Source organism: Aegilops tauschii, chromosome 5 (genome assembly GCF_002575655.3).
Source record: "Aegilops tauschii subsp. strangulata cultivar AL8/78 chromosome 5, Aet v6.0, whole genome shotgun sequence".
Classification (NCBI taxonomy): domain Eukaryota; kingdom Viridiplantae; phylum Streptophyta; class Magnoliopsida; order Poales; family Poaceae; genus Aegilops; species Aegilops tauschii.
This window is the reverse complement of record NC_053039.3, coordinates 225,586,319-225,658,407: the sequence shown is the minus strand read 5'-3', so window position 1 is coordinate 225,658,407 and position 72,089 is coordinate 225,586,319. Positions and strand designations below refer to the sequence as shown.

Below are 72,089 nucleotides of genomic sequence, written 5' to 3'. Positions count from 1 at the left end.
ACGCTCAACCTATACGTGCATGCACCCTTTGTTACGGACATCGATTGTTACGGGTATTAATCAATCTTATCTGTGATAAGCAAAACATCGATGTTTGCAGCGGTCTTTATGAATCACAACGTATCGAACGGGCTATCAACGTATATATGAAAATTTTAAAATTCTCTTACATTATATACTAGTAGGCTTATCTAGATGAAATAGATGACGTCACACTCAATGAACAATCATTGGTTTATGAAATGCCCGCTTCTGACCGCCCTGGCCCACCAAAAGTTCCTCTGTCGTGCGCTGCCTGCATTGGGTCACTGACATGCAGGCCATGTACCCAAAGATCCCACATGTCAGTGGAAAAACGGCGCGGTGTCGTACGTCAGAGTCGAGGGCGCCACTCGATGCATGCCCGGCTGAACACGCCTCCTTGCCGCATTCAAACGCCTCCATGAAACCCGTGTGGAAACTGAGAAACCCACTCTGGAAACACGTCCATTCATGATCGGGCCGGCATTAAACGCAACGCCGGCCGAGCTCCTCCCGTTCGCTGTCTATTTAATCTCCTATTTCAACGAGGCCAAACGCCGGCCAAGAATCGCACACCTCTGCGCTCCCCTATCTCCTCCTTCACCATTTTGTCCAATCTTACAATGGCTTACGAAGAGTAGTTATCTCGCATCCAAGCCGGCTAGGTGGCCCGCCGAGCCTGCCGGCTACGAGCTATGCAGCTCGCTGATCCACCTCCCTCCCCTCGCCCGACGGAGCCAGTTGCCGCCCCAAGACGGTGCGCAGTTCAGCAACTCGCCGCTCCAGGCCAGCTCGACGAGGAGCGGCACACGGGCGTCGTCGCTGCCGTCCACGCCGCCGCCTCGTACTGTGCCTCCCGTGTCTGTGTCCGCGTCTCCCATTTCTGTGGCCGAGACTTCCATGCCGGCGGCCGTGCCATGCAAGCAAAGACAGAAGCCGGGTGCGCGGAGAGCGAGGAGTCGGTGGCCAGCGCCTCCGCGTCCGCCGCCATCATCGAGGAGAAGTACAACACGGGAGGCCGCCGCCGCTTGGGTCCCATGAAGGCCACCGCGGAGGCGACGCCGGCATACACAGCAGGTGTCTTTCCGGATCCTTTTGTTGCGAGGACCTTCGTCGACCCCGCATGGGCTCCATGGAAGCGGAGAAGCCCCCTTCCACCATCATCTTGGGCATCAGCCAACCATATCAGTTGGGTAGTGGGGAAGCGAGCGTCCTTTGCGCTGAAGCATATACCTCCGGGGCTCCCAGCAGTCCGGTGATCGTGCTGCCGGACATGAGGAACACAAATGGATCAGCGGGCGACCATTTAGGCCAGGTATTATATACCTGTGCTGTCGAGAACTAGCACCGCTTAGTTGATTTGAATGTAATGAAATCCGTCATGTTTGTATGAAAATCTGGTATTTTATATGAATTCCGTCATTGTTTATGAGAAATATCGCCGTGTTTGCATGAATTTGTCCGGTTGGTTGAGTTGCTGTCAGAATGTGTGCGGCTACGGTTGGATGGCGTAATATGCGGGTCATCGGTCGGTCTGCGGCAGGCTCGGGTGGCGTGGTGGGACAAAAAAAGCACAGCTCGTGCGAGCTCGTCTCCAACGTGCGCGCTGGAGGATGCATGAGCACCCGAGCCATTCCTCGTTCATCGGTGGCAAAGGCACCGGTGGACAAAAGGGTCGCCAATATTTTGGCTACCCCGGGCAAAATCCAAACAGCCCCTCCTAGCAGATTCAAATCCCTCGTTCGCCGTGAAATTTTGCCATGTGTTGTTTTCATGGACTAGCAAGATGCCCGTGCATTGCACGGAACATCAAGATGCATTTTTTTACAAAACACCTGTTGTTATTGACCCATGCTGGAGTAATCCCATGTGTAAAAACTAATGATATCTAGAGAATTTTATCGAAAAAATGGTATCTTGAGAATTTCATCGAAAAAATGATATCTCGAGAAAGATGAGAGATAAGGTGAGGAGGAGTGGGGCATGGTGGTGACTGGTGGTCGGACTGGGTGGAGGCATGGGGATGGACGGCGCATTATGTCTAGGTTTGTATCTCTCTCACACACACCCACGTAGGTGGGGAACGTGCACGAAGAGAAGAGGTGCACGCACGGCGCACGTACTCCCGTCTCTTTCCCAACCACACCCGCGCGGGTACACGGTGGAGCTCATTTCTGTACGAAAAGGCAGCCCACGTGGTAATTTGACACGTGTACTGGTTGTCCACTTGATGGAGGATCGTCTACCACGGGTGGACAAACAAATTGCGACTTGACGCGTTATGTTAAAAAAGAGGCAAACCATGTGGGGCCTACCTTAGAGGCAAGGTTCTATACACTCGAGATGCTATGTACGTATTACTTTTGATGTGTCCCGTCAACTCGCAGAACGAGGAGAAGCTTGCTTACTACACCGTCTCCCCCGCCCACGGGCGCGGTGGCTCGCAGGACGATGTGAAGCTTGCTTACTACTGCTCATTGTATATTGGTTTATTGGTCCCCATTGTATATTGTGTCAAATTTTGACTATAGATTGAACTAAGAAAACGTTCGTCCATGTTACCAAAAATTATATCATTGAAAACTATGTTGAAATACGAATCCAACGATATAATTTTTGTTGACATGCATTAACATTTTCTTAGCTAAATATTTGGTCAAAATTTGGCACGAACTACAAAGGTGACCTATAAACCAGGACGGAGGTAGTAGTACTACACCTTACGCCCATTCCCTCGCCCACGAGCGCGGTGGCTCGCAGGATGAGGAGAAAATTTTACTACTCCCTCCGTTTACTCCTCGTCCCTACCTTGGTTAGAGAGATTATCACCGATATTATTTGGAATATATGCCTTTTAGTAGTAGTAGGAATAGTATAGTGGTATATAGGAGTAGTACTACTACAACAATTTCCTTGGAGTCCGTGGTGCAGCAAGCTACCCTAGGCTATGTTACTACTCCCTCCTTTCCAGTTTATTGCTCAATTTCAAAATCTCTCCAACCAAGGTAGACGGTGAGTGGTGGAATTAATTTCGTAGTTTGCACAAGTAATGTACGCAGAAGCTATGTTTACCGAGGCATTAATTAGAATGAATGCATGCATGACCACTAAATTTCCATGAACTTCTACATGCATTGGTGAGTTTTCTCTTGACAATGCTTGCGTCGGGTGATTTAACGCACCTCGAAATCCAACATGTGATGGTACTACTACTAGTAGTAGAATTGAGACTTATAAAATGGAAAAACGATTTTTTTAGACGAGCCCTATAAACCGGAAAGGAGGGAGTAGTAAGTAGTATACTACCTCCATAGTGGGTACGTACTCCGTAAAATCAGTTTTTCCCAAAACTAAGTCACTCAACCTTTATTTGCTTGTTTCCCTTCCTACCTCGTTGCCTCGAACAGACTATGCCAAACTCCCCTGCCTGCCGCGCGGGAAAAGACCCGCCCTCTCCTTTTTTAGTCCGGGTTTGTATCGATGGATCACGCGAAGCAGCAAAAACCAAGTCGTGTCTTGTACTACTCCGTCGACGCTCGCTTTCATGAATTCTGTACTTCCTCTCGCCGACATCTGGGACATATAGCAACCGGGTCAACGTGTCATGCACCAAATAACAATGCAGAACAGCAGGGGGGACGCACCCCAGTCGTGCTGCCCCAGTAGTAGTAACGAGCAATGAGACGTAAAATCACAATGCCGCACCTTGCCAGGCGGACGAAGCAACCATTATTTCACACTTCGCTTCGCCATCATCTCCTTCAAGAAAACCATGTAGTATTGCTTCTGCCATTGTTCTGCCTCAAGAGGGACACACGCATCGCCTTGGTACATCATGACACGTGGGACCGCGTGACAGGCCATGCTCCCCCGCCCATCGCTCGGTAAAATCACCTCATTTTTACTACTTCCTCCGTATCGGTTTACAGGGCATGCACGTCGTTCTAGGTTGAGAATATAACCGGCTATATTTGTGATGAACAGTATATGTTTATAAACTACATTTGCTTAAGAATCGAATGATATACTTTTTGTGACATAGTAACTCATATTAGTTAGTCAAATGGATGACCGAGAACTACGTGCGCGCCCTATAAACCGAGACGGAGAGGGTAGTACAGTACGTATCTTTTTAGATCAATATAGTCGGGATTCACCAAGGAGCAAAACCAAGTGGTAGGCTGCTCCTGTCGTGTTGGCGTAGCAACTCAAGCAAGGTCAGTCCACACACGAAGTGGTGACACACTTAACAGAACCCCTTTGGCCGACATGTGGCTCATCCACCGTCTTGTTCCACGTGCGATGCACCAAATTACAGTTCGGAGCAGCGGTTGGACTTGGAGGCACCCCGGTCATAGCACCACAGTAGTAGTAAATGAGCGATGAGGGGTCAAATCATAAAGCCCCACCTTTCCCGCATTAAGCTGGACGGAGGAAGCAACCATCATTTCACTCTAGGGAACAAGAGCATAAAGAAAATAGAAAACCAATGATGCGTGCGGCAGCTACCTAGGGCACCCTAGGGTAGAGGCCTCCACTACAAATCCATTTTTTTGAAAGCACCTCCACTACAAATCCACTTCTCCCTCGTCCTCTTGAAGAAAACCGATGATGCGTGCGGCAGTAGGGTTTGTAGGAGTACTACGGCATGCGGGGCCACGTCGTACTAAACGAGAGAGGGATTGAGTTCGAGTCGATGTCTTAATATGTGTGGGCCGCTTGGTTTTATGGGAACGAGGCAACATTTTGGGTTCGGGGACCAGTGGAGATATACGTACAAAAAATTGTGGACGTAGGTTCGACCGAAAGGCAATGATGCATGGGCCCTGCATTTTGATATACCCGCGACCACGTGAATTTTGCTACTCTACTCAAAACTAGTAAGGTACACATGCATTGAACACATGAGATTTGGAAACCAAATTATGAATAAATACATAGTATAACATGTAAAGCTTTGAGTCATATATGCATGATGTAGATGTTCGTTTAGTTCTTATAGTTAATCTCACTCAAAATCAATTAGTTTTATAAAAAGGTTAAGATTGATGGGATTGTGCATTGTAAAGCATAAAGTAAAAAACAAATAATGGCAATTCATTTAGAACAAAGGAGAACTGCTTGTGTTTTGGGAAAGCATGCATGGCCCACATCTCTTATTGGTTGATATGTCATGAAACAAGAAACGAGGAGGGAGTTAATGTACCGTGCCAAAGTGTTTTGGGATTATTTGGTTTTTGGAAAATGACTTACACACCTAGACGGAGGGAGTACAATGAGAAAAAATGAATTGCAGTTAAAAGAATGACATTTCTAACAAAAATGTGAATGTGAACTACATATGTGTGCACGTGACCAACACATACATTGTCAATACAAAATTTAATGCAAGAAATAACTTATGAGTTACATGCACGAATTGATGATGTGGTGCTTGCATGCATAGAGTAGAAAAACAATGTGATTTATGACTTGCATGCATGACGTGTTCTTGTGCCATAGTTGCATGTCTAGGGAAAAAGCTACTAGTGGGTTGTACTAGTTATTTAGGAATAGAAGATGTATACATGGAAGTTGTAGGGAAAGAGATGACATGTATCTCAATTCCTATGAGTAGGGATTGGAAAAGAGATGTCATTTGGTTCAACACATAAGAACTTTTCTATTGAATCTAGAGATGACATGTATCTCGATTCCTACGAGGGGGGATTAGAAAAGAGATGTCATTTGGTTCACATCATACGAACTTTTCTATTGAATATACGCTAATGTTTATTTTCCTTTGAAATTATGGGAGTATACGAATCCATTCATATGAACCAAGTGGCTCTAATGCTACAAAAATGATATCATGTTTATTTCCTTTGAAATGTGGAGTATATGAATCTATTCCTATGAACCAATTGGCTCTAAAGGAAAAAAATCCTATAAAAATCATATCATATAGAGTTCCTATGATATTCCTCCACACCAAAGGATGGTTGAAATTGCTGTAGGTGATACGACGGTCTTTCTTTGTAGACTCCTCCCCCATCTTTATAGTTACCTCTCGAAGATGAATGAAATGATATATATTGGGTATTCTATATGTGCATTTTGGTACATGAAAACTCGGTAAAAGTTTGCGAGGTTCGAATTTTCAATAAAGCTATATGCACTGCATTTTGGAACGGAGGGAGGAGCATACGGCAGTTGCTAACACTCACGTGGAAGATTTGTGTGTAGGAGGAGTGGCTGTTCTGTTAAATGACATGGCAAAACTGACATTGTCGGATGCCGATCTAACGGTTCTTACGGCGTTCGTCAGGAAACGGCTTGTGGCGAACGTTTGTCGGATAATGATTTACGGACACATGCATTGCATTGATTCGTGCCCCCCCTCTCTCATGCACACGTGCACCCTCACGAGTCACGACTCTCCCGAGTCCTCTTGCACCCACCGTCTATCTGCAGGTAGACGTCACACACATATGTGCTCTTCACACCCTACACTCAGAACTTCTAAAAAACAAAAGACGTCGCGCAACTTTTATTTTAGCTCACACGTCACACACTTATACTATTACTCTTGTGGCGAACATTCTTTGGGCATAGTATATTGTACTCTCACGAAGAGAAGCGGTGCACGCACGCACTATTTCTCTCACACCCACTCGCGGGTACACGTAGGAGCGCATTTTTTGAAGCTGGTACAACAAAATCACTCCACTATATATATAAGCAGGAGCCTTAGCGCTTGCTTTACTAGGGTTCTTGTCTTTCACTCTCTCATGCTCTTCAGATCTAAGCAAGACATAGGTGGCCACACTCTCTCTGCTCACGGCTGGTCACAAATCCGGCCGAACCACCTCGACCGGGGCAGGGGTGTAGGTGCATCGTTCACGCTGTTGTCAGCGGCGAGGGAGGAGACCAACGGCTGCCCGCGCGTCCCGATCGGCGGCCGTGCCGTTCTCTCCGATAGGGCGCCGGCTCGGGAGGGCCTCCGACCCCTTCTTCCTCCCTGCGGTATTGTGGCCAAGATGCAGCCTCCCGACGCCGTCTTTGCCACATGCCGACGACCCTCAGGTATATATTCATTCGAAACCTGCCTTGCTCTACTGCCCCAGCTCCCCATGTGGCTGCGTGTGGATCTTTTCTACTTCCGTCGGCTGTTCCAAAGCCACCTAGACTTTTACTATTATTAGAGGTAAAGGTAGTTCATATAGTCGAATCTAAGAGTTGGTTCAAATAGGGAAGAAAGTGGGAAAGCTGTAGCATGAATCTAGGACTTGGTTCTAAGAGGAAACGGGGGAAAGTAGTAGATACTGGCTACCCAACCGGTCTCTTGGTTGAAAAGGCGAAGAAAGCATGGTGGATGGCGAAGGGTGGGGGGAAGTGGAGTCTCTTGGTTGAAAAGGGAAAGAAAGTGAGGGGTGTTGGGGGACAACGCAAATGAGAATGAGCAGGTCTAGATTTCCTGTGCTCACATAGGAAAATGTCGATGAGGAGATAAAAATGGGACAAATGCAGACATGCTGCCTGAGTGTTTGCCGCTCTCGGCAACCACATCTGCCTCACCACTTTATGCCCCTGCTGTCCCTACGCCCATATCGCTACCGTTAATGTAAAATCACATGAAGCATTAAGCAATGCCACCTAATGTCACCATAAGTAATGGTCTAGTGCCGTCGATAAATTGAAGCAATACCACCACCATTTTATGAAGTGCTTCCGTCTTGCTTTATTTCCCATGAATTGTGTTTTTGCATTTACACTTAAATCTCACACCGCTAACATTGCTTCATCCCAATGGAACTGCACAAATTTGATTGCACATTTACTGACCATGTGCTACTCTCATGACAGTAATACTAATGCTATTGTTCTGCATGTTAATCTAGTGGCAGTGTTGATGTGATGTGATGCTACTTACTTAAGGGCACTTTCATACTGTCAATCTAGTGCCAATTATAACACAATAGATGCTGCTGTTAATCATACGCCACTGCAAATATTTGTCACTGTTTAAATAACCGTATTTCGTATTTGCGCAAACAGAGATGTCTGTCTCCATATCGTTTCTATCTGCGCAATCAAAAGTACACACCTCAGTCACAAAATGAGATGGCTATTCCTAGCTGCCGTCCTCTAACCTCCAGTGTTCTAGGTATTCCTACATTGGTAGTAACTAGGTAGAATGACCAACGCAATCTAAAAGAAGCTGATTCGTACGTTTTACTTCCTGATTGCAGTGCAGGGACGAGCGAAAACAACTGCATCCTAGTCCGGAATGCACTTTCTACGAGTTAATCCATGGGCCGAGGACTAGCTAGCACGGCTGCACGGAGGTTTTTGGGACAGGTGCACGGACAAGAGGCATTGTGGTCTGCTTATTTCTGCAAATAGCGGTGTTTAAATTTAGTGGAATGCACAAGAATTTCAGCTGGTTAGTACACTACATGGTTCAGTTCAGCATTCCAGAGTGAACTCCAGGAAAAACCAGGGCGAACTCCAGGAAATTTAAGCCTGCCTAGGGAGGCTCTTTGCTCAGAGAAGCCTTGCTTATTTTTTCCTGATTTGTAAACCTTCTCACAACTTTGTCTTTTGCTATGAACTAGTATCTGTTTGTTATGTTCTATGAATCATTGAGATGTATATAATTGCTTAACTTATGCTTTTCAAGTTTTTTATGAAGCCGAGTTTAATGTGAGTGTTCCACATGAACGCTGGACTAGCGTATTAACGTTTGGAATTTACATTGTGGCCTCAGTTAACTGCATGAACCACTGTAACAAGATACGTAGTTGCTTATATGTCAGACAACAGATTATTGATTGTTAGCTGGTCGATAGCCTAGTGTTGAAGCAAGCTGAGCCATTGTGCCGTGTTTTGCACAACTGCTTACAAGTGGGGTAGCACCAATAGTTTTTACAAGTACTTATGTATCATCAGCGCACAGTTCTCGAACGAGTAATCTATTTCATCAAACACACACTGCTCGTATGATAAACCATGAAAACTTATGTCTTACCATGCCATATTCATGAAAAAACTAGTGATGACACATCTGTCTCGGCAACAATTATGATGGTTCTCACATGATTCACGGGCACACAGAAGTAGCAGCAGTTCCCATATATGGATTCAAACAAAGTACTAGCCCCAGAGGGCTCGATAATAGGCAAGGTTCGGATAATTAGACACAATCCAAACTACTATTAAACACTAGCTGTGGTAACTATTTCATGCCTCGATCTAATTTGGGCTGGACACAAGACGGACCTTGCCATGAACATCATCGAGGACATCCGGCAGCAGCTCAATTCTGTGAACCTTCATGAAGATAACCTTGTGGCCTTGCCACTCATAAACTTGTTTGTGGAGGAATGCCACGTCATCTTCCTGCGTAAGCTTGACAAGAACAGTATGCCTCACAAATGAAGGAGTAGCTTTGAACTTCTTGTGCTTCAGTACACCCTGGACAACACGCCTGACAACAGTGAGGCTGGAATACAACTGAACATTGGTATAACCGCAAATGGCTTGCAGGATCCAACAGCCTAAGAACTCTGTTTTCCCAGTGCGTATATTCAGGTCATCCGCCTCATAGCGAGTGACATGTACAACCACACAATCCTTGTCTGCATCAGGGCTCTAATTGAAACAGAAACAAATTCTGAATTACTTTCCAGTATAAGAGACACAAGTTATTTAAACCACTATGTATAGCATGGCATCGAAGCTAATAGAATTTTGCATTATTCATCACCACATACTTTGATGAAAAACCACAATCGAGATCGGCAAAGAAGAAAATCACCTTGGGCAGCTCAGCGGGGGGGGGGGGGGACACATCCTCGAAGGGGAAAACTGCTCCTGCAGTGCCACGGGGGGTGTAACCTCAAACGGGGTGTTGACCATCTCATTAGTGGCCGTGAGCATATCTGGGGTCGGCTCGGTGGCCGGCTCCATCTTCTTGGAGCTCTCTGTCTCATGGGGATCAGCCTCCCGCGTCTACTCCAATATCGGCAGATCTTTGCCTGGTTCTCCTTGGTCCCTCATGAAACTGACGAATACTAGGAGACCACTGAAAGGAAAACACAATCATAATGACAATGAAACAAAAAAAAGAGTGAGGATCGGTTACTGCTTTGCAAAAGTTCTTTTTTTTCTCTGAACGAAAATATACCAATATCGCGAATCCGCTTACCTTCCCTTCGTTGGGAGAGAAGAACAGTGGCAGATGCGAGTGTTGGGTTTCTTGAACACCATGAGGGAGAAGGGGATTCAGCGAAGAGTGAAATAATGGTTGCTTCGTCCGTCAAACTTAGACTGCGGGGAGGTGGGGTTTTGTGTTACGACGGCTCGTTACTGCCGCACTACGACCAGGGTGACTCTCCGCCTGCATACTTCCTTCTAATTTGGTGGATGGCATTTGGGCCCGCGCGCGGCATGGCCCGCATGTCGGTGAACAAAAGTAAAACGGCATTCAGTAGAGGGAGACGTTTCGATGACCTAGGAGGAGCCAGAAGCGGTAGTGTATCCACTGTACTAGTAGTAATTGTTTTTCTGGTAGCTGTAGAGTGTCTCCATTGTACTAGTACTAATTGTTTCTCTGGGCCCAAGACAAAACAGCCCATCCACCCTAGTAAATAATAAAATCAATTCAAAAGCCCATATATTTACTTAATGAGAGGCGCTACCCACACCCAGCACACCGCCCCCCAAAAAAACATGGGTGCTCTTCTTCCTCCTCACTCCCACCCACCTCACGCCAGCTCGCTCCACTCGTACCCCCAAATTCCTCACCTCACTCCTACAGAAAACCCCAGCTCCCCTTCTTCCTCACTACTACAGAAAAACCGCAGCTCCCCTTCTTCTTCACTCGCACTACAACTAGGCTCGTCATTCGTTACTCTGCTCAAATCCGTGACCGCGACGCGACGCCCTCGTGGAAAATGGAGTCGGCTGACCCTAGCGCCAAGAAGATGAGGCTCCCGCCAGCGGCGACGCCTGTTGTAGATCCCGCACCCCGCAGCGCGGCGAGAAGCAGCAACCCCGCCCCCACCGGATCCCAGGAACCCGTAGAATCTCGGGTGGACCGCATCAGCGATCTCCCGGACACCGTCCTTGGGGAGATCATCTCGCTTCTCCCCACCAAGGATGGCCGTCGCACCCAAGTCCTCTCAATTTGGTGGCACCCTCTATGGCACGTCGTGCCTCTTAATCTCGACTGTCGTCAGCTATCTCTCTTCAATGATTTGGAAATCCCCAGAGCCATCATATCCTCCCACCAGGGCTCCGTTCAAAGCCTTTGCATCCCGTCATGCTACCTGAGCAAGCATACCATGCCCTGCGCGGTGGACGCATGGCTGAAATCCCCTAAATTCACAGAACTACAGCTGCTTGAGTTCTACTATTCCCCAAGAAATCACCTACCAGATACCGAACGCCATCTACCTGTGCCCTCAGCACCGATGTCCATCTCGCGGTTTTCCTCCTCTCTCCACACCGCCACCTTTGCGCTGTGCGACCTACCGGACAATCTGGTACTAAACCTTCGACTCCCATTTCTCAAGAAACTTTCACTTGTGCAGGTTCGTATATCGGAGGCCTCATTGCACAACATCGTCCACTCCAATTGCCCTGCCCTGGAGTGCTTGGTGCTTGTTTTCACAGTTAGAATCGGTTGTCTCCAAATAAAGTCACCTAACCTTGTAAGAATTGGAATTTCTTTTGACGGAAGGCAGATCATCATCCAAGATGCCCCTTCACTTCAAAGGTTGATCCTTGATTCTAGTTATTCACCGTCGCAAATAACCGTCCTCTCTGCGCCTAAACTGGAGACCTTGGGTGTAATACATGATCTCTGTGCTCATTTCAAGATGGTGTTTGGCTCCACAGTTCTTCAGGTACTTTATATTATCATCTGCACTTGTAACCATAAGCTGCATTTTAAATTTCTGCGCATAAGTTATATATCATCTCGGAGTACACATTTTGTACTAATATTATGTTCTATGCTCAATGAAGAGTTTCTCCATGGATAGCCTATCAATGGTGCTGGATTCTGTCAAGATCTTATATATCCAAATGAATAGTTTTGATCTGAACAAGATTATTGGCTTGCTGCAATGCTTTCCATGTCTGGAGAAGTTATATATAAAGGTGATTATTTCACGCACATTGGAAGCCCGCATATAGTGTACTAGAATTAACCGTTCAGCTGTTGCTCTTTCCACACTCTTTTTTTAGACCTTAACTGTTTTCAATCTTCATGTCTATTTAGGCAACAGGACGGGGTAAGAAAGTTATAACCAATCGGTGGATTCATAAGCACCGGGATTTTCTCACTTCTCATGACATTTGATTGAAGACAATAACGCTAGAACGATATGTAGCCAACCATGCAAACACTAGATTTGTCACATTCTTCCTACTGAATGCGAGGTTACTATTGTCCATCAGGCTTAAGTTTATCAGCAGCATGGTTTTGACGGATGGGCATGTCGAAGAGCAAAAAAAAGGAGTTTCAGGTGGGCAAAAGAGCTTCTGAACGTGCCGGGCTTCTATTTACAACATATTGTGGTCATAATCCAGTAAATTTTACGACACAGGATGTTCATTCTATGGACCTGACCAATCCATTTGACTGTGACTGCCGAAATCACCGCTGGAGTTAGATGTTGTTACCCTTTTCAACCTGGGTTTTGTCTAAACCTGATGAACAATTAATCCTCGTGCTTTTGTACAGTTTGTAAGCTGGAGTTAGATGTTCTTGCCCTTTTCAACTCGGCTGTGACTGTCATATTTTCTTTGAAACAAGGCAAATGGCTTGCCATTCGTTTAATTTAGAGTGAAATATTGTAACAAATCCCAACCAAGGGAATTAACATCACTCTCGCCAGCTGCTTGAGCTCACTGTGCATTACAGAAGCCAAGTGATTAGCCCCCACCAGCACCCACAAACTTATTTCGAACTAGCACAACAAATGGGCTGTAAATTTTCATAGGAAAGGCTGCATGACCGTGACAGATTTGGATTCTGACATTTGGGACCCACGAGGAAATAGCCTATCCAAGGTGGTGTCGACTTACTAGCTAGTCAACAAACGATTCTGCCTACCAGCCATTGGATTGAGATCCAACATCTATCGTGTATCTTCTATCTCTTGTCTTCTTCCTCCAGCCGCCCAAACCAAACGACCCCGTCGGCTCCGCTTGCTCTCGCCTTCCATGGCTGGCTGCTCCTCCGCCGCCCTACCGTACCCTCCAATGTTGGCCAGTCCCTCCCTCTATTCCCCCACACGTCCTGTTATTGTCCGGCGACGTCAGCCCCAACACGCACCTGCACCTGAACCAGTCAACCCTCGTACTCCCCTTCGCGTGCGACTGGACCGGCGCATCTTCCAGGGCTCCTGTTCGTTCCGTCCGAGTCCTCACCGTCGTCCTTGGCCTTGGTTCGCTCGCCGTGCGCTGTGCGCCGCCCTCTTGCGTTGTCAACGTCGTCAACAACCAAGAGGAATAAGGAGATGAATGTACGTGGAGAGGATGACAGTAGGGACCCACCAGCGTCATGGCAGTACGCAAGCAAGTGCCTCGTTATTAAAAGCCCAAAAAATGGTTCCTCCTAATGGTTAGACATCTGGGGCTCACGCCATTGTCAACGTAGTCAATAAACGAGAGAATTACACAACGAGCGACTGACACGAGGAACCCAGCAGGTCGCGCAGTTGTTATTTACTTTTTTAGGAACAAGCCGTTGTTATTTATACTAGTTTTAGCGACGGATCAGGGTAAGAACGGGGTTGTGCAGGGGCTGTGGCCCGTCTAGCCAGGGTTTTATTTATCTTTACCACATCATGAGCCCAGTTTTTTTTCTTGCTGAAAATGGCTAGCCCATTTCTATTTTTTTTAAGAAATACCCAAATGAGGCCTGCTTGCTTTATCAGCGCTGCTGGGCTGCAAATCTTTCAAGACGAGGAGAGTTTCATTCGGTTTGCCCAGAAATGGGCTGTATATTTTTAAAACACATCAAACCGGGAATTAGTTTCAATTTTTTTTGTTACAAGATTTTAAATTCCGTTGATTTTTATGCGTGGACAATTATTTGGATTTTATATTTATATAAATTATTTTTCAAAATAGTTTGCATGTGACTCGATATTTCGGGATTAAAAACAGTTGACCGTACTGAAATATGTAAAATTTCGTATAATTTTTAACCATGGCCGCAATATGGGGTGTAATGCTAACAAAAAGAAGATGGGCTCCAAAAAAATTCTTAAGAATTGGCAAATGGGCTGTAAATTATTGGAAATATTGGCAGATGGGCTGTATGCTATTTTCCACAGATTTGATCTGACTTGTGCGCGTACTACAGGTTGACGCATATGCTTTCCTAAAAAAAGGTTGACGCACATGCAATGCCGTGTCAACTTAGTCAACACACGAGAGCGGTGACTGTTGGATGTCCATCCAACGGCCGTCGTGCTTCTTCAATCTCTGCTCTTCCTGCTCCATCCGCTCAAACAAGCGCCGGCGGGACTGCCTGCTGCCTGCTCCCGCGGCCGGCTATCCTGCCGCGCAGGCCTCACCCCTGCATCGTTCTCCCATCGCTAACCTAGCCATCCCTCTACTCACCCACACCTGCTATTATTTTCCAGCGACGGAAGACAAACCAGTAAACCCTCGTACTCCCCTCCGCGTGGGAAACAACTGCCGAGTCTTCCTTGGCTCCGTGTCGTTCCCTTCCTAGGCCTCGCTGTCGTCCGCCGCCCTGGTGCTCTCGGCGCGGCGTGGTCAACATGGTCAACGAACGACATGCATCGGAAGTGGACTGTACGTGGAGAGGCTGACAGCTGGGTCCATGGCCGCACGCAAGGAAATGCCCCCTTATTACGTGCAAAATAATGATTCCTGCACCTGACAGCTGAGACCCACCGGAAGGGCCACTGTATTTCGCGAAAAAAATGTTACCCCGCTGACAGGTCGGACCCACCAGCTATATCTTCGCACGCAAGGAAGTGCCTCCTTACTGCGCACAAAATAATGAATACTCCCCTGCTAGCTGGGACCCACCATAGTGGGAGGCTGACTTGGGCCTACTAAGATGACAGGGACGGAGGGCTTTGTCAACTTAGTCAGTATGAACGATTCTAGCTCCAGTGACCGTACGATGTCCATCCAACGGCCATAGTGCTTCTTCAACCTCTGGTCTTCTTGCTCCAGCCGCCCAAACAAGCATCGGCCGTGCCGCCGGCTCTTGCCTCCCGTGTCCGGCTGTGCTGCCACCGCTGGCCATGCCATCCCTCTATACTCACCCACACCTCATGTTATTCTCCGACGACGGCAGCCTCACACCGCAGCCAAAGCAGTCAACCCACGTACTCCCCTCCACGTGGGCATCCACTGGCACGTCTTCCCCGGCAACGCGTCGTCCCCTTCCTAGGCCTCGCTGTCATCCATCGCCCTGGTGCTCTCGCCGCGGCGTGGTCAATGTGGTCAACGAACGACTTCCATCGGAAGAGTACTGTACGTGGAGAGGCTGACAGCTGGGTCCACGGCCGCAGCAAGGAAGTGCCTCCTTATGACGCGAAAAAAATTGTCCCCCCTGACTGCTGGGACCCACCATCTACATCTTCGCACGCAAGGAAGTGCGTCCATATTACGGGCAAAAAAATGATTCTCCCCCTGACTGTTGGGACCCACCAGCTACATCTTCGCACGCAAGGAAGTGCCTGACAGTCAGGACCCACTCGGTCGAAGCGTACGTAGCGTTGTCATTTTGGTCACGAACGTGTACGTACATACTGGTCGATGTAGAGACGCGCACGTGTGGTAGTAGAGGCGCGCACGTAGCATGTACACGTACGTACAGCGGCCAGGGTGCAAGAAAGTAAATACGGCCACGTACGTACATACATGCGGGGTCTAGAACGCTTAATCGCGCATACGTACGACCAGGGCTCGTGTACATGGCTGTGGCTAGGTCGGAACGGAGAAACTGCGCCGTCGTCGTGTTCATGGGGAGGTAACGGAATGCGTCGTGTTCATCGGGAGGCAACGAAATGCGTGTTGTTCATCAGGAGCCAACCGGCTTGGACGGAACAACCGATGGAAACGAGGCCTGGCGTACCGCAGAACGGAGGAAACGGCCTTGTGTTCGACCGGCCACGGTGGAAACGGGATCCTGTTCATCGGGAGGGGTCTGGCGTACCGCAAAACGGAGGAAACGGACCTCCTACGGTCGAAACGGGGTCCTGTTGATCGGGAGGGGTGTGGCGTACCGCAAAACGGAGGAAACGGAATTGTGTTGGAGCGCTACGGTCGAAACGGGGGTCTTGTTCATCGGGAGGGGTGTGGCGTATCGCAAAACGGGACTCCACGGGATACTGTTCATCTCCACCGTCGACCTCCTCCAGCCTCCACGGGCTACTGTTCATCCACCGTCGACCTCCTCCAGCCTCCATCTGTGACTGTTCATCCATGGGCTCCTGTTCATCCACCCTCCACCGCGCGCTCCTCCACCGGCTACTGTTCAACCAGCCCTCTCTAGAGGGTCCTGTTCAACCACTGAGGGAGTCCTGGATTATGGGGTCCTCGGACTGCCGGACTATATACTTTGGCCGGACTGCTGGACTATGAAGATACAAGATTGAAGACTGTGTCCCGTGTCCGGGTGGGACTCTCCTTTGCGTGGAAGGCAAGCTTGGCAATTCGAATATGTAGATCTCCTCCCTTGTAACCGACTCTGTGTAACCCTAGCCCCCTCCGGTGTCTATATAAACCGGAGGGTTTAGTCCGTAGGACAACAACAATCATAATCATAGGCTAGCTTCTAGGGTTTAGCCTCTACGATCTCGTGGTAGATGAACTCTTGTAGTACTCATATCATCAAGATCAATCAAGCAGGAAGTAGGGTATTACCTCCATCGAGAGGGCCCGAACCTGGGTAAACATTGTGTCCCCCGCCTCCTGTTACCATCCGCCTTAGACGCACAGTTCGGGACCCCCTACCCGAGATCCGCCGGTTTTGACACCGACATTGGTGCTTTCATTGAGAGTTCCACTGTGCCGTCACGTTAAAGGCTTGATGGCTCCTTCGATCATCGGCAACGATGCGATCCAGGGTGAGGTTTTTCTCCCCAGACAGATCTTCGTATTCGGCGGCTTCGTACTGCGGGCCAACTCGCTTGGCCATCTGGAGCAGATCGAGAGCTATGCCCCTGGCTGTCAGGTCAGGTTTGGAAACTTAAACTATACCGCCGACATCCGCAGAGACTTGATCTTCTACGGATTCGATCCCATGTCAGGTGCGCCGCACAGTCACGACGAACATGACTTAGCTCTGTCGTCGGACGGTGTTCGGGAGATCACACCTGTGGCTACTCCGGCCCTCAATCCGGAGCAGATTGCGCCGTCCGAGGACGGGTGGATGGACCCCGCCACGGAGGCCGCACACTCAGCGGCGATAGAGCCGAATACTGACTTCACCTTCTACGAGACCTGTATTGCCGGACCCTTGGATTCGTCCCCGGCCACGGGCTCCGAACCGCCTGCGTCCGTGCCTATCGAATCTGATTGGGCGCCGATCATGGAGTTTTCGTTCGCGGATATCTTTCAGCACTCGCCGTTGGGCGACGTGCTGAATTCATTAAGGTCTCTCTCCTTCTCAGGAGGCCCTTGGCCGAACTATGTCCGGCTCGAGTGGGAGGCGGACGACGAAGAAATTCGTTCCCCACCCACCACCCACTTAATAGCCACTATCGATGACTTAACCGACATGCTCGATTTCAGCTCCGAAGACATCAACAGTATGGACGACGATGCAGGAGAAGAACAGGAACCACCGCCCATAGGGCGCTGGACTGCCACCTCATCATATGATATATACATGGTGGACACCCCCAAAGAAAGCGATGGCAATAAGGCAACGGAGGATAATCCCCTCGAGAAGCAATCTAAGCACCGGCGTCATCGGCGCCGCTCTAAGCCCCGCCATAGCAACAGCGGCGATACCGGCACAAGAGACAATAACGCTGCAGATAGTGCCGAAGACGACGACAATCCCTTCCAGCCAGGCTTGGAGCGCGAGGATGGGCAAGCTAGCCCTAAGGAACAGGCAGCAGACGGAGAATCAGAGGATGACAATTACATGCCTCTCTCCGAAAACGAGGTGAGCCTCGGCGACGAAGAATTTATCATGCCTGAGGGTCCCGTCGAGCAGGAGCGCTTCAAGCGCCAGCTTATAGCCACAGCAAAAAGCCTGAAGAAAAAGCAACAACAGCTTCAAGCTGACCAGGATCTGCTAGCGGATAGATGGACTGAGGTCCTGGCGGCCGAGGAATACGAACTCGAGCGCCCAACCAAAAGTTACCCAAAGCGCAGGTTGCTACCCCAACTCGAGGAGGAAGCATTAAAGCCTACGCTTCCAGCGTATGATGCGGCTGACCGGCCACCTCGTGGCCGAGACAAAACGGCATGTCAGGCCGAAGTCCAGCCCGCACCCCGTCGCCGATTAAACAAAAACACCAAGGCCCGGGGCAACACGCGGAACCTGCAAGACGTATTGGAAAACAAAGTAGGACATAAAAGATCGATCTACGAATCACGGGGGCGCGCCCCAACGCGTGACGACGACCGTCACGCCGGATATACTAAAAGCAAATCCGGCCGGGCCGAACACAGCAGACAAGACTCGTATGAACTGCATCATGATATAGCCAGCCACAGAGGCGCCGCACACCCCCTATGCTTCACTGATGAAGTAATGGATCATGAATTCCCAGAAGGGTTTAAACCCGTGAGCATTGAATCATATGATGGTACTACAGACCACGCGGTAGGGATAGAGGATTTCTTCCTCCACATTCACATGGCCCGCGGGGATGATCTACATGCCATCAAGTATCTCCCGCTAAAACTCAACGAGCCGGCTCGGCATTGGCTGAGTAGCTTGCCGCCAAACTCCATCAGAAGTTGGGAAAACCTGGCAGACGCATTCCTGGACAACTTCCAGGGCACTTATGTGCGACCACCGGATGCTGATGATTTAAGTCACATAACACAACAGCCCGGAGAGTCAGCCAGGAAATTCTGGACTCGGTTCCTAACTAAAAAGAACCAAATTGTCGACTGTCCGGATGCCGAAAGCCCTAGCGGCCTTTAAACATAACATCCGTGACGACTGGCTCGCCCGACATCTTGGCCAAGAGAAGCCAAAATCCATGGCAGCCCTCACGACACTCATGACCCACTTTTGCGCGGGCGAAGATAGCTGGTTGGCTCGTAGCAACAACACAGCAAGCAACCCTGGCACATCAAAGGCCAGAGATAGCAATGGCAAACCCCGATGCAACAAACACAAGCGCCGCAAAAATGATGAAAACGCCGAAGATATGGCAGTCAATGCTGGATTTAGTGGCTCTAAGTCCGATCAGCGGAATGGGCCACTCAAAAATTACAATTCGGGTCCGTCCAGTCTGGACCGCATACTCGACCGCCCATGCCAAATTCATGGCACCCCAGGAACACCACTAATCATACCAACAGAGAATGCTGGGTCTTCAAACAAGCCGGCAGGGCAGGCGCCAAAAACAAAGATAAGGGATCTCAAAGCGATGATGGCGACGAGGAGCCCAGATCACCGAATACAGGAGGGCAAAAGAAATTTCCCCCGCAAATCCAAACGGTGAACGTGGTAAACGGCACCCACACTCCCAACCCGGACCGGATGCGCACCCTTGGGGATGTCGACTTAACGGAACCAGTCGCCCCACAATATAAACTAGGGCCGATCACCTTCAACCACACGGATCGTCCGGTTAACACCAATCAGGGCAATCCAGCCGCACTAGTCCTCGACCCAATAATTGAAGGGTTCCACCTCACACGAGTCCTTATGGACGGAGGCAGCAGTCTAAACCTGCTTTACCAGGACACAGTGCGCAAGATGGGCATCGATCATTCGGTGATCAAGCCCACTAAAGCCACCTTCAGAGATATTATACCAGGCGTGGAGGCCAGCTGTACAGGCTCCATCACCCTTGAGGTAGTCTTCGGATCACCAGACAATTACTGTGCCGAAGAGTTAATCTTCGACATCGTCCCCTTCCGCAGTGACTATCAGGCACTGCTCAGACGAACCGCGTTCGCTCGATTAAACGCGGTGCCACATTACGCCTACCATAAGCTCAAGATGCCCGGTCCGCACGGCGTCATCACGGTTAATGGCAAGGCCGAACTTTCCCTCGTCACCAAGGAGTATACCGCTGCTTTAACATCAGAAGCAACAAGTGGCACCTTCCAATCGAACCTCGAGTCGACGGCTAGGCTCCCGGACACCGCCAAAGGACTCCGAACTACTTCGCGGCAGGATAGCCCGGCTCGTCCAGAGCTCAATTAAACACTTCGGCGGAGGCCAGGACAGGCCGCATATCGCGGCTCAACCGCTCTCCGGCACAAAAACATTTCTTACATTTCCTTTGCAGGTTCACCCTTGCGCCGACCAGGACTGGCGATATGGAAGCAGCTCGAACACGCAAGGGAATCCTTAGATATTCCCCGCAATGACCATCCGACTATACTCCGGATCCGCACACAGCTTCTTCCCCCTGGTCTCAGCAGGTTCCACAGTCATATCTCTTTTTTATCACATTACATGTACTCATACGCATCGACGTACCATTCAAATACAACGTGTGGATTTATATGACGCTTATCTGCTGTTATTTCTTAATGAAATTCTTTTTTCAAGTGGCATCCGTACACCGCGATATGCCTTAAATATGCCAGGGGCTTCGTTTTACCCACAATACGGCAATAAAGTCCGGACACCTTCATGGAAGTTCGGCACCCTGAACTTATAGCATTATATGCATCAGCTCCGAATCATGTCTTGGGTCAAATGTTGGGTTTGCCCGACTCCCATGTTTTGCTGCCTTACGTTCCGCTATATCGGCTAAGGCGGCACAGGGAGAACTACTGCGATTGAGTCCTGGTTCTTTCGGACGAGCACCTCAGTAGAGAAAGCCGAAAACTGATTGTCATGATACGGCGAGAGCTGGTCAGCTGTTCGAGAGGTTGTAAAATCTTTAAGGATTTCTCCCGCATAATGCCATAACCAATGCAGCATGCGATGGATCGGTTTTTCTTTCGATCAGGTGCTTATAGAGCCCCTCGTGCGGTCTTCCGAACACCAGGGGCTGCGCCTACCTTCCTTTCCTAAAGCTCCTATGGCTAAGTGAGAGTGATAAAGCCCTATAGTCCGATTGCCTGGTTCATTGTGCTGAACACCTCCTTCGAAGGACCCAAAACTGGGATAAAGGGTGATTAGGTTTATCCCGAACACCCCCGTACTTCTTACGTGGGGGCAGAAGCCGACGACTGGCCAACTCTCAGGATTAATAATAAAACGGCCGCACAGGAGGATAAACTTTTATAACAGGCAATAAATAATAGAAATGACCTTGTTCAACATTAAAAAGGACAACATGATCGTATTCATGGAAACATAATGTCCTTGGTGCATTGCTCCGCCGCAAGGCAAGATCCTTTCAGGACACTTTCATAATATAATTCGGCTTACGGTGCTCCTTTCCCTCTAGCGGTCCCTCGGTCATCAGCTTTTCGGCATCCATCTTCCCCCAGTGCACCTTTGCACGGGCGAAGGCCATTCGTGCACCCTCTATGCAGACCGACCGCTTGACGACGTCAAGTCGAGGGCAGGCACTCACGAGCCGCTTCACGAGCCCGAAGTAGCTGCTTGGAATCGGCTCGGCGGGCCATAGCTGGATAATCAAATCCTTCATGGCTAGTTCGGCCGCCCTATGCAGTTCGATCAGCTGTTTCAGTTGATCGGCAAAAGGCACCGGATAATTCGATGCTAGATACTGCGACCAGAAGAGCTTATCCGCATTGTTCCTTTCTTCGGCTCGGTAGAATTGGGCGGCATCCGATATGCTGCGGGGCAGTTCTGCAAATACCCCTGGAGAAATCCGAACTCAAAATTAGAAACATGATTTTCTCCTCAAATACTTGCTTTACATGAAAAAAGCCTTACCCGCCGCGATCTTCCTCGCCTCTTGGATCTCCTGTAGGGCGCCTTGGGTTTCCCCCCGGCAATCGCGTGCGACCTGATGAGCCTTGGCAAGTTCGGATTCTTTCTCCGTTAAACTCTGCCGCAAGGTCTCGCATTTCTTCATGGCCTCTTGAAGCTCCTGCTCAGCTTCAATAACCCTGGCCTCGTGCTTCTCACGAAGAGCCTGCCCTGCGGCTGCCTTTTCCTCGGCCTCGGCAACAGCCTTCCTCAGAGCCTCGACTTCGGTCATCGCCCCTGGCGCAAATCATGAAACATATTTTATCATACTGGAAATTCGTTCGCACTGAACGCGAACAAGGCTTGCGCATACCTTGTTTATCTTCCAACTACCTTTTCAACTGGCCAAGTTCTTCTTTGGCCCACTCCAGACTTTGATTCAGTCCGGAGACCTCCGCAGTATGAGAGGCAGCAGCCGCTGCAGAACCCTGCTTATCAAAGAAGAGAGATAGATGTCATCAAGTGAGTCTTCCTGCGAACATAAATTGATCCTCTGTCCGGTTCTTTCTTTCACCGAACAGTGTATCGGGGGCTACTATTCATACTATGACACTCTTCGAAACCTCATAAAACATACCTCAAAGCCTCTTATAAGGCTGATATAGGCTTCATTCAGTCCACTCTCAGCAGACTGAATCTTCTCAATCACCGCACCCATAAGGGCACGGTGTTCATCGACGATGGAGGCGCTCTTCAGCACCGCCAACAAAGTATCCGGCACCTCTGGTTGGACAGAGGTTGCCGGTGGAACAGGCACGCCCTCTCCAGCCGAGGGAGGACGCCTACTTGATTCTGGAGCCGTATTGGTCTCCGGAATCGCGTTCGGCTGAGGGCCAAATTCAAGATGGCCCCCGCCGTTGACTCCCATGGGAATCTTCTCCCCCATGTCTCCGGCCCCTGAAGTTTGACCTCCAGGCGCCGCCTTCACGATATCCCCCCCTCCTTAGTCGGGGTCCTTCTGGAATGAAGCCTCGGTGTTATTCACATATTTGGGGGAAGGGGCCTTCGGGGGCGTCCCGCTCTCCATAGCATCCGAGCTCAGCAAATCCTCTGATGAGGATTGTTCGGTGCGGGACCTCGCCGGACTACAAAAAATATGGCTCAGGTTAAAATATTATGCCATGATGAGTCTGGACGAACAAATGTGTTCGGATTTTATATACTCACGAGTTCACCAGGGGCTGGGCCCTGGGATCCCACGCCGGGCTGCTGTCGGCGGCGGCAGTGGACTCTTCCGGAAGAGGAGTTTTCCCCCTTTTTGGCGACTCGGCCTCCAAGTGTATGGAGGCCGTCCTCTTCTTTCTTCCCCCCGCCGAGGATTCGTCTTCCTCCTCCTCGTCCTCTTCGGAGTCAGAACGGGCGTTGGAGCCTTCGGATATTGTGTCCGAAGTGCCACGGCGACGAAGGCCGCCCCGGGTCTTTTTGGCCTCCTTCTCGGTCTTCTTCTTCGGCGCCTTGTAAGGCGCCGGGACCAGCATCTTCGTCAGAAGTGGGTCGGCCGGTTCTTCGGGCAGCGGGGCCGGACAGTGGATCTGCTCCGCCTTCTTCGTCCAGCCCTAGGAGAGTTGTGGAAAACACATCAAGCATTTCCCTTGGGTTATGCGGATAAAACGTATAATGACTTACCGAGCTTGCAGGGCGGGACCGTTGGTACCCACGGTCCTCGGCTGAGTCCGGCCATGATTTGCCGGACTTAAAAAGCACCTTCCAGATGTCTTTGTGCGAGGAGCCAAAGAGCTCTCGCAGGGTCTGGTGCTTGGCCGGATCGAATTCCCATAGATTGCAAGTCCGGTGTTGACAAGGCAGGATCCGGCAAACTAACATCACCTGGACTACATTGACAAGTTCGATGTTCTTGTCTTCCATATCCTTAACGCGCGTCTGGAGCACAGACAGTTCGTCAGACGAAGACTAGTTCAGGCCCTTCTTGGGCCAGGACATAAGCCGCAGAGGGGCTCCGGATCCGAACTCGGAGCAGCGGCCCATTCCGTGCCGCGTGGCTCAGTGATGTAAAACCACTGCTGTTGCCACTCTTTGATGGAATCATTAAAAGTACCTGTTGGCCATGTGACGTTGGGCATCTTGCTCACCATAGCGCCTCCGCACTCGGCGTGCTCGCCGCTCACTACCTTGGGCTTCACATTAAAGATCTTCAGCCATAAGCCGAAGTGTGGCAAGATGCGGAGAAAAGCCTCGCACACGAGTATGAATGTCGAGATATTGAGGAAGGAATTGGGGGATAGATCATGAAAATCGATCCCCTAATAATACATGATGCCGTGAACGAACGGGTGGAGGGGAAACCCTAGCCCGCGGACAAAATGAGGGAGGAATACAACCCTCTCGTGGGGTTCCGGAGTAGGGACGATCTGTCCCGCCGTCGAGAGACCGTGGTTGATTTTCTTGGCCAGGTACCTGGCCTCCCCAAGCTTTTTGATATCCTTCTCCCGGACGGTAGAGGCCATCCACTTGCCTCCTACTCCGGATCCGGACATTTTCGGAAGGCCTTTGTGGGCGGAGAAGACGAACGCTCGGGCGCTGGAGCTCGAGCGAAGGGGAATGGATCAGGAAGAAGAAGGCGTGGGTGCGAAAGGGAGTCCTTATCCCCTTATAAAGGCAGCAGGGATTCTGCGCCTCCCCACTTGCCTGGTAAACTCGCTTATTCCCCAAGCGTCGTGATTGATGGCGCGGTTGGGATATCCACACCCGTATTGATGAGAATCCCGTGATAAGGGGACACGATCTCTGCTTCGACAAGACGTGCCAGGGAAACTGCCTCACAATATGTGCAGTAGCTGGTTGAGAAAAAAAGGGTTCGAATAACGACCGGGCCATGGCGTGATGTCACGCTATGAAATTTGTCAGCAGATTAGATTTGTGGGATATTGTACTCTCTACGGTGGTATGTGGAATTTGTTTTGCAGAGTCAGACACGATCCTTGTGTTCAAAATCTTCTATGGAGTATTCAGAGGAGGAACCCGCCTTGCAATGCCGAAGACAATATGAGCGCCGGACTCATCGTCATTCAAGCCTGGTTCAGGGGCTACTGAGGGAGTCCTGGATTAGGGGGTCCTCGGACTGTCGGACTATATACTTTGGCCGGACTGTTGGACTATGAAGATACAAGATTGAACACTTCGTCCCGTGTCCGGGTGGGACTCTCCTTTGCATGGAAGGCAAGCTTGGCAATTCGGATATGTAGATCCTCCCTTGTAACCGACTCTGTGTAACCCTAGCCCCCTCCGGTGTCTATATAAACCGGAGGGTTTAGTCCGTAGGACAACAACAATCATAATCATAGGCTAGCTTCTAGGGTTTAGCCTCTACGATCTCGTGGTAGATTAACTCTTGTAATACTCATATCATCAAGATCAATCAAGCAGGAAGTAGGGTATTACCTCCATCGAGAGGGCCTGAACCTGGGTAAACATTGTGTCCCCCGCCTCCTGTTACCATCCGCCTTAGACGCACAGTTCGGGACCCCCTACCCGAGATCCACCGGTTTTGACACCGACAACCACCCCTCCAAGGGCTACTGTTCATCCAGACCTCCACCGGCTACTGTTCAACCAGCCCTCCACCGACTACTGTTCAACCAGCCCTCCACGGGGTCCTGTTCATCCAGCCCTCCATGGGGTCCTGTTCATCCACCGGCTCGATCGATCGGGGTACTGTTCATCCAGCGGCAACGACCTCTACTACCACGGGGTCCTGTTCATCCAACCCCCACCGGGAACTGTTCATCCAAACCCCCCAACAACACTCACTATTCATCCAGAGGCAGCATCGATCGGCTTCAATTAGCAGTAGTAGCGAAGGAATCGCTCGATCGGGTTCAGTTAACAGCAATTGATCGATCGCTCGGGTTTAGTAACACGTAGCCTACAGTGCAATCGCTCGGGTTCAGTTAGAGCCCAACTCCTCGCTTGGGTTCAGTTAGAGCACAACGCCTCGCACACACGCGCGGACGTACGAGAGAAACGCGCATCGCCCGACCCCCGACCAGCCACCGTAACCGGAAACTCCCTCGATATTTTCCTCGCCCTCGCTTCTACCACAGTTTTCTCCGTCATGGACGGCCCAAAGAATGTCATGCAGCTGCGTCTCCGGCCCGCCCAGGATGAAAAGCCCATTTTCTGTCATGATTTTTTGTCATAGAAGTAGGATCCCACCACATCTATGATAATACCGGGTTTTGTCACAATTATCGTCATAGAAGTGTCATAAGCATGACAGAAAAAATTCCGTTCGGCCCAAAATGTCACGGATGTGTCTTTTTTTGTAGTGCCTGGAGGTGATGTGGAAGGTACTCGACCAATTCATCACCTGAAGACGAAGGAACTCGAGTGCAGTACAGTCGTGAGCAGGCGCTCCATGTCATCCTTTGGGATGCAGACGGCGACGAGCTCGAGGTGCTTCAGTCGTGGTAGAAAAAGAGCGGGCGCGTCATTAAGGGGGGATAGCAGTTCATGAACTTGGCGAGGCGCAGCGTGGGCACGAAGCGGAGCGCGGACGATGGCAGCAAGCGCATATGCCCATCATTGAAACTGAGCTCCTCGAGCTGATCTAGGGCAGGGGATCGGAACCACTCGTCAAGCTTGGCTCGGTCCTTACCATAGGAATGGAACTTGCCGTGATAAGGCCTCTGATCGGGCCATGGTGACTGCCGAGGATCTAGGAGAATGCATCCAAGCTTTTGCGATAGCCATGGAAGAGCTCGTGGGCGTCGAGGAGGTCGACAGGGGTGCGTCTAGGAGAATGCATCCAAGCTTTCCCGGCGCCACCGCCGGGAAAGGGCGGTTTTCCTCGCCCCATATTTGATTGGGAGGAGGGATATGATGACTGTCAACATATTATCGGGGAGGTGCTGATGAAGTCTAGGCCTGCTGGAGTCGCTTGCAGTTCTTTCTTGACCCGCCTCCGCTTGTTGGCAGCCTCGTTCTCCACCTCGTCGGCGGTGACGGAATCCTCTGTCTCCATATTCACGCCGTGCTCCGGTGCTTCAGCAGCGCCGGCGTCGCCACTCCCTCCGATGGGGCACTTCGACGGCATCCTCATACACTGACGGCTTTGAGGACTAAGAGTGGCTTCGAGGATGCGAGCGGAGAGAGAGGATTGTGTGTGTGGCGAGGATGGGGGTGCCCGCTTTGAGGACTGAGAGCGGCATCGAAGATGCGGGCGGAGAGAGAGGATTGTGTGTGTGGCGAGGATGGGGATGCCGGCTTTGAGGACTGAGAGCGGCGTCGAGGATGCGGGCGGAGAGAGAGGATTGTGTGTGTGGCGAGGCTGGGGGTGCGGCCACTCGAGCGCGCCAATAATACAGACCAGTGGGAGCAAGGCGGGCGGTGGTCAAAGGCTGTCTCGCTTCCCGGTGAGCCTACGCGGCGGACTTCTGGCATTCATATACCATCATCTCATGGAGCAAGGCGGGCGCGCCATTAATATGGAGTAGTGGGAGTGAGGTGGGTGGCGGTCAAAGGGCTAGCTCGCCTCCCGGTGAGCCTGCGCGGCGGACTGCTGGCACGCCTACCGTCATTTCAAATAGTTAGTAGCACGCCTCGGCCTCCCGGTCTGCTTGCTAGCATACGTCTCATCAACTCAAGCATGCCCGTACGGCACACGGGACCCGTGCGCGACACGCATTATATTGATTTTCCTTTTTAATGATTAATTATGCCGCTTTATTGCTTAACCGAAGCACGACACTTACATTGTTGGTCTAACGCCCACGGTTTGAATAAAGAGTTCGTTTGCGATATTGGTTGATAATTATTTATAATTTCCTGTATGTAAGAAGATTATATCAAAACTTGTCTCAAATGTGAAAAAAATATCACAGTCTATTGGTGTCCATATGACACCACAATAAATTTCATGAATTTGAACTTAGTTTTGCATTTATTGAATTTTAAAATCAAGATTCTAGATGTTAGAAATTTCTTGCATGGGGACTAAACATGCACCCAGGGACACGTACGCATATGATTTTGCAATCCATTTTCATGCACTATCACGGGTCTCATGTAGATCAAATTTGATTTTGCACATTTAAATCCCTGGGAAATCAACCAATGTATAAAACACGAATAGATGTTATCTATTTTTTTCAATTTTCAACATTAAACTCCTTTGGTCGCATGTTCTCTGCAGAAAAACTTTGACATGCATTTTTGGGCCACATGCACGCGGTGGTCCTAGGACACTCACTCGAGTGTGCCCGTGAGGTCGCCGCCATCACTATGACATGCGATGAGAGAGGTTAATTTGACCAACAAGGATGGTCATTTTTTGTTTTTGTTATATGCACGGTAGGAGTATATATATAGTACGTGTTGAAGAGGGTGGCCGGGGGCAATACTATGCGTCATATAGGACACTCACTCGCATGCGATGCTTCCATCCGTGGGCCCGCAAGGTTGTCCTCCATCACTTTGACCCAGCAAGGAGGTTTCTTTTTGGGTTGTGTTGCGGTAGGAGTATATAGTACGCGTCGAAGAGGGGAGGAGGGGGCCGGGGCAGCACATATATACTACACACACGTCATTAATCGATCTCGCTCCATGTGGGGACTTTTCGGTTTTCGAGGCAGGTGCCGCAAACATGTTGTGCATATTGGGTATTAAAAACATCACCAACACATTGGGCCACATGCATACGATGGTAGTCACTCATCCGCCTGCGACTCTTCCCTCCATGGGCCCGCGAGGTCGTCCTCCATCTAATATATGACACAACGAGAAAGGTAATTTGACGGACAAGGAGGATTACTTTTGGGTTGTGTTACGGTACGTACGCAGGAGTATATATTACGCGTCGGAGAGGGGAGGGGGCAACACACACACACATATATATATACATACACACACATACAGCCGGTCTATTTTGCTAATATTAGCAGAATAACTATTCTGATAACACTTCCGCAGTGCACGCTCAACATATTTTGATTTTTTTGAATTTTTCGGTACTATTTTTGCTCCAGTTTTACAACCATTTGTCGAAACGAGGCGTGCGATACGCTGTTGGAAAGCTACGGACGAGGCACAACTTTTATATGTCGAAATGTTTTTGAGATTCCTTACGGTTTTAAGCTAATTTTGAACATCGTGCGGCTGACGACGAGTGGCAGCGGCCGTTTTTCGCGAAATTTTACAACCGTTGGTCGGAATGATTCAAATTATACGCCATTGGAAAGATATCGATGAGGCGCACTTTTTCATGTAGAACACTCTCTCTGTTTCCTTACGGTTTAAGAGCAGTTTTAAGATTACTGAAATGCGGGCACTCTGTTTTTCGTGGCACCAAAATCGACGGGTGAACCAGATCAGAGAGATAACCGCACTGCATCAGACGGAAAACCGCACCGCATCAGACGGGTAAGTGAACTTCATGATTTATTATGTCGGACGTAAACTTTCTCAGGCAAGTTTTTGTTGCCTTTTTTTCAACATTTTTTATGAACGAGTGGACCTCAGAGACGAGGGTAAATGAATCGCACGAATATCAAAAGTGAACCACATTAGAAAAATGCTTTTTCTTCGACACAATTTTTGCACTTCATATTTGGCGTAAGTGATCGGCGACACTACCAAAAATGAACCGCATCACTATCGAAAATGAACCGCATTGCTTTTTTTCCCTAGAAAATTTTCGCACAAATGCACAAGTGAACATCTTCACTTTTTAAAAGTGAAACGTAACACGCTCTCTAAGAGGAAACTGCAGTGCACTCTAGTCTTAAAAAAAGTCCACTCCAAAGGACTTTGAAGAACACTCTAAACATTATTGTTCTCTATAGAGCTTGGTTTTTCGATAGTGCACTGCATACATTATTTTGGTTAATGAAATTTGCACTGCGGGGACGAGGCAAGTGGACTGCATTGTTTGTTTGCACGCTACACACTACACACAAGAATTCATCCACATCTCTTTACTCTCTGCATTTTCTCAAACAACAAAATGAACTTCTTTTAAAGGAAAAGTGATGCTCTCTTGTCCTTCGTTGTTGAGTGCACAACAAATTATTTTTCCAACAAATGAAAAACATGGGTGTAGTGGGCTGCATCAATCAGCTGCAATAACCCTTTTTTCATGAAAATGAACCTCTCTAACATACCAATCGAACTGCATTTGACCAAACTTAAACAAAAACAAAAAAGAGTCAACTTGTGAAAGAAGCGAACTACTCCAACATACACAACAAACTGCATCATCACTGGACAAAAATATTCTTTGCACTTTTTTGAAGCTACTCCAACGAGACACAGGGAGTTCGGCGGCAAGGGGCTCGCCCACCTCCAGGAACCTTTGCTATCGATGTACTTCCTATAGGGGAAGACAGAGCTACAAGTGCCCGTGCTATGGACTGCAGTCACAGGTGAAATCCGGGCAGGACGGGGGTCGCCGGTTCTTAGTAGATCGGCGGAGGTTGGAGGAGTTGTACGTTGGCCCAAGGACAAGGGGAACAGCGTGCCTGCCCGACAACGGAGGAGGTGCACAACCCACAGGGTGGGGGCAGTAGTTTTACGAGCCCAGCGTTCGCTGAGTTGCACTTCCCCGTGAGCAGGACTGCACGCCCGTGTGCAGAATCGCAGTCGCCGGCTTGGACAACAACACGAGCATCAAGGACGTAGGCGGCCTCGCCGGAGAGGAGTGAGGTAGGCTGCCTCCTCTTCTCATCGGGGATCTTCTCCTGCCGGATCCATGGCAGAGAGGAGTAGCTGGGGTCGGGCTCACCGGATCCGCGACGGAGAGAGAGGTCAGGCTTGGTGGGGAGCCCTCTCCTCCATGGTTGCCGGGCGGCGATTGTCGGAGAAGTGGGAGGAAGAAGAAGGAAAGGAGAGGGGGGAGGGTGGCTCGCCTCCGGTGCTGCTATGGCCGTCCGGCGCGGTAGCGTGAGGAGAGGAAGGACGACAGGAACCCATGTGGCGGTGGCGATCTTGAGGAGGGGAAGACGAGGGGAGGTGGAGCCAGATCTGCCGGATCCGGCGGCTGCTGGGCGGGGCTTGGCCGCCGGATGTAGTTTGTTGGTCGGGGCACGACCTTGTGTAGCGGCGGTGGGCGAAATAGGAAGGTGGGGCGGGAGGATGATGGTGGTGGGGTGGGGCACCGCGGTGGCTGGGGCTGTCCCCGTGGTCACTGGCTGTCGGAAGTGGAGGCGGGAGGAGGCGGCGGGGGAGTAAGAAGGTGGGAGGGATGGGGGCGTTGGGGCGGCGGAAGGGTGGGGATGGTGGGGAGCCGCACAGTAGGAGGTGGTGGGGCGCCGGAGGGATGGGGATGGTGGGGCCACGGGAGTGGGGGCGGTGGGGCACCGTGTAGTCGTGGTGGTGGGGAAGAAGGTGGGCAACGAGCGCTAGGTGGGGTGGGGGTGGGTGGGCTAGCGTAGTTTTCTCCGGTTGTTGTGCAGTTCGGGTCAGGTGGACGGAGGAGTTCAGAAGTGTGAGCAGAATAACACTAGTCTCTATTCCTAATAGAGCAGTTGGTAGTCTCCATTTCGGGGTTTTTTTCGTCCCACCTCCCACCTTGGTCTGATTTTTTTCGCTGGATTTTTCGTCTGTTTTTTTCCTTACTCCCCTCTCCCCGTAACGAAAAAAATCGGCTGACCACCTAGCGAGTCCCCTCGCACGAAAAACAATCGGACGGAGTGAGGCACCCTCGCATGAGAAAAAATCAGACGAACGAGGCCGCCCTCGATCTATTCTCTATGTCGACGGAAACCACGCCGCTGCCGCCATCGCAGATCCCTTCGCCGCCGCCGATCTATTCGCTATCTCTACGTCGACGGGAACCATGCCCTAGCCTCCATCGCGGATCCTTTTGCTGGCGTCGAGGTCCTAGAAGAGCCGCCACCGCCTTCATTGCGGACCCCCAGGACGTCGTCGGGACACCGCCGCTGAGGTCCGCCATCGCCGCCGTCGAGGTCCGGGAGGGGCATGATCCCAGGGTGATTTGCATCCCGGGGCACCACCCGCTCATTGCCGGGATGCCCGAGCCCGCCAAGAAGTCCGCCATGCCGCGAAGGGGCTCCTGGGGGCACGAACCATAGCTGCACCGTCAGACCATCGCGCTCAACTTCGAGGAGAGGATGCCCGTCAAGGAGCGACGACCCTCCTCCTCCTCCGAACAAGATCCCAAAGTGCCTGTTCCACCTGTATGTGCTCTGCACACCTGAATTGAACATGTTATGTCTTCCTGCTTCTGAAGCTTAAACTGTATGTGCAGGAGAAGAGAGCTCGATGAGCTGCACGGCCTCACGCACAATGAGCAGGACGCCCAGGGAAATGGAGCCCTACTCGCCGGTCTCCGACCGCCGGCGTCGGCAGCACCGCTGCCTCCTCCAACCCTCCTTGTCGGTCGCCCGCGTGCTGGTGCGAGGTAAGCTCAATGCTCTCGGCAAGGTATGTGATCAGATTCAGATGGGCTCTTCTTCAGTTGCTCTATTTGCCTTTTATTTGAACTGATCCGACGCTGGGAAATTTTATTTCAGGAAGCCATGGAGTAGAGGGAGCAGACGCAGAATCTATTGTACACATCAAATCGAATCAATGGTGGTTTTCTACAAGCACATCAGTGCAAAAAATGACAATTGATAGCCTCTCCTGTAGCTATCATACCATGTGTTGTGTCACTAAGTTACAGTATCAACTGCAGTCTACATATTTTCAGATTAATGAAGTTTATAGCCCTCCAATGCAGTATCAGTATGCTTTATAAAATTATTCGAGTATTGCAAAATTGCATGATACATCAAATTGGAGCGTATCCTACTTTTTATGGACTGTGGACTTATGTTGCTTATTTAGAGGCTGCCATACATGGATCAGGTATGATATTGATTGCAGAAATTTCTATACGACTGTTGTGAATTTTGACCTATTTCTTCCTGATTTAGGAGAACTACAATTTTTTGGTGCATGATCTAAAATAGTTTCAACAAATCCTCCCCTAATGTTCTTAATGTTCTGTGGTACACAATTTGGGTAAAGGAGAGCACATTACTCTAATGTTTCTGCAGATGATATTAAATTGGACATTTCAATGGATAATATATGGTATTGACTTGGACATTGGTGTTGTGGAACACTCTAGCAGGTTTTGGATCTTATAGAAGTATCAGTTGGCAGGGTCTGAAAATCACGGTGTAAGTGTTTCAGCCTATTAATCTGTAGATAAAAAAGTCCGTACATCTCTACCAATAAGGCAATAATCCCGAAGAAAGTTCTACTATTGCAAACGCTCCAACTGAACAAGGAATATGAATGTTTAAATGAAGAAAGAAGCCAGTTTCTCCAGAAGGAATACAGAATAATATTTTGGATTATTTACTTGAGGTATTTCCTTGACTTCATTCTTTATTTTCTCATCCCTCATTATTGGTACTATATAATGGCAATTTGGGACGTTGCAGCTTAATTTTTTGGCAACATATGTTGCTTATTAGATGGCCATTTAGGATGCATCCGTGAATTTCTGAATTTACTCTCTTTTAGCTCTGCTAGGAGTGGGATTAATCTTTCTTTATATTGATTGCTCTTTGTTAGTACAACCAATATTTTACTGAATAAAAACTTAACTCTTGATTAATTAAGTGGTAGTTGGTGGAGTACATAATTGATCAATTGTATGGCAGTGAATAAAAATGTAACTCAATTGTATGGCAGTGACCATAATTGAACTGTTGATTAGTTGTCAACGATGTTTTCATAAACAAAATAATAATTTTTTTCTTATATTGGGAAAGTTGGGCTATAGATCGTGATCATTAATCGAGTTCACTTTTTGGGCAGTGTAAGTAATAGACATTGGGCAGTAATCTGGCTAAATTTACTGCAGTATAAAATTTGTAGAAGGTGGCGTAGCATTTTAGTTGTTATTACTATTCAAAGGAGATGCATGTGCTGATTCATTTTAGCAGGAGAAAGTGGTTCTTTATTCCGTGAAAAAATGACAGAACTTGATTCACACACTCCATCTAATTCATGGCCAAAATTCAGGTTATGGGGAAGTGTGTGTTCAAATGAATCTAGCATGCCAATAACATTTGTTGGTTCCTGAGAACTCACATGAAGTAGTACTATATCACACTCTTCCGTGCCAAGGAAGGCTGGATCGCTAGCAAGTCGTCCATCATGCTGGCTGCTGTACACCAAGAATGCCAGCGAGAACATGTATATTCCATAAACTTTTTCATTGTATTATACTCCCTCCGTCCTTGAAAGAGTGTACTTCCAACTTTGTTGGAATGTTTGACTGTATTTATACAATAATACGTCAACATTTATGCCTTCAATTTGGTAGCATTAGATTCATGATAAAATATATTTTCACCATGTACCTTTTGGTTTCACAAACATTGATATATTTTTGCACGAACTCGGTCAAACATTGAGATAGTTTGACCCTCCAACAAAATTGAAAGTACACGATTTCAAGGACAGAGGGAGTATTATGTAAAAGTGGCAAAGTACTGTTCTTGTCATTGCTTTAGTAAACATACATATGCAGTATGGCTATGAAGCTGAATGAATGCTCAATGTTGAGTTGAAGACTTCAAGATATTCATAATTTGTTGTGTGTGTTTTGATTAAAATGTTAAAGTTGGCCGGCCTCAAGCTGCCAGACTATGGATAGAGGGATATATGCCCGTCTCTCTTTTTTGCATGTTCTCTAAATACATGCAACTTATATGGCACAATTTCCATGCCACTTGGAAGTTGTAACACCACATGATTTGGTGATTTGTCAAAGGTCCGTGGTGTCGGAGAAGAAGAGGGGGGCACTGGGCCAACGGAGGAGGCGGCTAGGGTAGGGCAGGCCGACGAGGCATACCACGGTAGTTGCTATGAGAGGGGATTAGGGTGGAGAGTAGGGCGGTATGCTGGGACTCCTTGGTGATTCATGGGGAAGGACGGTGTGAAGGAGAGAGAGCTCTATGACGAAGGTGAGGTGGGTGTCATCCGGTTTTAAAGGAGAGGGCTCCAGCGAGAAATGTCCCGCTAGGGTGGAAACAGAGCGGGAAGGGAAGGATCGACTTGAAAATTGGTGCGTCGTGGGGTGTTTTTTTATGTTGGGCACGTGTGTTGGAGATAACATGGCGGATAGTCTGGACAATCATATTTATTCCCCACATATGGTATGAGCTTTGGGGAAGCCTGGACTGTCCAGACGGTTGAATTTTGAGAAGTCTACTGGTCGCCTGTTTGATGTTCGAAGTTCGAACACACTCAGACGCATGAGGAAGAAATGCGGCTCGACCTTGAAGACGATTTTAATCATTTGTTTTATTTATTTCTATGTATTATAGCGCGTAGCAACGCACGGGCGTTCTACTAGTATTAGCAGAATAAGACTCTTAAGAGGTGTTAGCAGAATATATAGGGCGGGTCTATTCTATTAACTGCACGCGTTGTTTTTTCGGTACTGTTCTCATTCTAGTTTTTTAACCGTTTATCGGAACGATGCGTGTAATATACCGTTGAGAAGCTATGGATTAGGCGCAACTTCGCCATGTTGAAAACTTTTCGAGATTCATCATATTTTAAGAGCAGTTTCGAAAATTGTGCGGCTCACGACGAATGTCAGCAAGCGTTGTTTCGCGTTTTCTTCTAAACCGCTCGTCGAAATGAATCAAATGATATACCGTCGGAAAGATATCGTCGAGGCGCATATTTTTCATATCTATTATTTTCTCTAATTCGTTACGGTTTAAGAGCAGTTTCAAATTTACTAAATCACGAAATTGTGTTTTTGATTTTTTTTTAATTTTTCGGTACTGTTTTCACTCCAATTTTTGAACCATTTGTCGAAACGAGGCGTGCGATACGCCGTTGGAAAGCTACGGACGAGGCACAACTTTCATATGTCAAAATGTTTTTGAGATTACTTAGGGTTTTAAGTTAATTTTGAAAATCGTGCGGCTGACGACAAGTGGCAGCGACCTTTTTTGCAAATTTTTACAAACCGTTGGTCGGAATGATTCAAATTACACGCCATTGGAAAGATATCGATGAGGCGCAACTTTTTCATGTAGAACACTCTGTTTCCTTACAATTTAAGAACTGTTTTAAGATTACCGAAATGCGGGCACTTTGTTTTTCACGGCACCAAAATCAACGGGTGAACCGGATCACAAAGAAAACCGCACTGCATCGGACGAAAAACCGCACTGCATCAGACGGAAAACCGCACTGCATCAGACGGGTAAGTGAACTTCATGATTTATTTTGTCGGACGTAAACTTTCTGAGGCGTTTTTTGTGAGCTTTTGTTGCCTTTTTTTCAACATTTTTTATGAACGAGTGGACCTCATAGACGAGGGCAAGTGAATCGCACGAATATCAAAAGTGAACCACATTAGAAAAATGCTTTTTCTCCGACACAATTTTTGCACTTCATATTTGGCGTAAGTGATCCGCGGCACTACCAAAATAGAACCGCGTCACTACCGAAAGTGAACCGCATTGCTTTTTTTTGTTTCCCTAGAAAATTTTCGCACAAATGCACAAGTGAACATCTTCACTTTTTAAAAGTGAACCGTAACACGCTCTCTAAGAGGAAACTGCAGTGCACTCTGGTCTTAAAAAAAGTCCACTCCGAAGGAGTTTGAAGTACACTCTACACATTATTATTCTCTATAGAGTTTGGTTTTTCGATAGTGCACTGCATATCTTATTTTGGTTAATGAAATTTGCAGTGCGGGGACGAGGCGAGTGGACTGCATTGTTTGTTTGCACGCTACACACTACATACAAGAATTCATACACATCACTTTACTCTCATTTCCTCTCTGCATTTTCTCAAACTACAAAATGAACTTCTTTTAAAGGAAATGTGATGCTCTCTTGTCCTTCGTTATTGAGTGCACAACAAATTATTTTTCCTACAAATGAAAAACATGGGTGTAGTGGGCTGCATCAATCGGCTGCAATAACCCTTTTTCTTCATGAAAATGAACCTCTCTAACATACCAATCAAACTGCACTGGACCAAACTTAAACAAAAACAAAAAAGAGTCAACTTGTGAAAGAAGCGAACTACTCCAACATACACAGCAAACTGCATCATCACTGGACAAAAATATTCTTTGCACTTTTTTGAAGCTACGCCAACGAGACACATGGAGTTCGGCGGCAAGGGGCTCGCCCACATCCAGGCACCTTTGCTGTCGATGTACTTCCTATAGGGGAAGACAGAGCTGCAAGTGCCCGTGCTATGGACTATAGTCACAGGTGAAATCCGGGCAGGACGGGGGTCGCCGGTTCTTAGTAGATCGGCGGAGGTTGGAGGAGTTGTACGTTGTCCCAAGGAAAAGGGGAACTACGTACCTGCTCGACAACGGAGGAGGTGCACAACCCACGGGGTGGGGGCAATAGTTTTACAAGCCCGACGTTGGCCGAGCTGCACTTCCCCGTGGGCAGGACTGCACGCCCGTGTGCAGAGTCGCAGTCGCCAGCTTGGACAACGGCGCGAGCAGCAAGGACGAAGGCGGCCTTGCCGGAGAGGAGTGAGGGTAGGCTGCCTCCTCTTCTCATCAGGGATCTTCTCCTGCCGGATCCATGGCAGAGAGGAGTAGCTGGGGTCGGGCTCACCGAATCTGCGGCGGAGAGTGAGGTCAGGCTTGGTGGGGAGCCCTCTCCTCCATGGTCGCCGGGCGGCGATTATCGGAGAAGTGGGAGGAAGAAGAAGGAAAGAAAAGGGGGGAGGGTGGCTCGCCTCCGGTGCTGCTATGGCCGTCCGGCGCGGCGGCGTGAGGAGAGGCAAGACGACAGGAACCCATGCGGTGGTGGCGATCTTGAGGAGGGGAAGACGAGGGAAGGTGGAGCCAGATCTGCCGGATCCGGTGGCTGCTAGGCAGGGCTTGGCCGCCGGATGTAGTTTGTTGGGCGGGGGCACGACCCTGTGCAGCGGCGGCGGGCGAAATAGGAAGGTGGGGCGGGGGGATGATTGTGGTGGGGTGGGGCGGCGCGGTGGTCGAGGTTGTCCCAGTGGTCGCCGGCTGTCGGTAGTGGAGGTGGGAAGAGGCGGGGGGGAGGGGGGGAGTAAGAAGGTGGGAGGGATGGGGGCGGTGGGGCACCGGAAGGGTGGGGGTGGTGGGGAGCCGCGCGGTGGGAGGTGGTGGAGCGCCGGAGGGATGGGGATGGTGGGGGCCACGGGAGTGGGGGCGGTGGGGCGCCGGGTAGTTGTGGTGGTGGGGAAGAAGGTGGGCAACGAGCGCTAGGTGGGGTGCGGGGGTGGGTGGGCCAGCGCGGTTTTCTCCGGTTGCTGTGCGGTTCGGGTCAGATGGACGGAGGAGTGCATAAGTGTTAGCAGAATAAGACTCTTAAGAGGTGTTAGCAGAATAAGACTCTTAAGGGGTCTTATTCTGCACACCAAATCGCTTATTTTGCTAACACTACATCCGGACTCCCAGCGGCGCTCGGTCAACCCCCACCCCGGGGCAACTTCCCCCGCCACTCCATAGTGCCCGTCCCACCCACTCCCTCTCCTACCAACCTTCTTCCCAGCATCGCCCACCCTCTCCACCTACCTCTCGCCAGATCTCGCCATCACGTCCTGGTTGGCGACGGATCCGGTCCTCCCTTGGGCGCATGCCTCCCCCTCCCCAATGAACTCGCTCCGACCACCCACCCATCGACTGCCTCTGCTCGCCTAGATTCTACCGGAGGCTCCGCAGGCCTCGATCTGGTCCGGCTGCCACAAATGCCGGCGGATTCATCAGGGGAAGGAGCGACCATGAGTGAGGTCTTCGAGGGCTACGCAGGGCAGTACTACGAGATCTCCGCTGCCCACTCCCGCAAGTGCGCCACCGCCTCCACCGCCGACGACGGTACGCACGCACGACCCCCCCCCCCCTCTCTCTCGCGCCAGAACCCCAGATCCCGATTGTTTCTTCTGTATCTTGGTCTCGTCCTCTTCTCTGCCTGTTCGCTTCACCAGAGAAGAAGCGGAAGAAGTTGTGTGAGATCCACGCCGACGTGCAGGAGTCTGAATCGCTGGTAAGAACCGGCTGAACTCTCTACAATTTTTGTTTTGTTAGTCTTCCTTCCATGCTCAGCTGTCAGTTCTAGCTATGTTGTGCATCCAATTTCTGTTTGGCTGGCTTCCCGTAGATCAGGAGGATGGATTTGGAGGTCCGGAAGCACTCCCTGTGTTGGCCACAAAGGTGAAAACCTACGGCAGTCCAGCTCACTCCATCGGGTGATATTTTTTGTTTAGATGCAGCTCACTTTCACAACAGCGTCCGACGAATCGCTGGAGCAGTCCACACAACATGCACGTGCGGCCATCAACGACTCCCTATGCAGTGCACTTGCAGGCGCCGGCTCTTCCATCTTCAAAATTTGTTGGTAGCCACTGGAGATGGTCTAGTCCAGGTCGGCTGGGTGACCCCGCGGTTCACACTTTGTTCACAATAGTTTGTTCAGTGCGCTTGGTTTTATGGCCATTAGCTATTGGATTTTTATTTTAAAATAATCGCTGAAGTGGTTCTGCCTCTGGATGCCGCAGACGTGCAGTTCGGTAGGAGATAATTGCACGTATCATCCCGGAACTTGCTGGCGAGGTCCAATTCAGTCCTGGAAGTTGAGTATTGATCCAATACGGTCCTGATTCTTGAAAATACGTCCACACTACGGTCCTGGAACTTGGGCGGGCAGTCCTGGCTCTACACTTGGCGTACGTACCGCGTATCAGCCCCTGTGCCACGTCATCACAGGTCTCGCCCGTCAGCCTCGGGCCCAGCAGTCAGCGCGGTGCCCACCCGTCAGTGCGCGACGCGGTGGTCATTTTGCGTTGCCCCCTCTCCCCCGTCTCTCTGTCTCTCCACTTCTCCTTCTCTTCCCCGATTGAAAACAGAGGAGGGAGCAGAGCACTGTGAGACGGCACGACGGCGGATGATCGGTGACCCGGCGACCGTCCGATGGTAGTTCCTGAGGCGGAGGAAGCGACTGCGACGTCGCCGAAACCCATAGGGCTGATTTCTACGGTGATGGAGGGCCCTCGACGGCAACTCGATGGCGAGCCTGCTCCGACGTACGGTAAGATTCGCCGACGAACTACTTAGGCACGGTTTTGGGCCGAATTGCGCTCTTTGTTTTGATTAGGTCGTCTGCACATATGTAGTCATTTGTGTTAGTACATTTTCTGCAATTGGGGGGAATTCGGCTAGGGTTTTGTTACTGTACAGTTCAAAGACTGAACTTCTAGTGATTTTTTTTTGCAGTGGAGCGCAGTGGGTGGTTCACTGTTGAGGTGATACATGGTGGATTTTTCTTTGGCAGTGGCAACAATAGGTGCTATTTGGATGGACAGAAGGTTTGCTATGATTACTGTCATGTGGAGAGGGCATATTCCAGATTTTTTGAAGAGTTAGTAGAGCAGTTGGGTTATGAAAAGGCTGGCAGAATTGATATGTACTGGTTGCCCCATGGGTCTCAGATTAATGAAGGTGCTGCTAGGCTATTGTGCAATGATGCAGACATAGATGCTATGTATTTAATGATCAATCGAGGGCACCATTTTCAAATGATATACCTTGATCATGTAGACAGCCATATTTCAGGAGGAGCTGAATGGGATGATGTAGTGGCTAATCCAGTAGCCCAAATTCCTGTTGTTTTCAGTCCAAAGAAGATGCCAAGTAGATATGGAAATGAAAGCAATACATCCTGTAGTGTTGTGGATGAAAGTCAAGATATTCAGAGTCATGACCAGTTATTTGTAAAACTCAGACCAAGAGGACAGAAAATAGAAGAGGAGGAAGAACCAAATGCAGATTCAGATTCAGATTCTGATAGTGATTATGTCTGGGATTATTGATAGTGATTATGACTTGGAGGATGGGGATGAGGATTTGTTCCAGGAGCAGCTACAACCATTGGAAGATACGAAAGGGAAGAAGGTGGTGGAGGACTGCAACTCTGAAGATGAGGAATTGGATGCTCCAGCTTCAGAAGAAGATGAAATGAAATTCAATTTCAAATCATTTACTGATGCAGACATGCATGAGCCAAAGTTCCATGCAGGACAATTGTTCTCTTCAGTGGAGCTTATGAGGAAAGCAGTTAGAGAGTATAGTTGCAAAGAGAGAGTGAACATCACATTCCCAAAAAATGACAAAATTAGGCTTGGTGCAAAGTGTGAGAAAGGATGCCCCTGGTATCTCTATGCACCTTGGGATAACAGGACAAATTCAATAATGGTGAAAACATTTAATGGCGAGCACACTTGTGAGAAGAAGTGGCAAGTCACGGCCTTTACAGCCGGTACATTGCTGACAAATATGTTGACAAGATTAGGGCATGTGAGAAGATAACATTGAAGGCCTTAGCAGGTTTTGTGCAGGAAGATTGGATATGACAATTAAAAGGGGCAAGCTAGGGAGAGCTAGGAGAATTCCATATGATATTATATATGGTGATGAGATTGCACAATACAACTTGCCGTGGGACTATGCAAATGAGCTGAGGAGATCTAATCCTGGTACTACTTTCTTTGTTGAACTTTCAGATGAGGGGCAATTTCAAAAATATTACTTCTCATTTGATGCATGCAAAAGGGGGTTCTTATTAGCTTGTAGGCCCATTATTTTCCTAGATGGCTGCCACTTGAAGACACAATATGGAGGTGTGCTTTTAAGTGCTGTAGGAATGGATCCTAATGATTGGATATTTCCTGTGGCTCATGTAGTAGTGCAAAGTGAAGATACAAAAGCATGGAGATGGTTCTTGATTGCTTTGAAGCAAGATCTTGGCATAAATAACACAGATCTCTGGACCATCATGTCTGACAAGCAAAAAGTAATTCCTTTGCATTATTATCTTACTTCAATATGTATCAGAACTTATGTGCATGCTTATATAGTTTGTAATGTGTGAAATGTCAATGTTTTTGCATGGTTTAATTAAAGCAGTCAAGGAATTGTTCCCTCTCTCACCACATAGATTTTGTGTGAGGCATCTATGGCAGAATTTCAACAAGAGCCTTTAAGAATCATTTATGGAAATGTGCTAGAAGTACTACAGAGGGAAGGTTTAGGGAAAATATGAACCAAATGTTGGTTCTCAGCAAAGAGGCCCATGATTGGCTAGATGAGTTGGATCCTAAAACATGGGTCAGCGCTTATCAAAATGATTTCGCAAAGTGTGATGTGCTGCTCAATAACAATTGTGAAGTCTTCAACAGATACATCCTGGAAGCTAGGGAAATGCCAATCATAAGCATGTGCCAGAGGATCAAGGGCCAGAACATGGGAAAGAATTATGGAAAACAACAAGAGGCCTTGAAGTGGCATGATACTCAGAGAGCACAGGGCCACGGTCAATCACCTCCTTCATGTGACAAATGACAGGATACACAATCGTCTTCTTCCTCGGCGACGATGGCCCGTACGACGACACAATTTCACACGCGACAAACTCTTCAAGTGATTGTGGAGGAGGATCTGTACACAGCGCAATCTTAGGCTCGAGTATCTCCACATCCAGCACTTTGCCAACTTTGGACGGCTCGCGGAGCCACACCATTACCTCAAGCTCGCGCCGGTTCTTTGGCGGTATGATCTCTATCAGTTCACCTCCTAAACCATTGAGCACATCTGACACTGATTGCGTCTACCATGCCTGATCTGGGAGCCCTTCGAAGCTTAACTTACTCTTGTACTCAAGCGCATCCGGAGTGCCGCGAACTCTCTGAGCCAACGCTGAAACTGAATCCACCGACGGCAACACTTGAGCTTCATCGATGGGTGCAGCACCACCGTGCACTTCTCCTTCGTTGAGAAAAACAGCCATAGGTCATGCGGGGGGCAGGCTACCTCGATGCTCACCTCTGACTACAGCACGCCGCAACGCGCCTCAATGGCGCCATGCAGAGCGGCCGGCGTCACAGCCTCATCGTCGTCTCCAACTGCCTTGGACACAAGAACAAGCTTGTTGTACCGAGCCTCCAATGCATCCATTGATGTCGTCTGGGCCAGCAAGACACGGCTCCTCTCCAGACGGATACAGGGCTCACCCCGACGCCAAACCTCCTGGGATACGCCCTCTCCAGCAAACTGTGCCCGTATCCATCACCGCCGGCGACCGCCGCCGACGGGCCATCGCCGTCTTTTCTCTCCGCAGCGAGGGAAATGCTGGAGGTCATGCTCGCGCCGCCCATCGCTGCTGCAAGAGAGAAGCTAGGGTTCATGGGTGGGGAATTGGGGATCCCCCCACCCACCGAATGGTCAACCGTGTTAACCACCGCGTCGCGCACTGATGGGTGGGCATCGCGCTGATTGCTAGGCCTGGGGCTGACGGGCAGGACCCGTGATGACGTGGCACAGGGGCTGACATGCGGTACGTACGCCAAGTGTAGAGCCGGGACTGGCTGCCCAAGTTCCAGGACCGTAGTGTGGACGTAGTTTCAAGAATCAGGACCGTATTGGATCAATACTCAACTTCCAGGACCGAGTTGGACCTCGCCGGCAAGTTCCGGGATGATACGTGCAATTATCTCGTCCGGTAGCGCCCCATTGCAGTTTGGTATTACTTTTCCTGCAGATAGGTGTCTTAGTGCAGTTTGGCTCGATCGGCAATGCAGTTCGGCTGGTTTGTGGATGCAGGTTTCTGTGTGTACTGCTTGTGTTAAATAATGATATGTGTAAATTGCAGGGACTTGTTTTGTAAGAAAATGTTACCCGAGATGCAGTTCATTTTAAAATTCCTTTGTGGTTAATTTTGTAAAACGAGAAAAAAACATGAAAAATAAGGAATGGATATGTATGTTTTGAAGCTCACTTTGTTCTCTCACATAGTTCCCTATAAAACTCCTTTGTGGCTCACTTGGTACTCCGAAACAAAAACACCTCAGAAGAAGCTCGCTTCTCATTACATGAAGTGTGTTTGGTCCTCAAATGTGGTTCACTTTTGAGAGTGATGTTGTTCACTTGCGTCCAGCATGAAAATGCAGAAAAACTAGCGAAACAACAAAATAGTAATGCCGTTCACTTCGATATATGATGCGGTGCACTTGCCCCCGTCTCTCTGGTCCACTCTTGTTTATTAAAAGTGTTATAAAAGACAATAAAAACTCACAAAAACTTGTCTGAGAAAAGTTTACGTCCGACAAAAGAAATCATGAAGTTCACTTGACCGTTTGCTGCAGTACGGTTTTTAGTCTAAAGGTGTGCGGTTTTCTGTCTGATGCAGTACTTACGACGATTTTGGTGTCGCGAAAAAACAGAGTGTCCGCATTTCCTTAAAATGAAAATTGCTCTTAAACCGTAAGGAATTGGAGAGAGTGTTCTACATGAAAAAGTTGCGCCTCATCGATATTTCCAACGACGTATAATTTGAATCATTTCGACCAGCGGTTTGTAAAAAAACGCGAAAAAAGGCCGCTGCCTGTCGTCGTCAGCCGCATGATTTTCAGAATGAACTAAAAACCGTAAGGAATCTCAAAAGCATTTCAACATATGAATGTTGCGCCTCGTACGTAGATATCCAACGGCGTATCATACGCCTCATTTCAACAAACGGTTCAAAAACTGGAGCAAAAACAGTACTGAAAATTGCAAAAATTTCAAAAAAACCCGAATTCCGCGATTTAGTAAATTAAAACTGCTCTTAAACCGTAACAAATTAGAGAAAATAATAGATATGAAAAATATGCGCCTCGACGATATCTTTCCAACGGTGTATCATTTGCTTCATTCCGACGAGCGGTTTAGAAAAAAACATGCAAAAAACGCTCCTTGCCATTCATTGTGAGCCGCACCGTTTTTGAAAGCTGCTCTTAAACTATGATGAATCTCGAAAAGTGTTCAACATGGCGAAGTTGCGTCTAATCCATAGCTTCTCAACGGTATATTACACGCGTCGTTCCGACAAACGGTTAAAAAATTAGAGCAAAAAAGGTATCGAAAAAACACCGCGTGCAGTTTTTCCGACACGAAGTTCACTAGTCTCTGTATTGCAGTACCTTTGCTATTGATAGTGCAATGCCCTCGCGTTGAGCGTGTAGTGCGGAAGTGTTGTCAGAATAGTTATTCTGCTAATATTAGCAGAATAGACCAGCTGTATATATATAGGGAAAATACATCCTACCACCCAGGGATAGTTACCCCACATTTCTTATATACTACCATATGATATTCTGTATACTATTTTATCATTATAAATATGTTCATATATTATATATAAGATAATCCAAAGTGGATAACATGAAAAAATTGCAAGTTGGCCCATGATTTTTATTATATTTGTGAAATACGTATATATTTGTACGTAAAATGAGGCATACTAAAAATACGATGCATACTACCTAAAAAGTTATATATATATATATACTACATAAACATTCTTATATACTACATACTACACGCACATACTCTCCGAATTGATAGATACTACATACAATAATATTCTGTTACCCCCCGGCCCTATATAGGCGCGACGCGCCTACACAGTAGAATCCCCCCGAGCCAGCCCGAACCCAACCTGCCTTCTTCCGCCGGAGGCAGCCGCCGCGGGCGATCGAGCGACGGCGGCAACCGGAGCGAGGGAGCCCGCGGCGCCGTGACTGGCCGGCGACGGATCCACCGCCGCCATCCCCTTCCTCACCGGGATACTTCACCGGGGCCGTGATCCGCGCCAGCCGCCTGCTCCCTCACCGGGCTCCTTCGCCAGGGCTGTGATCCGCGCCAGCCGCCTCCCTCGCTCGTCGGGGCTCCTTCGCTGGGCCCGTGATCTGCGCCTCCTGTCTCCCTCCCTCGCCGGGGCTCCTTCGCCGGGCCCGTGATCCGCGCCTCCTATCTTCCTCCCTCGCCGGGGCTCCTTCGTCGGGGTCGTGATCCCCGCCAGCAGTTGCCTCCCCGGACCTCATCGCCGGACATCCACCACAAGCAGGAGCGCCGTCGTCTCCCCAAGCTTCTTGCCTGCATCAATGGCGCCGCCTCCCAAGAACATGACAGTACACCGCCCAAGAGAGGAGGAAGAAGAAGTCAGATCCAAGAACATGCCACTAGAGGTGATGTCTGCTTCCCACACTAATTTTCCTCAAAAATTGAATCTGTTCAAAAAATGTTTTCATGTCCGGGTTTGCCTGAAGAAAAATACCACGTTTGTGTTCAGTTCATCAGTCCTGCAATGAAGAAGATTTAGTTTAAAAATTGCACACACTATGATCTGCCTACATGTTACACTATCAGATTCATCAGTACTACATGTGTACTGCATCAGTGACACATGTTCCTATGATGCAGAAGCAGATAGTACATTGCAAAAATGCTTGCATCAGTTCATTACACCCCTGCCACTTGATGCACAGTTTGGATGTCGAGGTTACTGTCAGTACCTCTAATATGCTAGCTTCAGTCAAGCCAAAAAACATAAACTTATGCATCAGTCCAAGTAGCTACTAGGCTTTATATAAGGTTTAAATACCACTGCAAGTTGTATGATGTTATTTCTACTAGTGCATGCCGTGTAGTTGAGTCAGTTCGAACTAGTAAAAGAATGTTGTTGAAAAAAAATACAATTGTTACACAGTAAGTTCAATGATACATAAACTAGGAGTACTTCTAGTGTAGTTGCATAAGCCATAGATGAAAAAAAGAGAGAAGACATGCATCAGTTATATATATATATATATATATATATATATATATATATATATATGCATATCCATACATATTTGAAGTTCAATGTTCAGTTTGCAAGCAGTGCACCAAATGTTTATGCATCAGTTATAGGGAAAAGGATAAAAAACTTTCCATAACACATGAAGTTCAATGTTCAGTTTACAAGCAGTGCTAAAAATCAGTACATCGGTATATCAATGCTGAACATGTATGTTCATCAGTTCGACTGAAAACTAAACCAGATACGAAATAGAGAACAAAGTTTAGTAACGGCCAGCGATGCAAGTTCAACTTGTACATTGCCTTCAGTGCATGACATGTTACCCATAGCATGTATACGAGAAAAATGCAGAAAAGATTAATCCCAAAACTGTTGAATGTCATTGCAGAAACATGCAAGGCGGCACACACAGCGAGGGTTTGATGAGCCAAGCAGATATGGGGCACCGCCTGGTTGGGTAACACCAGAAATAGCACCAGGATATTTCAACAATATAGGCAGATTTCAAGCTACACCAGAATCATCAGAAGCACAGACAGGTTCTTCTATGCAGCAAACACCAATATCTGGGAATACAAGCTTTGCCACTGCTGGGTTGCAACAAGGTCAACAATTTCCCAACGACACATGTTTTCCTTCCCTAGCGCATGTAGAAAGGCAAGGACACACAGGCTTCCACCAGTCGCTCCGTCAACATCAATCATCCGTGCTGCAAAAGCGGTTGCGACGGGAAGACCAGGCCAAAGAGACAAAAAATTGGTCACTCTAGCAGGGTGCAAAGTACAAGATATGAGCCATATAGATAGGAGCAACCTCACAACGAATCTGAGGGGAGACGGCCGTACAATGAGAGACGGAGAGCTTCGTCAACATTGCTCCCTCCAAGAGATGCATTGCTGCATGTGCCAAGGGTGACACCACCCGCGCCCATACACCAGGGTGAACAGCAAACACCGGAGGCAGCACAGAGCTATACACATGTAAGTATCCATTCACTAAAAAACATACAAGAACAGTCCATACCATGGTACTGTGACCACCCCATCCTAACATTTCATAACTGCGTTTTTGTTTGCTCACTGTTGCGTGCAGCAACCTAACATTGAAGCTTATGTTCTGCCAAGGCTAGAGATGCGCTTTGAAACTTTCAAAGAAGCAAGGGACTTCTACAACGTCTATGCAAAGCACGCGGGTTTTGCTGTCAGGGAAGGCTCCAAGGTTGAGACCAGAGTCTACCTTTATTGCACGTGCCATGGAGTCTACGAATCGAAGGTGTCATAAGCAAATAGACAGCGGAACAAGATGGCAGCCAGGACTAACCACGGGGCTAAAATGAGGCTGAAGAGGGAAAAGGATGGAACACTTGTCGTAAAAGAGATAGTCTCGGAACACAACCACAGGCAACAGCTCACCCCCAAATGCTCGTCTTCTTGCACTCCCACAAAAACTTTGACAAAACAATCTTGGAGTACGTCAAGTACCTGCAGTTCAAAGGCATTGAAAACGCGCAAATCATGAGCATACTGGGTGGCGATGACCCCGGTAGCTACTTCCTCGAAATGAATGCCAAAGACCTGATTAACCTATAAGTACAAACTTGCTCTCCTCCCATAAACCCCCTCCGTCTTTTTTCCTCTGTCAGTACACACATATTATGCAACGCATGACCTGACGCCAGTTCAACATGCTTTTTTGAATGACCGTTCACTTTTAAATATGCAGCAAAGCAAAGAATTCAAGGATGGATGATGTGGACGATGTCCTAAAGACTGTCAACTTCTTTAGGGAGATGAAAGCTATAAACAGAGAATTCTTCTGTGACATGCAACTTGATGAGTCCGACAGAGTTAAGAACATATTCTGGGCGAACACAAGCTGCCGAGGGGCGTATCAGGACTTCGGTGACTGCGTAACGTTTGACACCACATATAAGAACAACAAGTACCATATGCCACTTGAGGTGTTTGTGGGTACTAACAACCACTTACAGACTACATTCTTTGGTTTTACCCTGATAAGAGATGAGGATGCAGATTCATTCAGAAGGTTGTTCGAGACATTTTAAGGTGCATGAGAGGGAAGGCTCCTACATGCATCCTCACAGGTACAACTGCCAAAACCACCCCCAACCACCACCCCCCCCCCCAAAAAAAGGAAAATAACACAGTAAAAATGTTGTGTTAGTTCTATTGGTATATATGCACTACCATCTGCTAACCACTCCACGTCTCTTTTCTCATTACCATACCAGTGCCCGACAATGGCTTTGGCGATCCCAGATGCTTTCAATAACACAATACACAAGCTGTGCCGCTGGCACATTATGAAGAAGTACAGGGAACACCTCGCATACCTGTACAACCTGCACGAAGACTTTAAGGATGAATTCACATCAATCCTCAACTGGCCCCTCATGCCAACTGAGTTTGAGGCTGCCTGGAAAAGACTCATGGATAAGTACAACCTCCATGATGATGCCAGGATGGTGGGCATGTGGAACGAGCGTGAGAGATGGATATCAGCCTACTTCAAAGAAATTTTCTGCGCCAAAATGACATCCACACAACGAAGTGAGAGCATGAACTATGTGCTCAAGAAGAACTTCGTAAGTGAGAGACAAAACCCACACCGGTTTGTCAGCCAGGTAAACTCCTGCGTCAAAACCAGGAGGCAGACAAAGAACCAGGAGACAATGGGTAACCGGGTATAGCTCTATCACCTGTCGTAAGACAAAATAACACGCTTACTAAAGTAAAACTTTATTAGTTAGACAAGTTTTTGCTGTGAGAAAACTAATAATTTGGTCATCATTCTTGCATGGGCAGAAGGAACAAAACACGCTGACCTTTTATGGGTTTGACACCCAGATGGCAAAGCTTTACTCATGAGCTGTGTACGGCGAGATCAGAAAAAGGCTAAAACTAAGCACACTCTTCACGGCGACAGAGACGGAAGAGCCCACAAAGTACCTCGTGCGCTACAACAACCCACAAAAACTGTCTGCGTGGTCTCAGCACGCGTTGCAGGTGGTTGCAGACCCCGTGGGAGAAATATATGCCTGTGAGTGCAAGCTATGGGACCACACATGTGAGGACTAAAAAAAGATGTTACATACTGTACTACTTATTTTTTGCAAAGTTTTTGTTCGAAAGAAATGACAAAACACATGCACCTCTTCAAAAAAATACAAGTATTTTCTGCATGCATGTCCTGTGCATGATGCAGACAATTAAGTCTGCCAGCGTTCCAGAGAAATACATCCTCAGGAGATACACCAAACGCCCGAACATCCAGCTAACATTCAACAGAAATGACTTGAGGACAGTAGCATCAAACAAGCCATCCCAATACTGCATTGAAAGCTCACTGCTGACGCTGAACATGAGGGTGCATAGAAAAAGCTTGAGAAGCCAAGAGCAAATGGCGAGGTCACGGGTCGTCATGGACAAAACTTGAACAAGAACTCGACGCCATGCATTCTGCTAAAAACGGAGGTGTCGCGAACAATGAAGCCATTGAGCAGGATATTACTACAATGTTATCCGAGATGAACTATCTGGGAGCTATTGACCCATTCGAGAACGAGGAAGATGAGCGACAGCAACCAGAGCTTGCACATGTGCACACTCAAGAGCAGCAACATGCTCACATGCAAGATCATGAGTTTGATGGTGCTGTAGGCGAACGACATGACAACAGGACATCCTACAAGTAGCAGCAGGAAAGGGTGATTAAACCACCCATATTATCAAACACAAAGGGGAGGAAGAGTAAGACGCAAGCAGCGAAAGCAGCAGCCAAAAAGCCGCCATGCCCCATCAGGCGCGTGGAATTTGGCCCGGACGGCAAACCTCTCGGGATAAGGGCATGCGGATTCTGCAACGTCGTGACCAACCATAATTACCGCACATGCCCACTCCGCACAGATGCCACTGTCAACAAGCAAAAGCTGCAGAAGCAGATTGGAGCCTCCTAGGTTTCTACCAATGGAGATGACACACGTAACAGCTACACTTGCCGCAATTGTGGGGGAACTGACGGACATAATGCCCGCACGTGCAAAGTGGGCAAGGAGGTCAGTGGCGCTGAACAGAAACAGGGCAAAGTCCAGAGTTCCAAAAAATCAAAAGAAGAGGATGAAGAAGAAGAGTTTGATGAGAATGACGACCAATTACACGAAGACAATGAAGATGACAGTGTTGGGGACGAGGAAACTGAAACTGACGATGAAGCTGCCAAGGCTCAAGCAGGAAAGGGCGCCGGCAAGGGACAACATTCGGGGCCAGTTAGGAGGAGCTCAAGACTGAAGAATCCATAGTGGTTATGCTGCTGCGTCAATTGAAAAAATAAGCTTGTACTCTCATTTGCCTCGGTACACAATGAGGAAACATATCAGAAACACTATCGTTACCAAAACTTATTTAGCTTTATCATCGACTTCTTGATCAATACTATAGTTAAGATATAATTTGTGATTTGTGCCCGCTGGACAAGTGACATTATTATGTAAACCATTTGATAATCCTTTTGAATGCAGTCACAAATACATTTCAAAAAATTATCTGGATTTATGTAACGCCAACACTACTGTCGACCAGTAACTCAGCAAAAATATGCTAAGGAAAATTTAAACTCTTAGAGTACATCAGTACTGATAATTCTCACTCGTCAGTACAAGGCATAGTAACCAAACACACCCGTGAACACCTCAAAAAACATCGTTTCAAAAACAAGCTATGTCTGCTTCTGCCGGTCCTAGTTCAGAAAGTCCATCAGTACATAAAAATAATTACCTCAAGCAAATGCAAAATATAATACACATGTACTGATGAAAAACTAATTTATCTGTAAAAAAATACTTTCAAAGATTATCTGGATATAAACAATCCTTTCAAAAAAACAAAAAATGTTTTAAGAAACATTAGCATGCCACACATAGTCCGACTGGTATTTGGTAAGTTCAATTACACTACAATCACCAGTCCAAGTACCCGCAGTAGAGGAGTACAAACCTCCACCATCACCAACCCTGACACGTGAAAGTGGGATAAGCAGCTGATAAGTACAGCTTGACAAGACGGATCAGTGCGACAGTAAAATGCCATCATCACCTACCCTGAGACGAGCAAGTGGGATAAGCAGCTAGTAAGTACAACTTGACAAGACTACTTAGTGCGACCAGATTAATACCCTGGCAAACAAATTTGCTTGGACGGCTGGTTCTTCCAGGCCACTGCCTGTGCCACCCACTGGACGGTTGCCACAAGGGGCTGCAAATGGTGACCCCACACCACGCCACCACCCACGCCCCCGACGAACCGCCTCCCACACATCCCCGTCGACGGACTTCAAAATACCCCATTCTCTTCCATCTCTGCCTCATTCCCAGAAACAACCATTGCCGCTTCCATCTCCACTGCAGACAAACAACAAACTTCTCTCTCCCAAGCCCACAGTCGCCGGAGGAGGGCGATGGCGGAGGAACCGTCCGCCAAGCGTCATCATGGCGAGACGTCGGACAAGAGCAGCAACCTCGTCGACGTTCACGTCCCCGGCGAGAAGCGCGAGTACACCAAAACCCTCACAAGGGTTGAGCTCCACGACAAGGAGACTGTCACATCCCTAGTTCTGGTATGCACTAGGCTAGCCCTTCATGTGTGCATCATGTTTAAATTTCTCAGGAACTTGAAATGGGGATGACAGAAACCCCAGCATCACTTAATCCAACTAGGGTTACTAAAATACTTTTTCAATGAATCTGAAATGCCCTTAAAAATGTTCACCATTTTTTTCTTGGTAGAACCACTGCCAAAATTGGTTCACATTTTTCCAGGACAACTTAGGGTCACTCGATTAAATCATACTCTATTTGCATTTGGGCATTTAAATGCTATAAAATATTTTAAATGTCCTAATAATCATAAACTAAAATGTTTACTGTTGGAAATATTCCAAACAGTGGGCATGAGCAGTTTCATGATTTTTGAGTTGGTTTTAGTATTTATAGAAAAGCCACAAAGATACAGAAGGAAATAGAAAACTGAAACAAAAAGATAAGAGAGAGAGAGAGAGAGGAAGGAAACGTACCTGGGCTTACCTCCTATGCAGCCCACCTGGCAGTCCAGCCACCTGGTGGCTCAGCCCACCCGCAGCAGCCAGTCATCGCCAACCTTCCGTTAGGAGGATGAGGGGCGCGTGCTCGCTGCGCGCGTCCATGCGCGAGGCCACCTCCTGCTTCTGCCGACGCAGGAGAGGGTCCAGGAGCCGCCACGCGCCACGCCGGTCCCTCTCGCCCGTCGCTCGTCCTTGTCCCCTCCTCTAGCCCCTCTCCCGAACGCGCCCGAGCACCTCCGTCGCCGCCGTCCACTGCCACCGCGGCCACCAGCCCTCCCTAGTCCACCCAGTGTGTTCAAGAGAACCGCCTCGGCTCCGTCTTCCTCCTCGCTGCTCCACGCAACCGGGGACGCACCACAGTGCCTGCATCGCCCTCTTCTTCGAGCTCGGCCGACCGAGATTGCCGCCGTTGTTCCGTCGTCACCAAGCCATCCCCGAGCCCACTGAGCTTCTCTTCGACCTCCAAGTGAGCTCCTTCGCCGCCAACTCCTATCCCCATGGCCTATAGCTCGCCGTAGAATCATTCCCTGCCGTGCCCGTGAGCTTCTTGCCGCCGTCCATGACGCAGCCGCGGCCACAGACGCTGCCGATCGCATACGAGCCCGCCAACGCGCTCAACACGTCCCCAGGAGACGAACGCGACCACCCCCACGTCCTGCCGTGCAGCCTAGCGTGTTTTCGCCGAGGCCCGAGCTCCGGCCGCCGCACTTGTGGTCGCCGGCGTTGATTTAGGCAGCCCCGCGATGCGCCACTTGCACCACCCGACGCGCCTCGCGCTGCTTCCGTAGAGCCCAGCCGCACGAGCTCTCGTCGCCGGAGATGGCCGGACGAGGAGCGCCACCGCGTCCAGCTTAGCACCGACGCCTAATCGCCGTTTAGCTGACGTGGCTAGTTTAGATTAGGTGCTAACTAACCCCCACAGCCGCTGACATGTGGGCCCAGCGCCCCGCTAATTTTTAGTTAGTGCTAAAACTAACTTCTTAACCCTGAGTCACTGACCAGTGGGACGCACTGCTCAGGTTTGACCCTAGCCGCCCAGTTGACCCGATGATATCACCATGACATAATGCTGATGCAATAAAGCATTTTCTGGATTTGGTTTATTTTAATAACCAGGAAATTCCAAAAAATGTTATAAACTTCAGAAAATCATAGAAAATAATCTGTAACTCAGTATGAAATAATTTATATATGAAAAATGATCAGAAAAATCCAATCTATCCATCTGTACTGGTTTCATGCATGTTTAAGCAACTTAACCTTGCTGTTTAGTGCAAACCATGATAAGGCACTATTTAAATTCATAAGTTGAGTTTGGGATTGAACCCTTGGTTCAAAATGACTCAAACCCAGCTGGTTGTAGTTGTATTAGCCCAACACACTCATTTTGCCATGTCATGATCATGCATCATATTGTGCATTGCATTGATTGTGTTTTCTCTCTGTTGCCGGTAATTGTCCCCTCTCAGTAAACGTGGTTCCGATGATGAGATTGATGACACCGATGAACAACTATATATCTTCAGAAGTGCTAGGCAAATAAAACCCCCTTATTCATTCCGATACAATCCCACTCTCTCGCTCCTACTCTCTTTTACTGCATTAGGACAACAACGATTCAACTGTTACATGTTGCGGTAGTTGAACCCCTTTTCCTCTGCATGACCTATCATTGCCACAGTAAATAGATGAAACCCACTAGCATGAGTAGGAATTGTTTGAGCCCTGATGCGCCTACTCATTCATGCTTGTTTGTCATGCCTGCTACTGCTTAGAGTTGAGTCAGGTCTGATTCATCGGGGATGAATTGGAATGGTGATGAACATGTCCTACTGTGTGTGAGCTAAGTGTGTGAACACGATTTGGTAAAGGTAGCGGTGAGAGGCCATGTAGGAGTACATGGTGGGTTGTCTCATTGAAGCCGTCCTCAGGAACTGAGTTCCGTGTTTGTGATCCATGAACAGCTACTACCACTCATTGGGATCCTTAATTGACCCTCTCGACTTATTAGCCGCCCTTGTCCGCTGTCCAGGAGTTGCAAGTAGTTTCTGGTGTTTGTAGTTGCTGGAGGCCGTGTGAAGTGCTGACCCGAGGGGTGGGCTGTGATGCGGATGTGGCCGGGTAGGCCGGCGCCCGTTTTGTGTTGCGGAACCCTGTACACATCGTTCGGGGCCGTATGTGGAAACCTCGGCCGGACTCCCTGCGGATGGAACCTGAATAGGCGATAAACCTGGACTAGGGACTTGTGTGGTTAGTCAGGTCGTGGCCGACACCCTCGCCAGGCTTCCGCTTGAAGGTTGCCAAGATACATGACGTGTACATGGCGGTAAGTGGCGAGAGCATGTGTGAAGAAGTACACCCCTGCAGGGTTAACATCATCTATTCGAATAGCCGCGTCCGCGGTAAAGGACCTCTGGGTTGCCTATACAGTTCATAGATAACTTGAAGTGGATACTCTAAAACTCGCAAGATAAGGGTGAGTGCTATGGATGGCCTTCTCGTAGGGAGACGAGAGCAGATCCATAGTGGTGTATTGATATGGTGAATATGTGGACTCGTGTGCGCAACCTCAAAAGAGTTACTTGTAGACGTAGTTCAGGATAGCCACTGTGTCAAAGCTGGCTTGCTGCAGTTAAACTCCACCACCCCCTTTGTTGATACTGATGCATATGTAGCTAGTTCTGATGTAAGTCTTGCTGGGTACATTTGTACTCACGTTTGCTTAATTTATGTTTTGCAGAGATACTTCAGTCTCGCTAGTAGTTCCGCACGAACTTCGACATTTAGCTTGTTACCTCAGCTACGATCTTGTGCCCTCGGCAGGGTCTTGTAGATAGTCAGGCTTCTCAGCCTTTTTCTTTTGTAGTTGTCTGTACTCAGACAAGATAAGCTTCCGCTTGTGCTATTGCTTGTATGACTTGAATGCTGGGTCATGAGACCCATGTTTGTAATATCTGGCTCTTCGGAGCCTAATGAATAAATACTTTGAGTCGTAGAGTTTTGTTGTGATGCCATGTTGTATTTACACATATCGAGCATATTGCGTGTATGATTGAAATGCTTGGTATGTGTGGGATCCGACAACCTAGTTGTCTATCCTTGGTAGCCTCTCTTATGGGGAAATGTAGTCTAGTGCTTCCACTGAGCCATGGTAGTCTGCTACAGCCCGGTTTACCGGAGTCTTGTTAGCCCAGTTGCTACTGCTCCGGAACACTTAGACTGGCTGGCATGTGTCCTACTTTGATCCCGTGTCTGTCCCTTCGGGGAAATGTCATGCGGTGTCTTTCGGAGTCCTGTTAGCCTGCTACAGCCCGGATTCCCGGAGTCCTGCTAGCCCAGTTGCTACAGCCCGAATTCACCCGCTGATGACCGACACGTTCGTTGCTGGGTCATGTATGCTTGTCCCTGTAAGTTAGTGCCACTTTGGGTTCACGACTAGTCATGTCGGCCCGGGTTCTCTGTCATATGGATGCTAGCGACACTATCATATACGTGAGCCAAAAGGCGCAAACGGTCCCGGGCCAAGTAAGGTGGCACCCGTGGGAATACCGTGCGTGAGGCCGCAAAGTGATATGATGTGTTACATGCTAGATCAATGTGGCTTAGGATCGGGGTCCTGACAAAATTCTCGAAAGCATTCCGTGATGCTACTTAGTAGTAGGTATTCTACTCCTGGGTTTTGAGCCCAAAATTCACCCTACTTACTTCATGTTGATAGTTTTTGCTAGTTCCTTTAGGATATTAGTAACCTTTGCGATAGTCCCCAAGGTTCGTGGTAAATCCTTCTTCCAATACCATGAACTACTTATGGCAGAAGTTCCTTGTTGAACCAAAATATCACAATAAGAGTTCTCTTGATGAGTTCTCCATTCTGCACTGTGAATCTGCCAGTCCTACCTTTCTGCATAGATTATTTGGAAGAACTATGTTGAACTTGTTTGACATACTAAATCTATGCATCTGCAACTCAGAAAACCATATGTTCCTTTGAGTTGTCTCTCTTTAGTTCTATTCTGACCTCTGTCTATCAATTGATAGTCAGGATTGGGTCAAAGCCATCCTATTCCGGAATGACTAGGAGAAACAAACTCCAATACCTCATCCATTTCCAGGATTGGGTCAAAGTAGTTGTGCTCCACAGATCAAAATGCCAATCTAGCTTTTGTTCTGTTCTACCTTGGACTGCTACCCTCTTTATGCCGGGAATATCATAGGAATTGCACAACCTCTTATGAGTTCTTGATGTAGTGATACTTCTCGCCATAACTATTCATTCCTCGGTCACCGTGTTATTGTAACTGGAATGCTGACGGATGAATCGTGATGTATGAAATCAATACTCCTAGCAACCTCGTTGCTTGGTAGTAAATGGACAATCATTTCATTCTTAGTGTGTTGATTATTGAATCACCACTCTAAGATTGATCGTGCAACCTAGTCCTTATTTCTAGTGCACCCTTCGATCGATGAGTTAGGATTTTGCCAAACCCTCGCTCTTTTGATCATATCATCTTGCCTTGAAAGGCAAGATTGTTCTCGAGCTTAGTAACATATCGGTGGTTCGTGATTTTTCGGATATCTTCACGGAAGTATCACCAGGTTGTTCCCTGGCCGTTATGTTGAGCTCATGATCAAGTTGGTTTTCCTATAAACCACCCGTTCTCCAAGAATCTGTGTTGGGTACCCCTGAGCTAGTTGGTTAAGCTAAACAACAACTTGGAGAGTTGGAAGATAAATGCTTTGCCTGACTTAGTTCATTCCAAAGGGATATCCTTGTGTGTGTGTGTTGAAGAAAGATGACATCTTCATTGATTGATCCTCGTGATCAGTTGTTGGTGCTATTATCTTATCCAATCTTTGATTTGAGTGTGGGCTATCGTCAAATCAAATCAGAACCAACGATGTTCGTAATGTTGTCTTACTCGTGGTTGATCCCTCGAGCATACCCCATTGCATCTTTTGGTCTGACCAATGCTATCACCGTGTTCACTTAATCATGGAATTCCATCTATATGGAAGCCTGGATGGATTGTTGTTGGGCCCATTGACAACATTTCCATCTTGTCCATGATTCATGCTGAACATCTAGGTCAGTGTTGGAAACTTTTGAAAGCATTTTCTTCGTGCTAGCTCATGAAGGATATGTTCGATGAAAGAAGTGACTCCCTCTAATTCATGTGCATTCGATGCAAGTTGCCACCGTGAATTCGAGAAAGCTTGTTTTTGCCTTCTCCGGAACCATCCCAAGTCAGTCATGCATATGTGCGAAGTATTCTATGGTTTGGAGACTTGCAACCTTCATGCTATATGTATCCCTAGCACGCCAAGCCACTGATTGACTTGTTCAAGGAAAAGAAGTCTATGCTTGGGATCTAATCCATGGACTTGCGTAAAGACTTTGAAATCCTTGATGATGGATCCTAACCAGAACTTGGTAGTATTTTGTTGTAAGACTTCTATGTGCTCATGCTTGTCTTGGACAACGTGTTCACATGTATGTAGCAGAACCAGCTCATATTTTGGAGCTTGCTATCGTAGTTCATTTCCCAAGAATCTCGCAATGTCATCTCGTCGGTTTGTGTTGCAAACCTTCTTTTCAGACATGCTGTCTGAAATATCCTGTTACCAACCAGATCTGAATCTCAGGCAGATATGATGGTTGGAACATTCCCAGCATTTGCATTTTGTTCCCAGCTTGCACCGCCATTGTGCCAATCTCCCATGGGCCACCCTTCTCAGCAGTTGCTATTCAGGATCATCTTCAAAAGTGGTCCTACCATGGGTCCCATCCATTTCTGATGATTGGCAAAATATCATCCATTACATTGTCTTCAACAAGGTAGTCCACATCATCCATCCTAGTCTGAGTATGCCATTTCTTCGAACTCCTTCAAACGATCATTTGTGAATTTCCTTAGGCTGGTATAGAGAGTTTCAATGATCTCTGTATCAAAAGTAATTTTTTTGCCACTTAAGGGAATAATTTTACGAGTCACCTCTCCCAAGGTGCCCCGTTATGGGATCATGGTAATTGTTTCCTCGCTACTTTGAAACCCTCGTCAAATTGTTTCTTCCGTCCCTCCGGATGCATGTTTTGCCTCTCAGCTCGAGAGATGTTTCTACGTCTCATTCCGTGAGTTGATCTTGTGATCATTAAGATGATCCTAAGTTGCTCGAACCTCAAGAAGATTGATTCTTCTAAAATTCTCCCTTTCTTCTCGTTGTCATGTTGGATGTAGTTCTCAAAGCAAGACGTCGAGATCAAGGTGGTGCAATGAATCAACATCCTCGAGAAGGACATCTGGATCATGAAGATTGTGTTAGCTTCTGTCCCTCTGTCTTCTTACCTCACGACTTGAATCTCGGGACGAGATTCTTGTTTAGTAGGGGTGAGTTGTCACATCCCTAGTTCTGGTATGCACTAGGCTAGCCCTTCATGTGTGCATCATGTTTAAATTTCTCAGAAACTTGAAATGGGGATGACAGAAACCCCAGCATCACTTAATCCATCTAGGGTTACTAAAATACTTTTTCAATGAACCTGAAATGCCCTTCAAAAATGTTCATCATTTCTTTCTTGGTCTAGAACCACTGCCAAAATTGGTTCACATTTTTCTAGGACAGCTTAGGGTCACTGGATTAAATCATACTCTATTTGCATTTGGGCATTTAAATGCTATAAAATATTTTAAATGTCCAAATAATCATAAACTAAAATGTTTACTGTTGGAAATATTCCAAACAGTGGGCATGAGCAGTTTCATGATTTTTGAGTTGGTTTTAGTATTTTTAGAAAAGCCACAAAGATACAGAAGGAAATAGAAAACTGAAACAAAAAGAAAAGAGAGAGAGAAAGGAAACCTACCTGGGCTTACCTCCTGTGCAGCCCACCTCGCAGTCTAGCCACCTGGCGGCCCAGCCCACCCGCAGCAGCCAGTCATTACCAACCTTCCGCCAGGAGGATGAGGGGCGCGTGCTCGCCGCGCGCGTCCAAGCGCGAGGCCACCTCCTGCTTCTGCCGACGCAGGAGAGGCTCCAGGAGCCGCCACGCGCTACCCCGGTCCCTCTCGCCCATCGCTCGCCCTCGTCCCCTCCTCTAGCCCCCTCTCCCGAACGCGCCCGAGCACCTCCGTCGCCGCCGTCCGCTGCCACCGCGGCCACCAGCCCTCCCTAGTCCACACAACATGTTCAAGAGAACCACCTCGGCTCCGTCTTCCTCCTCGACGCTCCACGCAACCGGGGACGCACCACAACGCCTGCATCGCCCTCTTCTTCGAGCTCGGCCGACCGAGATCGCTGCCGTCGTTCCGTCGTCACCAAGCCGTCCCCGAGCCCACTGAGCTTCTCTTCGACCTCCAAGTGAGCTCCTTCACCGCCAACTCCTATCCCCATGGCCTATAGCTCGCCGTAGAATCATTCCCCGCCGTGCCCGTGAGCTTCTTGCCGCCGTCCATGACGCGACCGCGGCCACAGACGCTGTCGATCGCATACGAGCCCGCCAACGCGCTCAACACGTCCCCAGGAGACGAACGCGACCAGCCCCACGCCCTGTCGTGCAGCCTAGCGTGTTTTCGCCGAGGCCCGAGCTCCGGCCGCCGGACTTGTGGTCGCCGACGTTGATTTAGGCAGCCCCGCGATGCTCCACTTGCACCACCCGATGCGCCTCGACGCGCTGCTTCCGTAGAGCGCAGCCGTGCGAGCTCTCGTCGCCGGAGATGGCCGGACGAGGAGCGCCGCCGCGTCCAGCTTAGCACCGGCGGCTAATCGCCGTTTAGCTGATGTGGCTAGTTTAGATTAGGTGCTAACTAACCCCCACAGCCGCTGACATGTGTGCCCAGTGCCCCGCTAATTTTTAGTTAGTGCTAAAACTAACTTCTTAACCCTGAGTCACTGACCAGTGGGACCCACTGCTCAGGTCTGACCCTAGCCGCCCAGTTGACCCGCTGAAGTCACCGTGACGTAATGCTGATGCAATAAAGCATTTTCTGGATTTGGTTTATTTTAACAACCAGGAAATTCCAAAAAATGTTATAAACTTCAGAAAATCATAGAAAATAATCTGTAACTCAGAATGAAATAATGTATATATGAAAAATGATCAGAAAAATCCAATCTACCCATCTGTACTAGTTTCATGCATGTTTAAGCAACTTAAGCTTTCTGTTTAGTGCAAAAAATGATAAGGCACTACTTAAATTCATAAGTTGAGTTTGGGATTGAACCCTTGGTTCAAAATGACTTATACCCAGCTGGTTGTAGTTGCATTAGCCCAACACACTCATTTTGCCATGTCATGATCATGCATCATATTGTGCATTGCATTGATTGTATTTTCTCTCTATTGCCGGTAATTGTCCCCTCTCAGTAAACGTGGTTCCGACAATGAGATCGATGACACCGATGAAGAACTATACTATCTTCAGAAGTGCCAGGCAAGCAAAACCCCCTTGTTCATTAGGATCGGGGTCCTGACAAAGACGCGGGAGATCGTCTGCACCAGCGAACCAGACAAGGCCGACGAGATGATCTCCAGGCTCTGGAGGAAGGTTGGCGGCTCGCATCGTAGGGTCGTCGGTGTTGGTGTGCACTACACCAGCGAAGATGAACCTCCCCAGATGGCAGCAATCCTGCAGTTGTGCGTCGAGGAACTCTGCTTGGTGTACCACATCGCAGCGGCCACATAATGGTGACCCATCCTACTCATTTGCCCTATTTGGTTCATCTGTTTAATTAGTACAGTAATCAAACTTGTTTCCCAACTAGATGTACTAGTGTGGTTTGTGAAAGTGGATGCACTACTGCATTTTCTCAAGTAGATAAATGTATTTTTGAACCTGATGCACTGGATTACTATTTGGAAAATCTTGCACAAGATTAATTTCTGAAGTTGATGTACTAGTGTAGTTTCTGATCTTGATCCGATAGTGTAGTTTATGTACTCGATGTATTAAAAAGATGTTTCTGAACTTGATGTAGTGAAGTATTTTCTGAATTTGGTCTAATGTTATTTTCATAAGCAAAAAAACTAAGGACTTGGTGAAGCACTGGTTATGTGTTATCCTATTCAACAAAAGTAAACTAAACTAGTACTAAAGCAGCACATACAACATTGACTGGAACTATGTATAATCCAAAAAGAAAAATAACATGATGTACTTGAATTTAATTTTAGAACTTTGTTTACTAGTTTCTGAAGTACATTCATCCATTAATTATGCTGTATAAGCATCTACTTCATGGATTCATCGCTTGTAAAACAAAAAAAATGAAGAATTCAAACATCAAAGTAATGCTAATTTTCAAAATGTCTCTCCCCTTGAAGGCCCAAGCGCCTGAACGAGACGCTGCAGCATGAGAAGTTGTTCACATTTGCCGGTTTCAGCATTGAAAGCGACAAAGTGAAGCTGAGGATGTCTGGTTTGGAGATCAACCGCAACAAGTACATCGACATTCAGCGCCTCTGGAGAGTTCCATACACCAGAAAGGAGCACGACTCCTTGACTGATGTTGCAGCCAGCATCATCCACCCATTCTACAAAGGCATGAAGAAGAACATCAACACGCAGGAAGACCACAAACTGTGGGGGATCAGCCCGCTGCCAGACAACCTCATCGAGTACGCAGGAGTAGATGCGTACGCCGCGTACAAGTCATGGAACATGACCGACAACATCACAAATGGTTGGGAAATTGCAAAAGCGCGGGAGGTTGACAACTACTACGACTGCCCCTTTTGGGGATGAAGATACATCAATGTGCTGCCTTTGTTTTGCTTCCTCTTGTGCTTGCCTTTTATCTTGTTGTTTCAAATTCTTAGTTTGCTCTTGTTGGGTTGAACCAGTATGATTATGCCGTGCTTTTCATGGTTGAACAAGTTTACTTATGTCATCAAGTACATTGTTTTGCTTATCTCATTATATAAGTTTGGTAGCTTCTTATTTTGTTAATCCATCATTTCAAATTCAAAGTAGCTTCTGAATGGAACTTTGTGGCTACTCTAAAGTACTAGTTATGAAGCAACTAATCACACAATGTTGTTCCAAGTGTAGTTTCGATTCAGTATTGTATAGAAAACATAACATTGAAAACAATCAATACAATTTGAGTTGCTTAGCAACGCTTCAAAAGTTGAAGCAGAAATTCTTACTACTTAATGTACTATTCTCATTCATATGTAGCTGCTAGAAAATTAACAAGTACTACAACAGAAAAAGTTGAGAAGCATCAGCACACACTTATGTTGGTCACTTGCAGACTAAGAATGACAGTACTAGTACAGTTGATCGGACAGTACATACTTACTACAATAAAAAGTACAAAGAAGCATCAGTTCGTAATCCCCCCCCCCCAAAATGTCAGACTAAGAACATAAGTGCTACTATGAATGGACTATCAGTACAACTTAGTCTACACGCAAGTACCATAGTGCTGAAAAATGATACCAGAAGACCCTTGGGAATAATCACAAAAACAAAAACAAAAAAGAAGGCAAAAAACTCAAATGAAAAAGATAACACTTACACAAAACTCACATGAACTAGAACAAAAAGTATCAGTCCAAGTTACTGGTGCAGTCAAGTACTAGATTCAAACAAACAAAAAAGTAAAAATTGACCGCCCAAGGACAGGCGCAGGCCCTGACACTGCTAGATACTTGCACTCGAGCCCGTGGGCGAATCCCTAGTAATCCGAACAACGCATGGCCAGCCGACCAGGGCCCACAGGTCATGACAGAGGGCGAGCGCCGTGTATAAGCACTCATGTAAGTATTCAGAGGAGTTCGACCAGTGAGCCTCGGCTGCGCTTATAAACAGGTCTAGAGCCCCCTCGACTAGCGAGGTGGGACTAAACCCAGAGCACACGCACATCCAGCAGTGCCCAAAACGCCCGCGCGGGCCATTTGGGTCGGAAAACGGCCCAATAGCCTCCATCGTCTACAAACACCCCACCAATAAGCCAAGTTAAACAAACCATAGTGCGGGGCAAAGAAATATAAACTACAAGAAAAATGTTTGAAACTGAAAATATAGAAGTTCAAATACTAGTTCGCAGGCAATAACTTTAAGTATGAAATATATAAACTACAAGAAAAATGTTTGAAACTGAAAATATAAAAGTTCAAATACTAGTTCGCAGGCAATAACTTTAAATACGAAAAATATAAATAAAAATAATTTTAGCTCCACACCACGGATGATAAAAAAGGAAAAATATGATACAAAAACAATGAAACTCTAAAAAGCAGAGAACTTAATAGCCTATCTGTTAAATGTACATAATTTAAAACACCGAATTAAATATAACTTTCAAGTTCAACTACTAAAATGCAAGAAGTTCAAATAGATAATGTTTGTCAATTATGCTAAATCTCTTATTTATATAAAATCTGACTACTTCAACTACTAAAATGCAAGAAGTTCAAATAGATTTTCTTTGTCAATTATGCTAAATTTATTATTTATATAAAATCTGTCCAAACCTCCACGAACGATTTCGTTGTAAATGATCTCAATCCCCCCCAAAAAAAACTCAGCTCAAACATACATATGACATCAGTACTAAAAAAGCAGGAACAGTCAGGCCACTCACACAACTGTGACACCAACTTCCAAAACCGTACGGTGTATGAAATTACTATTCAGTTCACACATCAGTAAACCATAAGTGCACTAAAATGAGAATACAAAAACTATAAAGGCCTAACTTAGGTTGGGACAGATGAAAATAAAATAAGTCCCAGTTTTGAGCAACAACTCCTAGGGCACTGAAAAATGTTTTGAGATCAACTAGTGTATAAGACTTCAGTGGAAAACAATACTTAACATCCACACGGAAAAACATCACAAAGCATACATCACTTAAACAGTGCAAAATGCCATCATAACCACCCCTGAGACATGCAAGTGGGATAAGCAGATGATAAGTACAGCTTGACAAGACTACTCAGTGCGACAGTAAAAACACTTGGCTTGGACGGTTAGTTCTTCCAGGCCACCACCTGCGCCACCCACTGGGCGGTTGCCACAAGGGACTGCAAAACGGGGACCCCCACGACCCCCACGACCACTACACCCATGCCCCCGACGAACCGCCTCCCACACATCCCCGTCGACGCGCTGCAAAATACCCCATTGTCTTCCATCTCTGCCTCATTCACAGAACCACCATTGCCGCTTCCATCTCCACCGCAGACAAACCACAAACTTCTCTCTCCCAAGCCCACAGTCGTCGAAGGAGGGCGATGGCGGAGGAACCGTCCGCCAAGCATCATCATGGCGAGACGTTGGACAAGAGTAGCAACCTCGTCGACGTTCACGTCCCCAGCGAGAAGCGCGAGTACACAAGAACCCTCACAGGGGTTGAGCTCCACGACAAGGAGACGCTGGAGATCGTCTGCACCAGCAAACCAGACAAGGCCGACAAGATGATGAGCAGGCTCAGGATGAAGGGCGGCGGCTTGTATCCGAGCTTCATTGGAGTTGATGTGGAGTACACAAGCGAAGATGAACCTCCACAGATGGCAGCAGTCCTACGGTTGTGCGTCGAGGAACTCTGCTTGGTGTACCACATCGCAGCGGCCACAAAATGGTAACCCATACTACTTCTCATTCATCGGTTGTACTAGCACTGCTCCCTAAAAATTCCATTAAACTTGTTTCCCAACTAGATGAACTACTATAGTTTGTGAAGTGGATGTATGAGTACATGTTTCTCAAGTTACATGCATTTCTGAAATTGTGAAGTGGATTGTTTCACCAGATTAGCATCTGAAACTGATGCACTGGATTAGCATATGAAAAATGTTTCACCAAATTAATTTCTGAACTTGATGTACTAGCATAGATTCTGATCTTGATGCACTAGTATAGTTTATAGAATTGATGTATTAAAAGATGTTTGGTGAACTGGTATAGGTCCATATCTTGATGCACATGTTTCTCAAATTAATTTCTAAACTTGATATAGAATTGATGCACAAAGATGTATCAAGCACTTGTATAGGTCTTTTATTTAACAAAAAGAAAACTAAACTTGAAGCAAGCAGCACATATATCATTGACTCTGGTAAATAGGTTCTTGAATTTGGTGAAGCATTTGGTGAAGCACTGAAGATAGCAAAAAGGAAAAATAACATGTTTTAGTTGAATTTAATTTCAGGACTTTGTGTACTAGTTTCTGAACTACATTCATCCATGACTTATACTATATAAGCATCTACCTCATGGATTATCACTTGTAAACCAAAAAGCGGAAGAATTAAATCTTCAAAAAAGAACACTAATCTTCAATATGTGTCTTCCCCCTTGCAGGCCCAAGCGCCTCAAACAGTTCCTGCAGGAGGAGAAATTGTACACATTTTCCGGTCTCAGCATTGGAGGTGACAAGCGGATGCTGAACAAGTCTGGTTTGGAGATCAACCCCAACAACTTGATCGACATGCAGCGCAAGTGGAAAGTTCCAACCACCAACAAATACTATGACTCCTTGGCTGATGTTGCAGGCAGCGTCATCCACCCATTCTACAACGGCATGAAGAAGAAGATGGACATGAAGGAAGACCACAAACTGTGGGGGACCAGCCCGCTGCCAGACAAGCTCATCAAGTACGCATGAATAGATGCCTACGCCACGTACAAGTCATGGAAGATAATCGACAACATCGTGATAGGTTGGGATATTTCAAAAGAGCAGGAGGCTGACCCCTACTACCACTGCAACTTCGCGGGATGAAGAGGCATGAAAGTCTGCCTTCATGTTGCTCGTGCTTCTGCTTGTCCTTAATCTTGTTGTTTCAGATTTGTAGTTTGCTTTTGTTATGTTGAACAACTTGCTTATGTCATGTGTGTAAGGGTTTGAACAACTTATGTCGTCAAGTACATCGTTCGCTTATGTCGTTAAACATGTTTGCTAGCTTCCTATTTTGTTTATCCATCATTTGAAGTTGAAGTAGGTTGTGAATGAAACTTGATGGCTGCTATGCAACACTAGTCACGAAGCAAAAAATCACACATGGATATTTTCACAAAAACAGTGGCAGACTAAGGACAACAACAAATAGTAGTCTTGGGACGCTCAGTATAGCTTAGACATGTACGGTAGTACTATAACACTAAAAATCAGTTTTTAGTTTAAGAAGAACACTAAAAAGACTAAGTTTCCGCCGAGGACAACATTCAGTACTAACAGCATCATGCTAATAGTAGTTAGAAAATTACTAAGTAGTGCAACAGGAAAAGCAAAGAACCATGAGTACGTATTTCCTAGTCACTAGCATGCTAGGATTGAAAGTACTGGTACACTAGAACACACAGTACATTCATTCTACAAAAATAAAAAAGGAACGGGAAGCTTCAGTTCGCATTCCCTAAAACAGTGACACACTAAGAATAACAATAATAGTACAACTGAAATCTTAGTACAACTTAGTCTATACGGCAAGTACTATGATGATACCAAACATTGCCTTGAGAAGAACCACGGCCTAGAAAAAACAAGGCCAAAACTAAATCAAAAAGATATCAGTTCGACCAAGGAGAAAAATCACAAGAAAGACAACAGAAGCATCAGCCCACATTGACCAGTGAGGTACTAGTTTCAAACAACACAAAAAATAAAATGATCAAAGTACTTGTACAATTGAAATCTCGGTACAACTTAGTTTATTCGGTAAGTGCTATGATGATACCAATTAATGCCTTGAGAAAGATGGCCAAGACTCAACCAAATAGATTACAGTTCAACCAAGGACAAAAATTAACAAAAAAACAAACAACAGAAGCATCAGCCCACATTGACTAGTGAACTAATTATGAACTTAATACGGCTATCCGTTAAATGTAGCTAATTTAAACCAGTGCTTTAACTTTTACTATGAAGTTCAACTACTAAAATTCAAGAAGTTCAAACAAAAATTTGGCTCTCAAATTTTGCTAAATTTCTTATACTTAAATAAAATATGGCTAGAGATCACGTAGCAACTTGGTCGTAAATAATTTCAATCCCGAAAAAAACTTCAGTTCTAATACATTATATGAAATCAGTTCTACATAGCGAGGAAGCATCACTCCACTCACGCTAGATCCACAAGTGCTATCGTGACACCAAATTTTAAAAGCCTTACGCTGAATGAGATTACAATTCAGTACTAACAAAACTATACTATAAGTACAAGAAAAGAGGGTATAGAAACTATAAAGGTCCAACCTAGGTTGGGACAGATGAAAATAAAATAAATCTCACTTTTCCAGCAACAACTCGTAATGATCTTGGAAAAAGGTGTTTTCAGTTCAACTAGTTTGTAAGACTTCAGTACAAAAAATAGAACTTAACCAAAACGAATTCTCGATGAAACATACACAAGTGAAACAGCTATTCAACCACACTATCATCATGGAAAAAAGTTTGTTAAACATTGTGCTACATTTAAACACAACACAAAATATACCAGTTATTACATAATACTTGACAAGACATCCAAACACTACAAACAAAGCCTACAATGCTTTCAAGAGATATATCACACAACTATCCATTTCACTACGCAAATGATGACCATTTCTTCTATGCACCGGGAGCCAAAGCCTGAACCTCCTTAGGAAGCTCCTCACCAGAAGTTGGTTATTCCGGTTGAACACAACTCTATAAAGATCCTCAGCGTTCCAATCAACAATACGAGGCTGCAAAACAATAAAACAAATTATCAAAAATCACGACACATAAAAAGAAGAATACACAATCAGCCAAACACAGAAAAGTGAAAAGCTCAACTAGAACCCACGTCATTACTTCGAATGTTCTCAACGATCTTTTCACCATCATAGGATCCCGCATACTTCAGAGTATAATGGCCACATTCATTCGCCCCTTGAAGCGGAACCTTGACAAACGTTGGTTTCTTTGCAAAAACCTCCCATTTGGGTTGCTTGCTCGCATTGTACTAAGCATCACCATACACAGCCTTCATTACTTGGACCAATCTAGAGATCTGTAAAAAAAGAAAAGAAACCACACATTTTCAGGTCTCAGAAAAGCAGAAACAAAGATGCGGAAAAATTAATCCAGTACAGATAATAAATGTCACTCACAATCTTCTCGCAGTCTTTATGATAGGTGTTCTTTGAAGGGCGATGGTTCTTCGGATAAGGTAAGGAGTCAAGGATGTCGACACTACTTCGGTACTGATTCATGACATATAAGGAAAAGTGGTTCACTTTCTTATCCTTTGGTAAAATCATAGGTTTGAATAGAGGCATCATGATCTAAAAACAAATGACCAAAAAAGAGATATTAAATATTCAAAATAAAAACCAGCATGACAACAAACAATTAAAACCAAAAATCAGCTAGTAGATCTTACAAGGTCGGCACTGAGCAAGTCTTCCTTATCTTTAACATACTCTTGAAATCTCTCGCTGCATTATTTTCATCACCGTAAAACATACAGTCAAGCACAACCTGCAAAAAAGCCAAAAAAGAAATAGACACGGGAAAAGGATCAACAAGCAAAGTATTATTAAAACTCGTAAAAGAATAGGCAGTCATGTTTAACAGAAACAAATGATCTGATTGATTACCGTGATGAAATATGGACTCAGCAATACCCTTTTTCTAGACGCAAAATCAGCATTTCTCTCGGGATCTTTCTTCCAATCATCAATGAGGAAGTCCATTACATCACCCTCCATTATTTGCCTAGGTGCAAAAACTTCGCAGATGCGTTTCCCAGTGAAGCTAGTTACGCTATCATCAGGCTGAGGTATCATTGAGAATGTATTCCTGCAGTACACACAAGAACAAAAAGCAGGGGAAGCAAGATAAGGCATTCATAGCAGTTCAAGTTGTATAAAAAGGAACAGTTCAGGTCATATTTATCTAGCAGTTACAAACAACAGCAGAAAAGAAGAGGAAACGTAATGAGAGATACTCACTCGGCATACTTCTCACATGCTTCATAACTAAGCAACAGATTATACAACTTGTGAGCCTTGTCTAGATGAGGGAATTTATGAAGTTGAAGCTGCTGCACAGGGGAGCAAAACTTCATAGGAGCTCTGGGCGCATGCTTCGTGCTTGTAACATTGCCAGAATCCAAAGCAGGGTCCTTCCTAGCAGCACCAGCTCTACGGGCCACTATTCCAGCAAGGGGAGATAAACCCTTGGCAGCAGCGCTCCTGGTGACTCTTCCCATGCCAGCAATCTTGTCAAACGCATCATCATCGCTGTCTATCAATTCCACAATGGGATTCTTGGGTGTAGAGGGGCTCTCTGCACAAGCAGCCGTAGAACCTTTCAGAGCTCCCAACCGCCCCTTCATAACACCAGATCTTGTCTTTTCGGGAGAATGCCCCTGGCTAAAATCAATAGCTACGCGCTCGAGCTCCGAGAACTGGCTGCCAAAGATCCTGTAGTCATGCTCACCAAGATCCAGCCACTCACCTGCAAAAATAAAAAAAGAAAAGACCGCATCAAGGGTAAGTTCAAATACATAATTCAAGACAGTACTAATCAAGAAGTACAAGCTGCAAAAATTTACAAAAGGTCATGCATACGTACAGGGTTCGATGCCAAACAAACCCCGGAAGTCAACATCAAACACATCGCTAGTTGCGCAGGTATACAACAAAGTCTTCCTAATGTCAAGAATGTCTTCGTGGCTGTAATCCAACATTTCAATCACACCATCCTCCCGGCAATGATAGGTCTTGCAGTTTTGTAGCATAAAGAATCCACAATCATGCATGTTCACAAAACAAAAAACAAAAGGTTAAATAAAAAATTCGAAAATATAGGAACACCATCCTCCCAGCAACAAAAACAACTAACAAAAATCATTAAAAATGGATACTCATGTGTTTTTCTGCTGCGGCACCCGCACAAACTCGCAAGAGAAACCATCCATATGCGCCGGCGAGAACGGTTTGGCCTTGTCTACACTGGACTCCCTCCAATGCTTCTTTATGTTATCTGTCATAGTCCTTAAGAATCTAACTGCATCACTCCAGGTTTCATCACGGAGTGAATCAAGACACTCGAAACGACGGAACCTCAAATTCAGAACAATCAAACACCAATGCCCAGATTCTTCGCTAGGCTTCAAGGTAGCCGCAAATGACGGCGGATCAAAAGTAGGGAAAAGAAGCTGACAAAAAAATCACAGAGGAAAAATGAATTTAACAAATCATACTGAAACAAAAAATTCAGCCTCCAAACAATAAAATAAAAGAAGGAAATTGAAATTCAGAAGTACAAACAAAAATCAGATAATCATAAGTTCTAATTGAGTAAGTAACACACTACAAAAAATAAATGCTACTCAAGTTTATATCCACCGCCCAAACTTGCAACAAACATATCAGTTCAATTTCCTTGCGACAATAAGTGCATCTTTAAAAAAAGAAGCACACATCATTCATAAGTACAGGGGTAAAAGCAGGCTACTCAAGTTCATTCCCCCACCTCCCAAACTTGCAAGAAAACATGACAGTTCTAGTTCACGAGTACAAAAAGTTCAAGTTCACCTACTTGGTCAAAACCATCAGCCCCTGATCTCGTGAACCATTGTAGCACATTGGCATCAATATTTCCATCACGGATCTTGGTCTGTTGTACAAAAAGAACAACAACAGTTAGAAAACTGCCAAAACAAGTTATCATCCTATCTACAAAACAAAATACTGACCGTCACCCATCTGGGAACTATCAACTTGTCAGTGTCTCGGTACTTCTGATGTAGAGAATATAAAACAACGTCAGCACTGTCTGAGTTGAGCATGCCAGTGGGGACAAACGCTTTAGCAATATAACCAACACTGGCATCACATTCGCTATTTTGAAACATCGGTTTGTCACTAAGAAAACACAAAAGATGATATGAATTAAAACTACTGCAATAACAACAATAGTCATATGAGAGAAAGAAAAAGAGACAAAAATGATACGGGCAAAATCCCAAACTAACTGTTTCGCACGGTTCATGCGCAACCTCGTAACAGCGAAGAAAAACAAATCAACCTTAACAACATTAGCACCTTCTGCTTGCAGAAAAAGAAGAAAAATAATAAGTTCAAGCACTACAAGTGAACATGTCCAAAATGCCATAAATGAGAAGTATGCCTCATTTACAAGTCCTTACCTGCACTATCAGCGTTTGACGATGAGAGTTCCTGTGATGAGACCAATATGCCTCCAGTTTCAGGGTTTGACGATGGAAGATCTTGTGAGGACAGCAATATGGCTGCGCTTTCAGGGTATGAAGA

At 47.1% G+C, this 72,089-nt stretch overlaps 1 protein-coding gene and 3 long non-coding RNA genes across 4 annotated transcripts; 3 read left to right on the top strand and 1 right to left on the bottom strand.

Moving 5' to 3' along the window:
- Positions 1-31,701: 31,701 nt before the first annotated feature.
- Positions 31,702-34,374, top strand: LOC109757714 (uncharacterized). The gene is made up of 4 exons (XR_002231609.4): positions 31,702-32,250; positions 32,322-32,497; positions 32,587-33,430; positions 34,094-34,374. It is a non-coding gene; the product is annotated as an uncharacterized lncRNA (long non-coding RNA).
- A 2,715-nt stretch (positions 34,375-37,089) lies between these two features.
- LOC141023359 (uncharacterized) lies at positions 37,090-38,121 on the bottom strand. Its single transcript, XR_012184518.1, has 2 exons — positions 37,811-38,121; positions 37,090-37,691 (listed from the first exon to the last, which is right to left on the bottom strand). It is a non-coding gene; the product is annotated as an uncharacterized lncRNA (long non-coding RNA).
- Positions 38,122-38,506: 385 nt separating this feature from the next.
- LOC141023358 (uncharacterized) lies at positions 38,507-42,034 on the top strand. The gene is made up of 4 exons (XR_012184517.1): positions 38,507-39,093; positions 39,208-39,471; positions 39,605-40,134; positions 40,320-42,034. It is a non-coding gene; the product is annotated as an uncharacterized lncRNA (long non-coding RNA).
- A 23,040-nt stretch (positions 42,035-65,074) lies between these two features.
- Positions 65,075-66,447, top strand: LOC141022697 (uncharacterized). The gene is made up of 2 exons (XM_073498961.1): positions 65,075-65,421; positions 66,144-66,447. Exons 1-2 carry the CDS (start codon positions 65,075-65,077, stop codon positions 66,445-66,447), a joined length of 651 nt encoding a protein of 216 aa, XP_073355062.1.
- The last annotated feature ends 5,642 nt before the right edge of the window (positions 66,448-72,089 follow it).

Excerpts from the sequence above, each read along its gene's own strand:
- LOC141022697 (XM_073498961.1), top strand. The coding sequence starts at position 65,075 with ATGGCGGAGGAACCGTCCGCCAAGCATCATCATGGCGAGACGTTGGAC. Across the intron at positions 65,422-66,143 it reads ATCGCAGCGGCCACAAAATG|GCCCAAGCGCCTCAAACAGT; the intron begins GTAACCCATACT and ends TCCCCCTTGCAG.